This window comes from Mustela lutreola, chromosome 15, assembly GCF_030435805.1.
Source record: "Mustela lutreola isolate mMusLut2 chromosome 15, mMusLut2.pri, whole genome shotgun sequence".
In the NCBI taxonomy this organism is placed as follows: Eukaryota; Metazoa; Chordata; class Mammalia; order Carnivora; family Mustelidae; genus Mustela; species Mustela lutreola.
The window spans coordinates 53,400,864-53,471,768 of record NC_081304.1 but is presented as its reverse complement, the minus strand read 5'-3'; the positions used below and the strand labels follow the sequence as shown (position 1 = coordinate 53,471,768).

The 70,905-nt window shown below is 49.3% G+C and overlaps 1 protein-coding gene across 1 annotated transcript; it reads left to right on the top strand.

The window, feature by feature from the left end:
• Positions 1 to 17,564: 17,564 nt before the first annotated feature.
• Positions 17,565 to 56,783, top strand: HS3ST3B1 (heparan sulfate-glucosamine 3-sulfotransferase 3B1). The gene is made up of 2 exons (XM_059149080.1): positions 17,565 to 18,565; positions 52,736 to 56,783. Exons 1-2 carry the CDS (start codon positions 18,012 to 18,014, stop codon positions 53,352 to 53,354), a joined length of 1,173 nt encoding a protein of 390 aa, XP_059005063.1. The 5' UTR covers positions 17,565 to 18,011; the 3' UTR covers positions 53,355 to 56,783.
• The last annotated feature ends 14,122 nt before the right edge of the window (positions 56,784 to 70,905 follow it).

Here is a 70,905-nt window from a genome sequence, read left to right as displayed (position 1 = left end):
TTGCCTGCTTTCTGGATGCCCTTGCTTGTTGCACAGACTCTGGCTGAGGCGCTGAGGGGTCTATGGGCTGCCCCAAGTCCTGCGATGGGGACTTGTCATCTAGATGGCCCGAGATGCCAGCTCTGCCCTGCGGGGACAGTGCGCAACGGGAACATCTGGGATCCCGGTGTGGAGTGGTGTGATGGAGGGAGACGGGGTAGCTGCAAGGCAGGGAGAGGGGCGGGTGCAGACAGGTGGGACAGTGGTGTGACAACAGAGACGCCTGGAGGAGACAGAGCGCTGCAGGGGCTCTGCTGCCCGGTTGCAGGGACAAGATGACAGTGTTCCGGAGGCCCGATGGGGGAACTGGGCTTCCTTGTCGGGGGCAGTGGTGGCTGTGAGGGCTGCTTCCTCTCCTGCACCTCCCTGCCCTCAGGGTCCTTACACCGAACTCCTGTCCCCTGAGCCAGTGAGGGCACCCTGACCCCTTGCAGCAAAGGGACCTCAAGGAACACCACCTGCTTGGCCCTTAGCCTCCCTGCAGCCCCCACCAGATGTCTCCGCATCTCCGGGCAGTTTCCATCCCTGCTCCCTCGGGTCGTTCCCCAGGTGAGTCACTGTGGACCTGGTTTTGGGATATGCGTGGGGTGAGGTCCGGAGCCGAGGACCCAGAAGGAATTCCTGAGAGGTCTTTGGTGCAAAAAGGTGATTTTATTAAAAGACGGGGGACAGGACCTGGGGGCAGGACGTGCTGCACTGCAGTTGTGAGGGGAAACTGATTATCTACGACTGTGTTGGGGGAGGTAAGGGAATGGGGGGGGTTTCAAAGGATTTTCATGTGTTCAAGAAGACTCACAGGTCTTGCCATTGTCAAGTACAAGTTGTTTTTCCCTCTTAGGAAGGCATTAACATGAAGATAGTTGGGAAATACTTAGAGGAACATTTTGCTCCCTTCAAGTATCTGTCAATGGACGGCTGACGTGAAGGTCATTGAACGGTTATCTAACGTTCCCTTCTGGAAGCCCGGCCATCTGATAGAAATGTTTTGTTCTTGCAGATCGCTAAAGACTTTTGTAAAACTGAGGGAGACTCTTGTCCTGCAGGATTGTGATCTCCAAAAGTTAACTATTTGTTTCTCCCTTCTGCCAGGAGTGCCCGAGGAATGTCACATACATGGGGTGGGGCACAATATGGTTGTGGGGTGTCATCTTCTGCTTTGTCCTCAGCTTGCCTTCTGTTGGGTCGGTGGCTCCGGGAACGCAGGAGGAACAATAGAAATGACAGCCGGGGGTGCCATCTTCCAGCCCCCTCCCCCCTTCCTCAACCCTTGACTCTCCCGCCAAAGGGATGTATGCCCAGGTCCTGTCTCCATAGGTAACCCGATACCTATGCAGGAAACAAAAGTATCAGGACCCCCCACCCCATACCCTCTGATCACCAAATACCCTACCATATATGGATGCAAGCTCATGCCCTGCCTTGGCCCCTTAAAAGACCCCCTGCCAACTCCCTCCCAGTGCGACTTCCCCGACTCCACTTCCCAGAGTGGTGGAACCTCGCCCTTGGGTGCTCAGCTCCTCCCGGTGCGACTTTCCCAGCTCCCCTTCTCCTGAGCCCTGAAACTTCGCTGGAGAGTGCCTTTAATATATCTTGCCTTGTGCCTACCTCGCCTGGTGTCGTGTTTATCTTGCCCATAAAACCTTACACTGGGGCGCCTGGGTGGTTCAGTGGGTTAAAGCCTCTGCCTTCGGCTCAGGTCATGATCTCAGGGTCTTGGGATAGAGTCCCGCATTGGGCTCTCTGCTCAGCAGGGAGCCTGCTTCCCCCTCTCTCTGCCTGCCTCTCTGCCTACTTGTGATCTCTGTCTGTCAGGTAAATAAATAAAATCTTTTTTTTTTTTAAAGATTTTATTTATTTATTTATCAGAGAGAGAGAGCGAGCGAGAGCGAGCATAGGCAGACAGAGTGGCAGGCAGAGTCAGAGGGAGAAGCAGGCTCCCCGCAGAGCAAGGAGCCCGATGTGGGACTCAATCCCAGGACGCTGGGATCATGACCTGAGCTGAAGGCAGCTGCTTAACCAACTGAGCCACCCAGGCGTCCCAATAAATAAAATCTTTAAAAAAAAAAAAAAACCTTACACTGTTCCCTCATCACTGTCATTTAACCCACTACGCCACTTTGTGCCACCAACACTGCCATCCCAGGCTTTCCTGTCCTCTCAGCTTTTCTCTGTGTCATTCCTGTCATAGATCCATAGACATCGTCTTCATTCTGATGAGGGAAAAAGAAGAGAGCACAGGCAGTAATTTCTCTGACATCGGCCTCAGCAACATCTTTTTAGATATGTCTCCTGAGGCGAGGGAAACAAAAAGCAAAAATAAACTATTGGGACTACATCAAAATAAAAAGCTTCTGCACAGCAAAGAAAACAATCAACAAAAGGTAAAGACAACCTACAGAAAGGGGAAAGGTATTTATAAGTGACATTATCCACTAAAGGGTTAGTTTCCAAAATAGATAAAAAACTTATACAACTCGACTCCCCAAAACCCCAAATAATCCAGTTAAAAAAATGGGCAGAAGACGTGAACAGACACTTATCCAAAGAAGAGATACAGGTAGTCAACAGACACATGAAAAGATGCTCAACATCACTCATCATCAGGGAATGCAAGTCGAAAGCACAATGAGATACCACCTGGCACCTGTCATCATAGGTAAAAAAAAACAAAAAACAAAAAAAAGCTCAAGAAACAAGTATTGGTGAAGATGTGGAGAAAAGGAACCCTCGTGCTCTGTTAGTGGGGCTGCAAACTGGGGCAGCCACTGTGGAAAACAGTTTGGAGGTTCCTCAAGAAATTAAAAATAGACCTGCCCTCCAATCCAGGAATCAAACTACTGGGTGTTTGTTCAAAGAATATGAAAACACTAATTTGAAGGGATACATGCATCCATATGGCTATAGCAGCATCATTTACAATAGCCAAGATACGGAATTAGCACGAGTGTCCATAGATAGATGAATGGATAAAGAAGATGTGATACATATATATATGTATATACACACCCATATATATGTATATATATAACGGGATATTATCTGGCCATGAACAGAGTAAAATCTCGCCATTTGCAACAACATGAATGACTCTAGAAAGTATAATGCTAAAGGAAGTAAACCATTCAAACAACCATATGATTTCACTCTTATGGAAAATTTACGAACAAAACGGTGAACAAGGGGAAAAATAAGGGAGACAAACCAAAAGCCAGATTCTTAACCTTCGAGAACCTACTGATGGTCACCAGAGGGGAGGTGGGTGGGGGGACGAATGAAATAGGTGAATGGGATTAAGAGTACACGTATCCTGTTGAGCACTGAGTCCTATATGGAAATGTGGAATCACTATATCGTACACCTGAAACTAACACAACAGTGTATGTTAACTGTACTGGAATTAAAATAAAATTAAGAGAAAAAAGAAGACTGAGCTACAGATATAATCTTGGAAGTCATCAAAACATTGGATTCCTTCCAATCCACAGACTTTAATGAGGTTACCTAGGGAGACCATGTAGAGAAAAAAGATGTGAGGACCCCAAACCCTCAAATCGAACATTTAAAGGCCAAGCAGATGAGGTGAACGAGCAACGGAATTGTGGAACACCAGCTGGGCTCTACAAGCCGTCCAGATCAGATCCCCTGAGCCTGGATTCAGAAAGACAAACGTTCTCTGGAATCACAATTCCAGATCTGACTGGATCTAATGGGATCTGACTGCTTGAATCATTACTCAGTATCCGTGTTTATGCTCTGGAATCATTAAAGCCAAAGGCAGATGGAAGGTCATAATATGCTGTTTTTAAAAAGCCCGCAAATCCTTCTTGAATGGGGCAGAGAGATCCTTGAGACTCCTTCTGGATCTCTGTCTTTTCGTACCGTATCACCATGCAAGGATTACTCAGGCTTCCTCAAATGCTTTAGGAAATAACTATTTATCTCTGAGCCACCAAAAGGGGATCAGAGGGCCGGGGGAGAGGAAGAGAAAGTCCTGTATACAGCTGTCTCTATTTCTATCTGAATTCATTTTTCAAATTCATGTTTAAATTAGTATGTGAGGTGCCTGAGTGGCTCCGTTATTAAGCGTCTGCCTTCAGCTCAGGTCGTGATCCCAGGGTGCTGGGATTGAACCCCGCATCAGGTTCCCTGCTCGGTGGAGAGTCTGTTTCTCCCTCCCCCGCCCCCTCCTGCTTGTGTTCCCTCTCTTGCTCTGTCTCTCTCTGTCAAATAAATAAAATTTAAAAAATTTTTAAATTTGTGGGGTTTTTTTCTCTTTTGCAACAAATACATACCTTTATAGTATCTACACTTAACACTGTCAAGATTCTTGTATAGTCCGTGAGCCATATGAAGGCGTGGACTGTTTCTGCTGCGAACACAGTACCTAGCCCAAGACTTCAAGAAAGACTTCAAGAAAGTCCAAATGAATGAATGAAGGAAGGTGTTGAGCTAGTGAAGGATCCAGAAACTCATTTACTTCAGAATCCGGGGGATCTAAAGCAGAGCACAAACTGACATCATCCATGCATATTAAGTAGGTTGTTAATTTAATGCAATAAGCCCACGTGCTTAACTACCTCAATTACTTTGAGCAACAACAATTTGTTGGTCACTCATTCGCCGTCTAAGACTGTGGCAGGCACCAGGGTCAAGGGCAGGGAAGATTTACAAAGAAGTGGAGGAGTGGTCCCCGGGGGGTTCTCTAGGATATGTACAGATGGAAGAAAACAACACGGGAGTGATCTATGCACCCCCTTTTCCCCTGGCCCCCTGCCAAGCCCCCCACCTGGCCAAGGGCAGACCTAGATTGAGAGGTTCTTGGGTGGTGGAACAAAAGCAGTCAGGGTCATGTCTGTTTGGCCTCTTTGCTGAAGTCTAGATGGGCAAGTCAGTTCAGTGTTGGAAAGCGGCGTTCACCTCCTTCCATAAAAGAAAATGCTTTGACTCAGGGCACACAGAAGTCCCTTCAACGCCAACCTTTCATTTTGTCTTTGTCTTTGGGAACTATGTGGAAGGAACAGAGATTAGAAGCTGGAGTTACAGAGGCCCTAATATACTCATTTCCAGCTCTCAATAATGGCTCTCAGGGCTCTTTCTGGATTCTATTTCAAAAAATGTGACATTTAAAATCACATCAATTGACAATGAAGGCAATTTCACATAAAAATCCACTTTTCCAGCTTTTCTGGAAAAAAATGGGAACATCTGACAATACCAGGAAGCACTAGCGCAGAGGTGGTGAGTGCTACCTTCCCATTCTCTTCAGACCCTCTCAATTGTCCCTTACCTGTCCTACTGGTCTAGCTGTTAACTGACTTTCAGAGCCGCTATCCAGAGCAGGAGTTCAAGTTTACCTACAGTCAAGTGATTTTCATGGAGGTATGTCCATGGACAGTGGGCGGGAGCTTCCTGGGTAGGTCTGTCAGAAGGTCTGAGTGTGTTTTGAACCCCAGAGATTGTAAAGATTCTCTTCCCACTTCCTTACCTAAGAATCACCAGATGTTGGGGCACCCGGGTGGCTCAGTGGGTTAAGCCTCTGCCTTCAGCTCAGATCATGATCTCTCTCAGGGTCCTGGGATCGAGCCCCACATCGGGCTCTCTGATTAGCAGGGAGCCTGCTTCCCCCCTTCTCTCTCTGCCTGCCTCTGCCTACTTGTGATCTCTATCAAATAAATAAATAAAATCTTAAAAAAAAAAAAAAAAAAAAGAATCACTGGATGGTCGGAGCCACGGTGATGAGAGCATTGTGGCAGAAGCTGGTACAGAGATCGTTGATGTAACGGCGAGAGCAGCTAGCATCCTTTGAGGCATAGGTCTGGCACTGCTCTTAACCCCTTGGCATGACCAGCCCCATTTTACAGATGCAAACGGAGGCATAGAGAGATTAATTCATTGCTTTCTCTGAGCCCTGGGCTGGCGGGTGACTGAGCCACATACTCTTGCTGCCCATGAAACAAGGCTGAGAGCTGGGGGTGTGTTCAGTGAAAACCCAGAGTCTCTGAGTGGCGAGGGAGAGGCTGAACCGGGTGTCAGTGAGCAGTAGTTATCTGGAGGGGCAGAGCAGGGCCTGCGGGCTGAATGTTAGTTGACGTGACGGTAATGGCTAGAAAAGCAATCCCAGCAGAACACAGTGTGTTACTTTTAACACACTGTTAACGTCCTCCAGATAAATGCTTAAAGCCAACCAGGCAAGAGGCAGCTCCAGGTTTTATAAACCAACCTCATTTTTCAGTAGAACCACATTTGTGCATTTGTGCCTAGCAGATGGAGATGGGGTCGAAAGTCTGCCTGTGGCCTGTGGAAGTTTAAAAGGCGGGCGGAATGCTCTGGAGACAAAGCTCACCATTCAGCGCCATAACTAATTTTCGTGGATGGCTTATGAAAGTCAGCATCCCTACTTCGCACTCAACAGTCTTCACAAAAAGCACCAGGCGTTCCGATTTCAGGCAGGTTTCCCAAAAGCTCAAAGTTAAGGAATTCATAAAGTGCTAATGGACGTCCAAAGGAAAAATGCCATTCCCCGTATGGCTGATCCCCGCCCCCCCCCCGCCAATGCACTTAGCAAAGCAGGGGAGCCGGGTGTAGCGCGCGTGACGACAGGAAACTCTCTGGTCTGTTACTTCAGCCTGTTTGGTGACCACTGGGAATTGAAAATGACGGAAAACGAAGACTAGGTTACAAAGGTGATTTCCGGAGGGAAAGAAGAGCGGAAGAAGGAAAAGAACGGTGAGAAATGGAAGAGGGGGGCGCATCAATAGCGAAGCGATGCTGTGTGACATTGCTAGGGACAAGCAAGGGGCAGAGAGGCATAGCACGGAAACCTCTGGAATCAGCGGCCTTTTGGATGAGAAACAGGGTTAGGGAGAGTGTGCCTTTGCATTTTTTTCTTTTTCTTAAGATTTTTATTTATTTATTTGACGGAGAGAGAGATCACAAGCAGGCAGAGAGGCAGGAGGAGACAGAGGGGGATGCAGGCTCCCTGCTAAGCTGGCTCGATCCCAGGACCCTGAGATCATGACCTGAGCCAAAGGCAGAGGCTTAACCTACTGAGCCACCCAGGTGCCCCTTTGGTTCAGTTTTTAAAATTAAATGTTGAAGTGGGGTGCCCTGGGTGGTATAGTCAGTTGAGCATCTGACTCTTGGTTTCAGCTCAGGTCATGATCTTGGAGTCATGGGGTCGAGCCCCGTGTCGGGCTCCACACTCAGTGTAGAGTCTGCTTGGGATTCTCTCTCCCTTTCCCTCGGCCCCTCCTGCTCATATTCTCTCTCTCTTTTAAATCTTTTTTTCCCCCAAGATTTTATTTATTTATTTGACAGAGATCACAAGTAGGCAGAGAGGCATTGGGTGGGGGATATCCTGAGATTAGGACCTGAGCCAAAGGCAGAGCTTAACCCACTGAGCCACCACCCAGGCACCCCTTTTTCAAATCTTTTTTAAAAAATTAAATATTGTGGCTCAGTTGGTTGGGCAGCTGCCTTGGGCTCTGGTCATGGTCCTGGGGTCCTGGGATTGAGCCCTGTGTCGGGCTCCTTGCTCGGCGGGAAGCCTCCTTCTCCCTCTCCCTCTCCCTCTCCCTCTGCCTGCTTGTGTGTGCTCTCCCTCTCTCTCTAAAATAAATAAATAAAATTAAAAAAAAATAAATGTTGAGATGACTGCAATTCCTCGTCTGTGTTCTGTAGACAAGTCTGCTATCCTACAAACTGGGCCCAAGTGTAAGTAAAAATACACAAAGGCACACTGATTATTAGTGAAAGGCAAACAAAAAGAACCTCATTGAGACACCAGCTCACATCTGTTAGGATGGCCACTATAAAAAATATAAGTCTTGATGAGGTTGTAGAGAAAGTGGAATCTCGTGGACTTTGGTGGGATGAAAAATGAAGGAACTGCTCCAGGAAACGGTATGGCAGCTTCTTGAATAATTAAACATAGGATTTCCATATGATCCAGTAATTCCACTTCTGGATACATCGCCAGAGGAATCAAAAGGAAGGTTTCAAAGAGATACTTCTATACCCTCGCGCATAACAGCTCTATTCATAACAGCCGAAAGGCAGAAAGCATTCACATGGATGAATGGATAGACAGAATTTGGTAGGTGCAATGGAATATTATTCACCCTTAACAAAGAAGGAAATCTGGACACCTGCTAAAACATGGATGAACTTTGAGGACATAATGCTGTATGAAATAAATCAGACACGAAAAGACAAATGAGGTACCTTGAGTCATCAAATTCAAAGGGATAGAAAGTCAGTTGCCAGTGGCTGGGGAGGGAGAACTCTTGGGGAGGGAGGATTAAATGTATTGTTTAATAAGTATAGAGTTTCAGTTTTGGAAGACGAAGAAAGTTCTAGAGATTGGCTCTGCAACAACGTGAGAGATTGTGAAAGATACCAGATGCCATGTTTCCCTGAAGGCCAAGAGTGTAACGATCTACCACAATCACCAAGAGAATAAGGGGAGAAAATGTAGAAAACACAATCCAACAGAAGGTCAAAAATGAGGGGGAAAAAAAGCAAAGACAGATGATGGAAAATAGAATATTAAAATACAATTTGAAACTAAGCCTAACTGTGTCATTAATTAAGATAAAAAGGGGTAAACTCAACTTTCTCTGTAATATTTTATTAAAAAGATAAATTATGCTAAAAATACCTGGATAGTGGAGTTACAGATGTGCCTGATATGCTTTTCTTTTCTTTTCAATGTTTGAGGTATTTCCTAATTTAAAATATATATAAATATATTTTCAAAGGGGTAAAAGGGAAAAGCATACCTCCCAGGAGGAATTACTTTAGAAATCTTAGTAAGAAGTGAGGAGTAGGGGATGCCTGGGTGGCTCAGTCGGTTGGCTCAGGTCATGATCCTAGAGTCCTGGGATCAAGTCCCACAGTGGGCTCTTTGCTCAGCGGGGAACCTGCTTCTCCCTCTGCCTTCTCTGCCTGCTGTTCCCTCTGCTTGTGCTCCCTCTCTCTCTGACAAATAAATGAAATCTTAAAAAAGAAACAAAAAAAAAAAGGTGAGGAGTAGGTCGCACCAAATGATGGCAAGGATATGGAGCAATAGGAACTATCATGCATTGTGGGTGGAAATACAAAATGAAACAACCTCTCTGGGAGACATTACAGTAGTTTCTTAAAAAAATAAAAATTCTCACCACATGACCCAGCAATTGCCCTGCTTAGTATTTGCCCAAATGAGCTGGAAAATCATGCCCACACAAAATCTGCACATGAATATTTATAACAGCTTTATTTATAGTTGACAACACTTGGAAGCTTTCAAGATGTCCACATAGGCGACGGGATACACAAAAGTGATATCCAGACAACAGAATATTGTCCAGCAGTGAAAAGGAATGACCTATCAAGCCATGAAAATCAGGGAGAATTCTTGAATGCACATTGCTAAGTAAGTGAAAGGATCCAACCTAAAACAGCAACGTTGTGTGATTCTTTTTTTTTTTTTTTAAAGATTTTATTTATTTATTTGACAGACAGAGATCACAAGTAGGCAGAGAGGCAGGCAGAGACAGAGGAGGAAGCAGGCTCCCTGCTGAGCAGAGAGCCCAATGTGGGGCTCGATCCCAGGACTCTGAGACCACTACCCAAGCTGAAGGCAGAGGCTTTAACCCACTGAGCCACCCAGGCACCCCATGTTGTGAGATTCTAACTACACAATGTTCTGGAAAAAAACAAAACTATGGAGAAAGCAAAAAGATCAGCAGTTACCAGGGGCTCGAGAAGAGGGAGGGACGAGTAGATAGATGTGTTTCAGGCAGTATGGCACTAAAATGGTGGGTATGTGTCACCACACATTTGTCAAAACCCACTGAATGAGTAACACAAAGCGTGTTATACCCTGATTTACACAATAATAATGCGTCGATATTGGTTCATCAGAGAAAACCAATGTACCAGCTATTAATCTAATCAAATGAACACTAGCAATTACTCTTAGGGGAACGTGTGGGTAAGAGTGGTGTTGAGGAGATGGATGGGAGCTCCGTACTCTCCACTCCTTTTTTCCGTCAACCCAAAACTGCTCTAAAAAATAAAGCCTATTAATTAAATAAAAGTGAGCAGTAAGAATACTAATTCTGAAACTCTCAAAAATTTACAGAGGCGACTGGGTGGCTCAGTGGCAGTGCCTCTACCTTTGGCTCAGGTCATGATCCCAGGACCCTGGGATCAAGCCCCGCATCGGGCTCTCTGCTCAGCAGGGAGCCTGCTTCCCCCTCTCTCTCTGCCTGCCTCTCTGCCTACTTGTGATCTCTGTCTGTCAAATAAATAAATAAAATCTTGAAAAAAATAAAATAAGGGGGAAAAACTGTCAATAAAAAAAATTTACAGTGACAAAATATTACAAGTGCAATGTTTCTGAAAAACAAACGAGGTCAAAGAAAAGATTTGATGTTTCAAATAAACTAGCTTTCCTCCCAAAGGGGTAAGAGCCTGGTCATTGAAGGCAACCCAGACATCTCTGGAGGGCAGTCTGAGCTCCAGAGCTTTCTGTGTGGTCAGCAAAAGACATTGCACCTGCAGCAGAGCTGGACATCTCCCTCTACCCAAGCCTGTCTTCCTCCCCCGACAGGTTTTGTTCCCAAGGAACTCTCTCCTAAACATCCAGTATACTCGTCCTTCCCTAGCTACATATTCTCAGCTGATACCCTTGAAGGGCATGAGCTCAGGGAGAAAAATTAGGCAATGAAGGTATGCCAATAAGTAGTGGAAAAAAATTGGAGCTGCCGAGTAAAACTTAGACAGTGACTGAGATAAAGTATGCGGGAGGTATGTTGAATTCCAAAATGGATACCACCAAAGAATGAACTAGCAAAATTCTATGCCAGTAGAAAACAGAACATGTATAAAATTTGAAGTGGAAAAAAAAATATGCATCTCAAGAATTTTATACCCAGACACATTTTTTCTTCAAGTCTAAAAAGGCAATGGGCAGACATTCTCAAGGTGTCAAAAAAGTACTGCAGTCATGAACACTTTCAAAACATCAGCAATAGCCAATTCCTCCATCAGTTACAATCAGCTGTAATATGCACCGAAAATGAAACTCTCAGGGCACCTGGGTAGCTCAGTGGGTTAAAGCCTCTGCCTTCAGCTCAGGTCATGATCCCAGGGTCCTGGGATGGAGCCCCACATCGGGCTCTCTGCTCAGCAGGGAGCCTGCTTCCTCCTCTGTCTCTGCCTGCCTCTTTGCCTACTTGTGATCTCTGTCAGATAAATAAATAAATAAAATCTTTAAAAAATAATAAATCTTTAAAAAAACAAGGAAACTCTCACTGGGGTACCTGAGTGGCTCAATGAGTTAAGTGTCCAGTTGTTTCCACTTGAGCAGTAATCTTATGGGTCATGGGACTGAGACTCACATTAAGGTTCCATGCTCAGCATGGGGTCTGCTTGACCCTCTGCCCATCCTCCCACCTTCCCTCTCCCTCTCTCCAATAAATAAATAAAACTTTTTAAAAAAGAAGCTTTTAGACTTATTGGCTCCATTGAGTCACATAAAAATAAAACGAAAACAGACAATTTATATAATTGTTATTACGTGTCAGATTATGAACCTTGGCAAAGTAAAATAAAGTATACATTAGTTAACTTCTTTTTAAGTCACAGGGGTCAAAAGAAGGATGTGTGCTAACTCACTCATGTTTCAAAGAAAGGAGTGAATAAATAAATATCATCTCTAAAATACATAGTTTAAAAAATGATTCCAAATGCATGCATTTTCTTTTCAGGGGTGCCTTTTAGGAAACCAAAGTCCCAGAAATAAAGAAACATTTATTACTTCAATAATTCCTTACTTTCAAATTGAAGTTATCTGTAGTCAGCATTTTTATTTATTTGTTTATTTTAAAGATTTTATTTATTTGACAGACAGAGATCACAAGTAGGCAGAGAGAGAGGGAGAAGCAGGCTCCCCACCGAGCAAGGAGTCTGATATGAAATTCGATTTCAGGACGCTGGGATCATGACCTGAGCAGAAGGCAGCTGCTCAACCAACTGAGCCATCCAGGCATCCCAGGATGCTTTAAAAAAAAAAAAAAAAATGTTATTTATTTATTTATTTATTTGAGAGAGAGAGAGAGAGAGCGAGCGCAGAGGGAGAGGGAAAAGCAGACTCCCTGCTGAGCAGGGAGCCCAAGGCAGAGCTTGATCCCGGGACCCTGAGATCATGACCTGAGTCAAAGGCAACCGCCTAACCAACTGAGCCATGCAGGCGCTTTCTGACGCTGATGTGAACCATAGCATAGAAAGAGAGGGACACAGGTTGTGTTGCATGGGTTGTGTATAGGATGTTTTTGAAGGAGTGCTCTTGGGATCGATACCTGTGGAAGGAAGGTGCAATGTCCTTTGCCGACCCCATAGGATTGCCCTCTGGAGCTATCTGGATTGGCTGGGAAGACCAAGTCTCTACCCCTGGATGGGGGCTCCCCTGGGAAGAGGTGGGATGGGTCGTTCAGCTAGGGGCTTTCTACTGCAGTTGTCTGCAGGCCCAGAGGGGCCAGAGACACACCAGCAGGTGGGGCAGTGGATCCCTCACTCACAGGGGCTGTGGGGTCCCAATGGTGTCCACTACAAGAGAGGCTGATGCCTCCGGCAAGAGGATGGGAAAGAGACATCCTTGAGGCAGGAACAGCTGAGATCCAGAGCAACAGTGGGGTCACTCTGTGCTGGGTTTGCTTGCAGCTTCCTTCATTGTGACAAGAGGGAAGAAGAGGGTTGGGGTGGGTGTTAGTGCAGAGGTTTGGCAGAGAGAAGGTGTAGACAGTCCCCTACTAGCATCAGTGTTCTCAAAGAAGGTTAGAGAAATGCTGTCTCTTGGCAAAGTGGGCCTCCTGGAGACACTTAGGAGAGTTGCAGATGTCTTTGATGTGACGGCAGAGGGCAAATTCACCTCCATGGGAAGATTTCCTCCAGCAACTCGGGAGCTCAGGCCAGAAAGGTTGAAGGCAGGATTGGCCTTGGAGGATTTCCACTGCTAGGAGAGTACAGTGGAGGAAGAGAGGGACCAAAGGTGTTTGCAGGAGAAGAGCACAAAGGCAGACAGTGGAACTGGGGCTCAGAAGGATTGTGTAACTTTTTCAAAGTCACACAGCCAGTAAATGGTTGGGAAGCAGATTAGGCAAAGTAATGCACCTCTGATGTATGGTATTCAGGGACCTGGCAGGAAAGATGACACACCCCAGCTGGGTAATTTGAGGGGAGTGTAATAATTTGAGGAAGAGAGAACACGCAGGAAGAGCACTGTGCCTGGGCCCCCAAGTAGGTGACGGGAACAGCCATGCCAGGACCCGGCGACAGCATGGCTGCGTGGAGAGGGCCTCCCTGTCACGTCCAGGGAGGGAAGCAGACAGCCTCTGATGGCCCAGCCAAGAGGGAGCACGGGCATGAGGACCCCTGCCTCAGTTTCCCCACCATTCCCTGCCCCAGTGTTCCCTCGAGGACAAGGAAACCTCCAGGCTCGGAGCAAGGTGCGTTGAGGAATCAGCGCACAACCTCGACTTCTCCGAACACAGGTCACCGAACCAGTCAGGGCATCCAACTTCTTTTCGCTGTAGGATAAGAGCAATCACCGTCTGTGATTTGCACAGAGCTCTTCCTGCGCTTTACGTCATTGACCCGCCACATATCAATCACCCCAGCGTCCTCGGGTGGGTCCCACCGAGTCTGGGCCAATACGCGCTCCAGTAGGCGCAGTGGGAGCGCAGCGCTGGGAAGGGCTTCCTACCTCTGGAGAAGCCCTCCAGCCACTCTTACTGGAAATTTCGAACCCCTCCTCCGCCTGGCCAAGCGGCTGCCACGGGGCTGGGCAAGTGCCCGCCTCTGGCAAATAGCTCCCCGCGCGCAGATCGGCGCCCTCCACCCGGGGAGGAGATGGGGGTGCCGCGGCCGCCTAGACACCTGGAGACCGGGGAAGCCACGGAAGCTCCGGGGGGCACCAGGGGGCGCCGCAGCAGCCCAAGCGGAGGGGAAAATCTCCTTCCCCGAGGGCAGGGGTGACAGGCCGGCCGCAGCAGCCGGCGATCTTCTCCTCCCGCCACTCGGCGACTGTCAGAGCGCCCCCTGGCGGGCGGGCATCGGAGGCGCTGCCGCGACCCGGCGGAGGAGGAGGAAGCAGGGGGCTTGCAGCTGCAAACCCGCGGAAGGCCACCTCGCTGCGGTGCGGGGGTGAGATGGCGGGGGCGCCGAGGAGGGGGAGGAAGGTCCGAGTTCCGGTGCCGGCCCCGCAGGGAGCAGAGGTGGGGCACGGATCCGGGAGGCTGTGGGTCACGAGGAGGAGTTGGCAGGGGGGCTCGAGCAGCTGCGGAGGCCTCCCTTCCCGAGGCCAGGAGCAGAGAAACTTCAGGCGGAAGGTACCGCGGCGATATGTTGGCTCAAGTCCCCTCTTTTACAGACGGGGAATTTTAGGGCCCGGGAATGACCCTCCTGGGTCACCTGGCGGGCCGTTGGCAGCAGGACCTTGGGAAAGAGGACAAGGGACTGCCCCCCAATCCCCCGTCCTTCTGCGGCGGGGTTAGAACCCTCAGAGGCCCCAGGTGAGCCCCCCCACCCCAATTAGGTAATCCCAAAGAAACCAACCAAAATAAAACATGAATCTTACTAGGGTGCTCAAATTGAAGTTGTTCCTTTCCAGGTTTTCCGAAGGCAAATATTTGCATAATTTGACCAAGGGTAAACCTTTTTCCAGTTGTGAGCGGCGGCCTTTGCTGCTGGCCTGGATCGGGCGTGGAGGACCCCCAGCACTGCTGAACAGTATTTAAGGACAGGAGCTCAAACTGGGATCACGGTCAGCTTTGCCACCAACTCTGAGCAAGGGTGAGACTCGGGTTCCGCATCTGCAGAATGGGAGCATGGAAAAGCTAGCGTCGACCCAGGGCAGAGCCTCTGGCGGCAGCCAGGCGTGGGGGGTTTGGGGCGCATTCCGAGCCCAGTGGACCAACCAGCCAAGTGGACGAAAGGGTCAAAGTGGCGGGTCACAGCCCAAGCGCTGCTCAAGCCGCGGATGACCCGCCGACCTCAGGCTGCTGTGGGCACTGAGAATTCCCGCTTTGTTCTGGTGGGGATTGAATGCGCGCCGGGTGGACGCGGGCGGCCACTTGGCTCTGGGGTGCTCAGCTCTGCGGAACACTCCGGGCAATTTCCGATGCCCACATTTTTGCTTCCACTCCCTCCTTTCACCGCCGGAAAAGAGCCCTAAATATATCCGGCGGCTTGGATTTGTAATCCTTTACTTTTCTTTTACACTGGGCTTCTCTAGCCCACAGGACAGAGACCATTTTTATTAGGAGTATCAAAATCCTTAAAAAACAACAACAACAAAAAAACAAACAAACCAAAAACTCACACAAAACTATGATTCCCACCCAATCAGGCCTGAAGTTTGCCACACCGGGGAGCTACAACCCGGCCAAACACAAATCATAAACCCCTCTTACCCCCTCCCCTAAATCTTCAAAAATCTTCATAGCCCCCTCAACAATAGGAACTCATTAAAGACACACCCTTTGGAGACACTATTTCCTTCTTTCATTTCCAAAATAAAAGGTCGGGCTAGTGCTCAGAAACGCATTCTCGTGTTTTCGAAGTTTAAATAAGTTAATAATTAACTAATGAAATGTAAAATTGCGGGCGAATAAGTCACTTCTGCATAACAAATACAACATCCCAGCGGCGGGGGTGAAGAAAAGCTGTAAAGAAATCCCCCCTGTGAACAGAGAAGACGCAGGAGAACCCTCTACCTAGATTATTGCCCCCTCAGCAGTTTTGTAGGAAAATGTCCTGGGCGCAAAGTAGTTGCAAAGGGGTGGCGCGGGGCATAGCCGGGGCGCGTTGGCCCCAGGGTGGCCTCTGGGTTGTCTGAACCCTCTCGGGTCATCGCCGTCTCCCACTGGCACTTTTTCGAAGCAGAGGTGCGCACTATAAGGGCAGGCTGGCTTTTTCAGTGTGCTCCAGACAGAGGGGAATTGGCCTTGGGGTAGGGCTGCGGGGACTCGGGACACTTGGGGACATTTACTGAGAAGCGAAGGCTAATCTCGGACAGCGGGCAGGAGGGCAAGGGCTCAGGTCGGTTCGTGCACGGTTGCGCCGACAGGGAAATGCAGCGTGGGCGGCGGCTCTCGGTGAGTCACCCCAGGGGGCGACACTCAGCCGCGGGGGCTCCGCTGGGGTCGGAATCGGAAGGAACATTCTATCCCGGAAAGGCGCGAAGCCGAGCGTTGGAGGCCCCCCTGGCCCCGCCGGAGCGGGGTTGCGGGCGCTGAAAACTTTCTGAGCGCTCCCGGAATGAACTTGAGCATCCCGAGCTTCTGAACCGCGAAGGCCGGGGCAACATTGCGGCGGCAAGAGGTACCACTCGCCGGCGCTTCCGCCGGGAGGGTTTACAGTTCGGCGGAAGCTTGGCTCCCCCGCCACGAAGGTCCCTTTGCAGAAACCTGGGGAGAGCAACTAACACTGGATTTTGACTTAAATAAGTGCAAGTCAGCGATCAGTCGGCTGCAAGTTGACTTTGACTTTAAAAGAAAAATCGGTGGGAAACACCTGATCATTAGTGTAACAGGTCAGCAAACCTAACTGGCTCCTGGATGAAGGCGAATGCAGTGTTGGCTTTAATATGTATTCAGGGAAAGGGGAGGCGAGAACATGGTCTTAAGCCTGACGTCCCCAACAAACATATCCCGACAGAACTTGCTACACGTGACTTTCACACTCCCTTTCCACCACGAAGCTTCCTACCAGACTGTCTCTCACTTAATTTCTTCCTTCGCTCCTCCGACCTTTCCCGGCGGTTTGGGAAGGCAGGGAAAATTTTTCCCCAGGACAGTTTACACCGGTCTCGGTTAATCCGCAGCCCGAAAGAGATCAACCCCTGACAAAGAAGAAAGAAAAACTTAAAAAAAAAAAAAATGTTGAAAGCCATTTATAGACTTTCCACTTAAACTTCCAAAACCCGTGCCTGTCCCGGAAGCCCCCGCCCCTCCGAGTCCCTGGTGTGGGATGGTCGAGTCTGGGGGCTGCAGGCGTCTCTGGCCTTGACTCTCGCTCTTCCAACCCCCTTCCTTCCCAGTGCACAAGACACACACACACACACACACACACACACACATCACAAGCCCTCCAGCGAAACATCTGGATCTGGGCTCGAGTCCCCGACACAAGGGCAACTACACGCCAAGACTGGCTCCTGGGGAGCGAGCGCACCACAGTACCACCCCGCGGGATCAGAGCTCTCCCAGCGCTCTGTCAATCCAGCATCCTTCCGACCATCTGCTCCTGTCACCAGCCCCTGGCTCCGCCCCCACCGAGTCCGCCCCGTAGCCCGCAGCCAATAGCAACCTCCGACCTCTCTCCACCGCTCCAAACCCTTTCCACACCCCCACGTTCCGGGAGCCGGTTGGCTGCTGCACGCTCAGCGGAGCGCCCGTAGTCGCAGGGCGTTCCGGGTTTCTGATAGGCGGAGCGGCCCGTCACTCTGGAAGGCCGGGCCCGCCCACCCCACCTCGGTCGCTGGCTCTCTTCCTGCGCAGTTCTTCGCAGCCTCCGCGGAGAAGTGCCGGGGCTGCTCCCTGGGCTCAGTGGGCAGGCCGGCGAGAAGGCAGCCCCGGCCAGCGGCCGCGCCGCGTACGCGGTCCGGAGTGAGCAGGGAGCGGGGGTTCGGTGTTCTCTTGCTAGAGCAGGAGCAGCCCCTCCGCCAGCAGTTGCCGCCACCCCGACTTTCGTCCAGTTGAGGCTCCTCCCGGGCAACATGTCAAAAGCCGCCACCGCTACAGCTGCCGCCGCCACCTGGGGAAGAGTAGCAGCAGCGGCGGCGGCGGCGGCAGCGGGCGCGCGGGGGCAATAAACCGAACCCCGCGGGCGTCCTGCGGGCCAGGGAACCCTCTCCGCGCTCACAGCTCCGGCGGGCCCCGCGCCATGTGCTGAGCCATGTCCCTCGCCGCGCCCCCGGGCTGCGCATGGGGCAGCGCCTGAGCGGCGGCCGATCCTGCCTCGATGTCCCCGGCCGGCTCCTGCCGCAGCCGCCGCCGTCCCCGCCACCGGTGAGGAGGAAGCTCGCGCTGCTCTTCGCCATGCTCTGCATCTGGCTCTACATGTTTCTGTACTCGTGCGCCGGCTCCTGCGCCGCCGCGCCGGGGCTGCTGCTGCTGGGCTCGGGGTCCCGCGCCGCCCACGCCCCGCCAGCCCTGACCCCAGGTCCCGATGGGATTGCCCCCAGGCTGCCGTTCCAGGCGGCGCCGGCCACCCCGCCGGCCGCGGGTAAGGAGCCGGCCGAGGGCGCCGCGAGCCAGGAGGAGCAGAGTCCCGAGACGCCAGACTCCCCCAGCTCCATCTCCAGCTTCTTTAGTGGATCCGGGAGCAAGCAGCTGCCGCAGGCCATCATCATCGGCGTGAAGAAGGGCGGCACGCGGGCTCTGCTCGAGTTCCTGCGCGTGCACCCCGATGTGCGCGCCGTGGGCGCCGAGCCCCACTTCTTCGACCGCAGCTACGACAAGGGCCTCGCCTGGTACCGGTGAGTTTCCCTACCGCGGCCGGGGCTAAGGGACGGGGCGGCAGAAGAGGGAAACGTGGCATGTGCTTAGGGAAGTGACAGGGGTACAGCCGCCGACCACCGGGCGCGGGGAGGGGCAGACAGGAATAACGCACGGCGCCGGGAATCCCGCCCCATCGTGGTACGGGGTGCGCGCGGCTCGGTTCTCTCCACAACGCGTAGAAACTTCTCGAGGAGCTCCGGCGGCCCCGTGACCCACGGTGCCCTTAAAATTAGTCAAGGGGGCTAGCCACTGGGATGGCGCTCAGGGAAGCGCGCAGCCCTCTCACTGTAGCCGTTTCGCAAACGAATCGATCCAGTGTGGCTCGTATTTAGTGTTTGCTCTCGGAGCCCCGGGACGTTCTGCGCCCAGTCGGTCACGGTCTCCACCCTAGACCAACTTCTGCAGCAGCTTCTGCTCCCCAGATGGGGATGGGGGTGGGAGAGACAGCGTCTGTAAACTTTTTTCCTACAGTCCTCCTCCTTGCTGGAACCCGAAGAGGGTCAGACCCGCCTGGCTGGCGGGCAGCTTGGGCTCGGGAGGGTGAGCTGGGCGGGTGGCCCTGCGCCGCCGCCTCCTGGCCCACGGGCGGACGGACTGACGGGCCGGCGGTGCGGAGCGTGGAGCGGTGCTGGTCCCTGTCGGGCAAAGGCGCGCACTGCAGCCGGCGGGAGCGGCGCGCAGCTTTGAAGGCTCCAGGGCGCCTCGGGCTCTGCTCGCTGGTTTCCTCCTCCTGGGTGCCAGGAGAGCCAGGAGAGCGCGGTTAGGGACCCGTTGTCCGCGGGCCCTGTACACGTCGGGGCCCCAGGAATGTAAGGGGCTCATTGGTTGGGAAATGTGCGTTGCTCCGGGATCGGGGCTTCCGGGAGCTCGGTTTTCGGGTGGGGTTCTAAAAGGACCACGGCCCTCAGGGTCATTCATAATCACGACCTTTGCCCAACGCTTTCCAAAGCTACCGACCTTTGGGGTGGGCTTCTGGGTTGAACGAGCTTCCGGTGGGGCCCGCATGGGCAAGGGGGTCCACACTCCGGCCTTCGGAAACTTGGTCGCCTCCCAGGGTCCCCGGCCAACGGCCCTCACCCGTTTTCTCTGGCCATCAACCCCAACCCTCCCAAGTAGGACTCCCATCAAGTCCCCCGGCAGGCACCTTCCAGGCCTGAGCTGCTCGGGACTTCGGGAAACAAAAGAGGAAAGTCGAACCGAACCCCATTCCCTGCTCCCATCCCCCCTTCTAGGCCCCAGGAGAGATAAAAGGGGGCTGACCCAGTGGATTAAAATCGTTCTCTTCCCAGCCTCGCCCTCTCCTTGCTTTTTGTCCTTAATGTTTTTATTATTGTCAGGAGTTGCCTATGTCTCGAGGTTTAGCCAGCCGTGACAGTCACGCTACCCACCGTTCCCGGGCCGTGGACACTGGCTGTTTACGAATGGGGGCTCCGGAGTCCCGACGTCTGGATTTGCGTCCCGGCTCTGGCGGCTTGCTGGTGGCGCGGAGCCTCAGTGCTCCTGTCCGTGCAGTGGGGATCCTGTGGTTCCCCCTCCCCCCCGGCGGGGAGGAGTGCGCTCGGGTGCCTGGCTGGCACGTGGGGGCCTCTCCGATTGTTATCGGGGCCACGGAGGGCATTGTTACTATTTCTTCTCCCACCTCTTCCACGGGGATGTGGGTCCTGGGGTCCGGGGTTGCAGGCTATAAGGCGCGCCCTTCCAGGGGGAAATCCACCAGGGGCCAGAGGTAGCCTGGGCTGTTCGTAGATGAGAAAACTAGGGGCCGGGTTGGGAGGAACTGGCGGGGGAGAGCGCTGGATCCGTCAAGTCAGGCGGTCGTAGAAGCACCTGGGGCAGGCTATGGAAATCCCCACAGGAAGATTCACGACGGCTCTTAGGCGGCCGCGCTCCACCTGCTACGTTCCTGTTGATTGACTCAAAACTGCTAAAGAAAGAAAGAAGCCGCCCTGGAAAGCCTCGCCGCGCGCCTGCGGCGGGGAGCGCAGCCGGGGAGCTTCGGGCGGGACCCGGCGCCCGCGGGCCGCCCTAAGAGCGGCTGCGACCGGCGGCTGCACTTCGGGGAGGCGGGACCTAGACTAGGTCTGACCTAGTCATCCCCACCCCCCCACCCAGGCGGAGGGGCCGTACGGAAGGGGCGAGGAGGCCTAAGGCCGGCGGTGCTCACCCCGCGGACCGGGTGACGGGCGGGGCAAACCGGACACCCAGCAGCTTGCCCCACGCGCCGCGATCCCGGGCTACTCCAACGGCGCCCGGCGGGACCACAGGCTTAGCGGATGTTTTTCAGGGAGAGGGAAAAATGTCTTCCAAAATGCCATCTGCTTCCTTAATTTTTTAATTGATTTAGAATATTCTGGATGTCTGGGCCAACGTGTGGACTCAATTATTTTGAAGACAGCCGTTTTAACTTTAAGCAGACCCCACCGGGAAGGGATACGCCTGTCCCAGAACGCTTTTCCGAAAATCCTGTGCCCTGGAGAGCAGCGCTCGCCCTGGCTGGAGCTCTCTGGGCTCAGCCCAAGCCCTGCTGCTCGCGGGGAGGTGTGCGCTCCATTGTAGCTCCCGCTGCGTCCGCACAGTCAGGCCGCAGACTGGAGCAGAGTATAAATAATAATTAACCCGCGAGCGTTGCAGTTCGGAAACGTGGTTAAAACAAGTCCTCAGAACCAGAGCAGAGGAGAGAGGGGAGACATTTTGGAGGCATTTAGACATTCTGGGGGCATTAAGAAACTACGGGCACGGATGGCTGAATCCGATAGGTAGGCTGACAGTCTGCAGGAGAAAAGGGCTTGGCTGTGTCTGAGCAAGTCGTTAAGGGGTTTAATCCGTGGGTACACGGTCCTGCTAAGTGGTTTCACCCTTAAATCCAGGGCCTGGTTATATTTGCATCAAGTCTTAGAGCTTGTTCGTAGCTCTTTCCACTTGGCATCAGGAGACACAATCGGCCAGAACAGAGGGGGATACGGTGGGATCAGAGCCTGCCGGGGTGGAGACAGAGAGCTGACCTTGCCACCCGCCAGGAATCACACGCTTTTCCACTGCCTTACCTGCTACAAAAATATGACGTGCTAATAGATGTGGTTCATCTGCCCCGGACCCGACTTTGTTTTAGTCTGGGATTAAGACGCGTGTGGGTTTTGTTTTTTGTTGTTATTGTTTGTTTTTTTCCCAGTTTATTATCCGGCTCGCTTTTTCTTTCTCTGATCAGGCCTCCCAAACTTAACAGGTGTTTAAAGGCCCCCACGGAGTAGCCCTTCCCTTCTGTGTCATGGTTGTGAAGGTGTTGGAAAAACAGGGAGCACTGGTTCAGGAGACCCTCACTAGGCCAAGCCTGGAGAAAGCACCCACCCCCTACATTTAGGCTCTGAATATGGGTTTAACCCTTGAATTTAAAATGAAATATGTACGTACTTTAATTGGTTTCTCTTGATTTGGCTTAAGTGTGGTAGATTTTCATGAATTTTAATGACACCAGTTTGGGAATTAAGTTAGCTAAATATTGTGGTTTTTTTGTTTGTTTGTTTGTTTGTTTGTTTTTTAAATATAAAGAAATGTGCCTTAGGACAGTGGCAGAACTCCTTCCCCCACCTTGACTCTTCTTTCCATTTTTGGCTGTACAAAATAAGCTGACACTTCAGTGCTGTGGCCACATTAAAAAAAAAGTGTAGTGTGTGGGTGGTTTAATGATGTTGATAGCTAACACTTACTGAATGTTTTCCCTATGTGCCAGGCACTGTTTCAAGTTTTACAGGATTAGCAAATTTAATCCTCATTACAGTCCTGTGAAGTAGGTACTTTTACAGGCAAAGAAACACAGGCACAGAGAGGTTAAGCAACTGGCCCAAGGACTCTCAGCCTGAAAGTGACAAGGCTGATATATAGTTAGCCAGGTCCTCCTGGTCCAGGGGTCATGCTGCGCTGTGCTGTCTCGCTTAAAGTGACCCAAGCATGATGTTGGTCACATCTGAGGAGCTGAAAATGGGGTTTGGTTTGAAAGAGTTAGCATTTTCTGTTTGTACCTCCCTGTGACCTTGGTCTGGATTGATCATTTTGTCAATTTTAAGAGTACCCGGTCCAGAAGAGGCCAGCTACTCCATCCAAAAGTGACTGATAACTAGAGTAAGGGTAATGACATCACTACAGAAGTTTAATTTCTCTGCTGCATAGGACAGTTGGAGTCAATGGAGTCATTAAAATGACAAAAATATCACTCAAATAAAAAGGCAGAGAAAACATAGGGAGTGTCCCTACTGAGATCCGATTTATTCTTTTCCATTTGCCTTTTTTAAGACTGGGGAGGTATGTGGAGAGGACATAGAGTTAACTAAAATGTTACAGAACTTCTTGGATGAATTTATTCATCAAAAAAAAAAAAAAATACAGTGCCCCAAATCAACACTGAAAACGTGTACTCATTAACCAGAAGATAGTTGTAACTAACACTTGGAGCAGATTTCTTTAGAAGTAGAATCTAAAACCCAGTCATGGAAGAAATCTCTCTTGAAAGCCAATAGCTGGAAATAGTATCTTGCATTTTCAATTTAACAAATGCTGAGAAAACTAATGTCTCCCGTGTTTTCCCTCTGCTGGTTCTGAAAACCTGGTGGCAAGGACTGCTTCTGTCTTCACCGAGGGAAATTTAAGATCCGATCTGATTGGAGATAATCCTTTTTGAAGTAATTTGCACTTTCTCAGTGCTGGAGTTTAAACCAAATAGGCAACTCACTTCAGTCTGTTGGGTGAAGATAAAAAAATCTGCATTTATATGCAACAATTTGAAATACAAACCATCATGTTACAAAGCTGTCAAGATTTATTAGCAAGACAGTGTAGCATGTGTTGAACTCTGGTTTTAATTAGGCACCTAAATTAGACCATAAAATGGTTGATTAATCTTTTACAAGTTGAGGGGAAAATATAACATAAATTAACCTAATCATAAGCGTTTTCTCAGATGTTCTGAGTTAATAAAATAGTCAATATCTAATAGAAACCTATTTGTTTTAGATAAATAAAATGCTTAAATATATGAAATAAATTACCCTTAGCTTTCAAGTGATACAACATTAATGAACAGGTCTCTAAAAAAATTAGTCCATGTCTTAAAAAATATTTGTTGACGTAAGATACTAGAATTAGGAATTAAATGTTGACTAAACTAGATTTTCACCGTTTTAAAGGAGCTAAAAGCTTACAATTTAATATAGACTAATAATTATAAAGACATTATTCTAGCTAAAGTTGTACTGTTTGCGGCTTTTTAAAGTGCTCTGTCACAGCCATTTCTCTAGTTTTGTTTTCGTTTGAAGAAAAGCTTTTTGAGATCTAGAAAAATCAGTATGTCACAAAACTTCATTCCAAGTACGTATGCTGGTTTAACCTTTTTGTTAAAACATGTTGTATAGGCTCTAAGGTTTTCTGATTGCAGAAATCGACCCTTTTAATTACTTACATTATTTAGAATTAAAAGCGTACCAGGGATTTAAAACAACAACAACAACAACACAACCCCACCAGCCAGCTAGTGTTATAAATCAGGGTACTGGCATTTATTTCGAGCTCAGAACTGAAATACGTGACCAAGATTGCTTGCTGACTGCTCTCTCTGTCAGGAGTTTCTCAATACTTTATGTCCTCAGTCTATGAACATGGAAATTAAGTTGATTGACAGAAACACAAAATGTCTACTCCAAAGGCAGAACATAATGAGCATTTCTTTTGCTGTGAATAGAGTTAGTTTCCAAATAGGGCGCTACCTCTCTCATTTAACAGTGGGTGATTTCAGACACTAAGGGAAATTTCAGTCCTAGGCTGTTGGGATAGTCAGGAATCCCAGCAAAATGAATTTCCCAAGTATGTGGCATATTTTCAAGGGTAATGAATACAATATGCTGCCTACCTCAAATGAAAACATTTACCATGACCGAAAAGAAATGAGATACTGATATCTTTGAAAGCTACTTGTAAGTAGAGCATGAAGCTTTTTCAAATACTTAAAACATTACCTTGTTAGAAATCCCCTATTGCTCTCAAACTACCAAACTAAAACTAACACCAAATAAAACTTCCGATAGCGTAGATCGGTATTTTTTTCTCCCCTGAATTTAGACTTGGGAGCAAGGACCAGGCTGGTTACATGATAATAAATAATTTTCATTGCGGCCAAGAGGCATGTGTGAAGATACTGCTAATGCCAATAAAATCCCCCATTAATTTTCTTTTCGCATAGGTAGGTTATTAATTTCCTTCATATTTGTATCTTAAATTCCTTAAATAGGTATTTTTGTGACTTGAAACATACTAAAAATAGCGTAAGTTATTGAGTCATTCAAAAAATGTTACCTCATTGCATCATGGGTGAAACGTGTCAATAGCAACTCTGTGGTCCACAGACTTTGCTCGCCTCCCCAAAAGAGCTGCTTTTAAAAACTGGGACTGTGGATCTGGTTAGCGAGGGACTACCAGAGAGGAATTTGTTTCCCACTCCCATTGGTAAAAGTACGTATATAACAACAAAAAAGTGTGTATGTACATACATATGTTCACTGTGACTTTAAGTTGATACATTTGTTCTGGAACAGATAAGCTCTCGGGATAAAATACTTCTCTTCTAAATATAGCAAATATGTTAAAAGAAGACTCTGCTTTAACTTCCAGTCGGTTGTATTTCAGCCCACGCTAGGCTGTTTCTTGACAAAGGGATCAGTGCTTTTAAACACTTTTGACTAGAGTGTGAATGATTCTGTGTGCGTTCATCAAGCCACTGGGGGGCTTAGGATTCAGAATCCCCCCCCGCCCCGTCTCCCCCAAATCTCTGTCCCACGGTCCTCCGTATGGTTACACTTGCTCAGCAGCCTGTACAATGCTGAAAGATGGTTCTGGGCAGCGTGAAGCTTGGGGCAACAAATGGGAGAATGGGGGGAAAAAAGGGGGCAGACAAGTGAGAAGCAGCAGATTTCCAAAGCACGCCCTTGACTGAATAGCTGAGGGGCAGGAGGGAAGGGTCTGGTGGTGACAGAAGCGTCCAACATGTCCCCACACAGGCCCCCGGCGCGGCCACGTGTCCGTCCCCTTCGGGGAGCCGGAGGAGCGCTCGCCTGGACCTGGCGCCCCGGAAGGTGGCCGATCGCGCGGCCCGTGGCCGAGAAAATGGCTCCGCGGCTGGGATCAGTCAGCACGGTCCCTTGCGTCGCGTGGGATCACTACATCTGGTCCAGGAGCGCTGAGCCCCGGAGACAGATGGCGGGGCTTCCCGGGGCGGGGGCGGGGCCGGCGGCCGGGCGGGGGCTGCCCCTCTGCCCCCGGGTAGCCGCCTGAAGCCACGTGACCAGCCCGAGCGCCCGGCTCCGGCCTCACCTGTTGGCAAGTCCCGCCTGGCTAGGCGGCCTGCGCCCGCAGGGGGCGGTGCGGGGGGCCGGCCCCGCGATGATTGGTCAGAGCGGTTTCCAGGAGACCAATGGCGTTCCGCCCGCGCGACGGCCCCGCCCAGGAGGGGCTGGCGGAGCCGGGGCGGGCAGGCTCTCCCCTCAGCCGCGCAACCCTCGGGCGGAGTTAGGCTGCTGCTGCTGCCTGGAGCGGCGCTGGCTGATGGGTTTACTCTCCTCCTTCCTTTCTCTTCTCTGAAACCTGCACAATTGCCCCCTGCCTTCTGCGGGGGAGGTGTGTCTGCTCGAAATGCTTGCCTCCGCCGCTTCGAGTTTGGGGACAGGGTCGGCCTCGCTCTCCCTGAGTCCCTGGCTGTTGGGGTGCGGGCGGGAATGAATGAGTTCTTGGGAGTCCGACAAGGAAACCCTCTTAACGGGTGTGGAGGGAGAGGGACGTGGCTCGCGAGGAGAATCCGTAGAGTCCGTTTCCAGCAAGCACGTGTTTTCTCTTTCATTCTTCCCCGCGCCTCACCCTTTTCTCTCTGGGGGGAGGCCCGCAGCTCCTGGGTTCACCGCCTCTGGGACGCCTGCCTGGGATGCCAGTCAGCGGATTCAGTGGACACCCCAACTAGCTTTAGTTGCAGGAATGAGGCCCGTTAAGTGTCAGGATGGAAGACAAAAAGTGGAAACGGCCTCGGGTGGGGAGGAGAGGAAGGAAAAGGAAACGACAGAACAGATGACTCCCAGACCCCTTTCTGATTCCTGGACTGAGACCAAGTGGCTCGCCACCCCCACTCCCACCTCCCCCAACACTTTCGCCGCCGCTCCCCACGTGCCCCTTGAGGCCTCACACTCCCAGGCTGCCCTCCTTCCAGCAGCACCCCCCACCTCGTCCCCTCAGTCCAGCAGCTGCCCCCTACCCACAGGGGGTTGGAATGGCTCCTCTTGGGCAGCCCCAGAGAGCCCTTCTGCTCCCCTATCCTGCAGGTGGGCACTTACAAGCCTTCTTTAGTGCAGTGACAGATGAAATGACAGCCGTTTTACATTGTGCACTGGGATGTCTGTTATGGGTGTGGATGAGACACCTTTGGGGTGGGGGGTTTGCAAAGGTCCAGGTGATGACCTGTATTAAAAAGGCTAGAAAGTCACATAGGACAGTGCTCTTGGCTGCAGGAAAGCTGGAAGAAATGCAGGATTTGGGTCTTCTGTCCGTTCAACTAATCTCCCTGGGGAGAAGACACACTAAGACAATTAGAGAACAGTCTTGCAGCCCCAGACCACTCCTGGTGCCTTCCCCTAGCTGAAAGGCCTCTCCCTCCCCCTGCTTGCTTTCTAAGGTTGGAAGCTAGTCCTGGCTCAGCTCAGCCATTCCTCTGGCTGTGCTGTTCCTGGGGTCCCTGGTGCCCTCCAGGCTGATTGTTACAGAGTCTCCAGACACTTAGCATATGCTTGGGCTGCCAGTTAAGGCAGATTCACAAAGAAGTAAACATCCTGTTCCCAGCCTGAGCTTTTATCAAAGCCCCAAGTGGGTGCGTGGGTGTGTGGGGGAGGGGTGGGCACAGAGAGTACGTTTCAGGAGCTGATCACTACTTTGTTACTGACTTGAAACACTCAGAGGGAGCAAGTGAAGGGTGACCATTTTAAGTCTTTTTCTGCAGTCAGTGAATAATGAATATGCTCTTACAAATCATGCTGACCTGTTTTCTTCACTCACCTAACAAGGATTTACTGAGCACTTACTTTTAAGAAAAATACAGAGACTTTATATTTTAAAAAGTTTTAGGATCACAGCAAAATGGAGCAGAAAGAGAGTTCCAGTTCGCCATGTCCTCCCACATGCCCAGTTTCCCCCACCACGACCAGAACGGTCAATTTGTTACCCCTGATGAGCCCATGTGACCCAGCATCCTTCTCCAAAGTCCGTAGCTTACACAGGGACTTAAACAGTTTGCAACATTGCTTTTGATGTTGCACGTTTTGAGTTTTGACAAAGGTAGAATGACCTGCATCTGTCTTTGTAATGTCCTACGGAATAATGCCACTGCCCTAAAAAAATACCCTGCTTGAGCACTTTTTTTTTTTTTTTTAAATCAGGTGCTATGCTGGGCAGCAGCTGAAGTACTCAGGAAGTACAAGAGACACAAACTTGGCCTCCAGAGGCCTGTGTTAGTCCGTGAACTTAAAAAAAATAAATAAATCCACAGGCTCAAAGACTTTGCAGAGCAATTGAAGCACCAATTTGGAAAAAAAAAAAAAATCTCAAGTCCAATTCTAAAAACCCTTTGAAGGAAGGAAGATATCACAGGAAGCCTGTGATAAAATAGTGCAAATTAAGAAATGTGATTTTTGTATTTTATGTTCCAGGAGCTCTCTGAAGAGAGCTAAGGAGATAAGGAGAGGGAATGTCAGTTACTATGTGATGCAATAGGAAAAAAAAAAGAATCTCAGCCTTAGTGAGTGAGAGCCTGTTGTGTGCTGGGAGTGATGCTTCCTGTGTGATTTCCCCCACATTGTGGAGGAGGAAAGGGAAGCTTTCAGAGATTGCCTAAGGTCATACAGCTGGATCTGTAGGTGGCTCAGCCCCTTGAACCCATAGCCTCCCAGGGGCCCTGCAAAGGCCACATCTTGGAGCTCCCATGCAAGGCTGAAATCCGACCTGGTGTTCCTTCTGGACCAGGGCAAGCCGTCTCTTTCATTATTTCTTCCCCCTGCCCCAAGCCTCAGACTTCTTCACATAAAGCTGTGCCCAGGGTTATGTTTTCCTTCTCTCTCTGTCCCCATGCCTACTTTTCCTTCTGCCCACAGCCACTGCTCAGCCTCGGCTCAGCTGGAAGGACATCTGTGTTGATGGGTGACACTCTGTAGGTTTCTCACGGGTGTACCTAGCATTCCTTTTCACCCCCTTCCCAGCCCCCCAGACCACAGCTCGGACTCCAGAGGTGAGATCTGTGTGTTAGAAGCTGCTTTTTGGACCCCAGCCTCCTTCCGTTTCTTCATTTACCAACCTGTTCTCCTTCACCTGTTCCTCAAAGCTGCCCACAGCCCTCCCACCCCCCACCACGCTGCCCCCATTCTGTCCCCAAAACTCTCCCTCCCTCTGGACTTCTGCTTCCCCTCTGCATTCTCTGACATCCTAACCTTCATTGTCCCGGTCAGTGGAGACATCCTGCTTTGTCCTGTCTCCAGCAGCCATGCAGGAGAAGGTCTCCCCATAGAGCAGACTTGGCCCACGCTCAGTTTATGCCCTTGTCCAAGAACTTGGCTCCTAACCTGCAGCTCGTTAGCTGTTGGGGTCACCTCCGCTTACCTATGCCAAGACCCACTGTGCCCACGGGAACTCTGGACGGCGCATCTTCCTTCAAGCACCCATTCACAGAACTCCATCCACACAGGTGGAAACTCCAGAGAGATGGTGGGACCTGTAGGATTACCCTTTGCTTCAGTATTCCTTCTCAACCTGGCCTGATTTTGTACTTCAAGACTTCCGCACTTGTGAGAACTGGGTGCGTTCTTTCTTTCGTGCGTTCTTTGAAGAAGATCCCGGGCACCATATTATTTTTTTTTTTATAAATCTGGCTTTTTTCATCGCTGTTGTTCAGATTCTGATTTCACGTACCCATAAGAAAGTGTAGGAAGCAGAAGCGTGCGGCCTGAGGTACGCTCGTAAAGTCAACATCCCGGTGTAACTGCGGTTTAAGAATTCCAGGAAGCCACTGTCGTGCTCCCTTCTGGTCCCTGTCTCAAGGATAACGACCGTCCTCTTACGTTTCACCACCCCTCAGAGTAGTTTCGCCTGTTGTTGAACTTAGACTTGCAAAAAAAAAAAAAAAAAAACCTGCAAATTCATTGCCGATATTGATGGATTCAGCAGTTTCACAAACAAATCCAGATTTTCTGCTTTTAGGATCTGACGGTCCTCATGGTTAACAGGTGCCTTAGAGCTAGAAAGAAGCTGCACCTGCGAATGGGGGCATATTCTCTTCCATTTGACACAGTCCCCACTGCTCCTTATTGTATCCCACTTGGCCAGCTTCACTCATTTGTTACCTGCCTGGTTCTGGGCCACGTCAGTGCCAGACAGAGTGGGAGCTGCGGACTGTCCCCTTCCCTGGCTCCTCCCCCTCTTTTTCTGGTATGTATTATTTCAGGATTGAATTTCCTCCATCTAGTTCATCATGGCATTCTTTTTTTTTTTTTTTTTAAAGATTTTTACTTATTTATTGAGAGAGAGGTAGTGAGAGAGAGCATGAGCGAGGAGAAATCAGAGGGAGAAGAAGACTCCCCATGGAGCTGGGAGCCTGATGTGGGACTCGATCCCAGGACTCCGGGATCATGACCTGAGCCGAAGGCAGTCGTCCAACCAACTGAGCCACCCAGGCGTCCCCATCATGGGCATTCTTGTTAGATTTTGGCCTCAGCTTTTCCCTACTTGACTTGGTTTTCATTGTACCCTGCTATAAAAATTTTGGGAGAGGCTGCATCGTGCTCTACCCACTGGGACCCTTTGAAATCAGCATCATGATCCTGAAGTCCGTTTGAATGACCTGCTTCTACTTAAGAAAATGTTTCTGGTTCTTTAACTGTCTCTTCCATGTGCCCTGCCCTCCCCCACCCCCTGTAGTTGGGGTCTCATCCTTTTGCTACCAGACTTTGTGACCCACATGACATGTACAGTGGAGATGAGCCCAGCCGTGTTTGCTAACTGGTGTGGGACCACGTTTTCCCAGTCTGTTGTGGTCCGATGTGTTGTCCTACTTTGTGTGATGAGCACACAGCTCATACCTTGTGCAATAGCCACACTGGTCTATAGCCCATTGCAAGTTCACGGATCGGACTGTGGGTGTTACGGCAATGCAAATGGATTTACAGCAGCTTTAAATGCTTGCTCTTGGGTTGTACGTTTACCTTGAGGACAGTTTGTAGGCCGCTTGCCGACCACACTTGGAGAAGTATGGTCTCAAGTGTCTTTAGTGAACAGAAAATTCTAGAAAGATCAATAGGTGATGTGTTGGGAAAATAATTTTGTGTTAGCATATTAAAGGCCCCGAGAAGTCCTGCACGCAAAAAACCAACAACAAAACCCAGGACAGAACAAAAATCTGATTCAGGTTCTCACACCTGGTGTTTCCCCTTGAGTACAGAATCCTGTTTTCGTTCAATATTGACTGATCACCCGTGGCACGGTGTTCGTCCTGATGCCACTTTGGGGTACATTAGTAGAGCAGGGCTCCAGGGTTTCTCAAGTTTTGGAGTTGGCCACCTCCCTGACCCTGTGCTCTTTCTCTCCATCTTTAGCCTTTGCAGCACACAAGTTGCTCCTCATGGCAAGGTAGACTCCCTACTTCTCCCACTTGTGAAGTTATCTCACACCTAATGCATGGGCATCCCCCCTAACCCTGCTTTCCCCTGGGGTGATCGGGTGATTGTGCAGAAGAAGTAAAGAGAAAGGGGGCTTGCGGTAAATTGGGGACCATGGGCAGAAAGGCACTGAAGCTGAGGCCTGGGGAAGCCGACTTGATCCTGAGGATTTCAAGTCGGGTCTTGTTGCTGGCTTCCTTAGAAGGCTTCTCCTGGCTGGTGTTCCCCGAGCAGCCTAATTGCTGGTTCAGAGTTCTTCCAAGAAGCTCCTGTCTGCTTTCAAAGGTAAGCTCGCTGTCTTTCTCTGTCTCTGTGGCACTTGATGGTGCTGGAGAAAGGGTGAAGCCTTCCTCCAACCTGCCTGGCTCTGTGCAGTCCTTCTGTTCTATGTTTATCATCCAACTGAAAGGATCACTCCCCCCACACAGGTCTCCAGTGGATACAACATGCACTGCTTCAGATCAACATTGGCAGCCTTGAGCTGCAAAAGAAACCAATCGCTTTCCCCCCTTTTTTAAAATCTCCCCCTGCCTTTTTCTTTTCTTAAACGTGCATTTTCCCTTTTGTTGTCTGGGGCCAAGGGGGAACACTTAGAAGTGTTCTTTAGACACACAGCGCCGGAAACGAAGGAAACTTTCAGATTAGGTGTCTCTGGGAAAGGAGGCAAGTGGAACCTTTTTACAGCGAGATGGGGGGGATTAATTTACCTGTTTGTACAAAACTTAAGTTACAAGGGTATCTGGATTTCCCCTCCAAGCACTCTAAACTTGCCAGAATGATCTTATTATCTTCTGATACACTTAGCATCGACTCCTCGTGTTGGGTGAAATTCTAACACCTGTTTGAACGGCTCCCTCACCTCTGCCCTGAGCTCTTGCTTACATGGGAGATGCTTGGCAAGGAGCTTTTCACATGGTCTGGAAGCAGGCGGTTTCACACCAGAGTGGGGTCCCCTGTTGCATGTACCTGATCAGCTTTTCACGCTTATCTCACTTCCCTTCCTATAAAGTTACGTATCTTTTAACGAGATATTTAATACCCATCTTATTCTCGTTCAGTGGGGCCTTCTGAAAACCAAGCAGTAAAGGCAGAGCAGACTTACTGTACTGCTAAGTCACGACCAGGGCATATCGACGTGCCTGGTATGGCTTCTGGGATGTTGTGTCTGCCACTCATTTGTTCGTGATTTGATTTTATGCATCAGACAGATTTTGATCACGGGAAATGGGTTGAGCAGTCTAAAAGCATTTGGGGAAAAGAAGGTGTTAAGCTGTTGTCAGGATCCTTACAATCTTGGTGAGCTGAGAGAAGGGGACCCGAAGAGAGGCCACCACTGAGCTGGGCTTTGAAGCATGGATAGGAGTTTTCTGACCCATTGTCTCAGAAAGCAGATTAAAAGGGTTCAGGGCAGAATAGCACTGTGGGAAAGGCGAGAGAGGAGTGGTAAAGCATTGGTGGAGTAGATGTATTGGGGCCTGGGAGAGGAGGCTGGCTCAGAAGTTGAATGTTCATTGATTGTTCTCTAGCAGGTTGAGAGAGAACCGTGTCTGGTTCCTGGCTGCAGGCTTTCCCGAAGTGATGGGAGTCCCCTCCCATCACCCACTGGGGTCATGATCTCAGGGTCCTGCCCTACATTGGGCTCCCTGCTCAGCCAGGAGTCTGCTTCTCTGCACCTCCCCGCACTTTTGCTTTCTTGCACTCTAGTCTCAACTAGATAAATAAAATCTTAAAAAAAAAAAAAAAGGTGACTGTAGTTATCCATCAGGTGTGGCTTAAGGATTGCATTTCCCTTGGGGGGCAGGAGAGGAGGCTCAGGAGAGCCAGGTGGGGCGGGGGCAGGGGCGGGGAGTGCTCCTGGTTAGGGGGCTGCCCGCGTGAGGGCGAGGGGCCCCAGGACCCCAGGACTTTCCGCTCCTCCCCTTCCTCCCCGTTTCCCTCATGTGCGGTTATTCTTAGCGTTGTGTTTGCCTCCCCGCCCAGCTGGAAACAACCAGGACAGAAGGAACTGCGGCTTTTATGTGCTCGGTAAGAAGGGCATTCGCGCTGGGGAGCACGCGTGCCAGCTTCCCAAGGACTCGGGCTTTTGTTCATTTTGAGGTCTTTGATCAAAAGAGCCACCTCATCTTCCCCAGATGGTGTCTTTCGGGGATGTCAGTTGTGGGGGCGGGGAGGGGCCGGGCACGTCCCCTACAGGTGTCTGTCATCTGTGCTTGCTCAGTCTCCAGACCTGGCACGGGAGTGCGGGGTGTGCCCCCAGCAGCAGCCGACAGCAGCAGCAGAGAGCAGAGGCCCGGCTGCGGGGAAAGGTGTTCCCCAAGCAATTGCACTGTGGGTCAGTGGTGGGCGTAGGTCCTGAACGGGGGCCCCCCTCACGATCCACATGTGAGCGCCACAAAGAAGTGCCCTGCCGCTGGGCACTGGTCAGTTACATCCTGATGGGGATTCAGTGCTGGTTCACATCGATCCTAAAATCCTGTGGCTTCTCTGTGCTCAGTGGAGTGTATCCAGGGGAGCCCATGTTCGCGTACCACAAAGGATCGTGTCCACTGGATATCAGCAAAAGACGGGGAACTGGGGAGGATTTCACTTAGTTCTGGGTGTCCCGGTAATGGGAAGGCCCTGCTAGTGTTGCTTTGGTTCCTTATGGCTGCATGGGGCTTATTAATGTATGGACCATCTTTTTCGTGCCAGACTCCGGGGCTGCCAAGATCCATTCATTTCACAGATACGTTTTGCCTGGGTATCGTGTCCACACTCCCCGATCCTGTCCTCGTGTGGTTTTATATTCTACTAGGGAGATGGCGCAGTAAACGAAGAACAAGGAAACTAACAAGAGAAGGCCGCCACTGATAAGAGCCGTGAAGAAAAATCAGAACAGAACAGAGCATCATCGGATGGCTAGTGGGGAGGAAAGAGCTACGTTAGGCAGGAGGCCTTTTTTGAGAGGTGACGTGGAGTAGAGGCCTGAATGAAGAGAAGGGATATCCGAGGGCCCAGGGGACGGGAGCGTGCCCCCAGAGAAGGCATTGTGACCACAGTGAGGAGATCAAAGGAAGTGGGAGGGGAGGACAGAGGAGAAGCTCTTTATGTTCTTAATGTATTCTTAGCGTGAAAGAATGCCAGTGGGGGCTCTGTGAACGGAGGGATCTGACCTACTTTTTCAGAAAAACCCTGACCACTTAGTGGAGACTGGCCATAGAGTGTTGAGGGGGGAAGGCAGGGGTGGAGGTGGCCCAGTAGGCCTTGAACTACGCAAGAAGAGAGGGATGGTAAAGGCCGAAAAATATTGCAAGGGAAGACCTGTTCTGGGTTGCGGGAGGGTCTCCCCTGGGAAGGTAGGCTTCTGAAAGGAGGGGACACCCTAGTAAGGTTTTGATGGATGAGTAGGAGTTCATGTGCAGACCCTGTGGGGACGGGGACTTACTTCTTGGCAAGAGGAGTAAATGGGAAAAGGCAAGGAGGTCTACCTGAAAAGGTATGGTTGATGCAGGGAAGGAGGAGCAGAGGAGAAATGTAAACAAGGTAGGACAGCGGCGGGGGGAGGTCAAGGTCTTTGGTAAGCGAGCCTTCAGCTCTTGACTTTAAAGTGAAATTAGCACAGCGTAACTATTACACACCTATGTTTTCCGGCTGTCTGTCTCTCTCTCAAGTATTTCAGCTAGGAGGGGGGGATTTACAAGATGCCCCTGAGTGTCCTTAACGGGAATTGCTTTTGCCTAGTGATCAGGAAAGATGCCACGGGGGTGGGGGGAAGGGAAGCAAGTGCTGGAGATCCTCTCAGGATGTGTTCGAGACCCGTGTCCTCTAAGCTGCTTGCTTTTCGCTTGTCTGGATGGAGCCTTTCATTAGGGTAAAGCCTAAAGCCATGTAATTAGAAATTCCACTGCTCAGCTCTTAGGACCTACAACAGAATGGCTTCATGGACGCTCAGCCCCAGCTTTCTTAGAAGCTGAGCAGGGCCAGGCTGCTCGTGTTGCCAAGATGCCAAACCCCGTAATTAAGAGGTGGCTTTGCAGGCACACACCTGTTCTGAATGTGCAATTAGGGCCTGTCGCCCTTCCTACTAGAGCTTGTACCTACCTCTGCACCGACCACTCGCAGGGGCTGCGGGGGTGTCTGTATGGGTTTATGTCTCCTGTGCCCCCTAACTCTCTCCATACCCACAGCCACCTTTCCTTTCTTCCTTTCTCATCCTGTACTCTCTTTTCTGGTTTTTTGTTTGTTTGTTTTTTGTTTTTCCTGAATGCCAGATTTCTGATCATTTCCTCCCCGGCCACCTCTTCTGTAGTTTTACCCAGAGCCACCTGGGTTTATTGCGCCTTTATCTGCAAACCAAAGTAAGAAAGTCTTGCGGCTTTTGGTGTTGGTGGTTTTTCTTAGGGTTCAGGAAGGAAATGGCGAAGAAGAAGGGGATGAGCTCGGAGGCCCCGGGTAAGAGGAGGATGGTGCTTGTGGGGGAGAGCCTCTGGTGGTGGGGTTTTTCAACCCAGGATCGTTCAGCAGATACTTTGCAATCTGCATTCCTGGTGGGTAGCCAGGGTAATTTAATTTCCAGCTGAGAGGCTACTCCCCGTATGATGGTAATCTCAGATAGTTAATGAGCTAGAAGAAGCGGCAGCCTATGGAATTGATTCTTGGGGGCTCAGCTCAGTGGCTTTGTGGTACTAATTCATCAGCCTGTTTGTTTCTGGACTGGAGAGGCTCATTCACCTTGGCATAGTTTCAGGTATCCTCACTTCTGAAGGATGGCTTCGGCTATGACTTCTGGCTTTCTGGACATTTAGGGCCAGCTTGTTTTTTCCTTTTCACACCTGCTTTATTGAAAGGGGAGAAGGCGATTAGGGAGGAGAACCTCAGATCAGCCCCTCTGTCTCGGACACCTGTAAAGCCCGCCAAGAAAAATTCTCATTCTTCCTTCTCTCCAGCCCGGGGTGTCCAGCCTTGTGGGCTCAAAGCCTGGAGCAGTGGTGTCGTGGAGTATCGGTCCTAGCATTCGGGGCGAGTGCTTTCCTCCTGCAGAACACCGACCTGGCTGGAAAACAAAGGGCTCAAGGGTGCGGTGGGAACAGTGACAGAGGAATTAGGGCCATGCTTGGTGGGAGGCTAATCTGATTATTTTCGTGTGTGTGATCATTTGTTTCAGAAGAGTGAGTGAGAAGTGAACTCAAAGAAAAGCATAAGGCAGGAGTGCAGGGAACCAGCAAGAGGTTTAGCTCCCAGTTTTTAAATTAATCTGTCTACACACGCACACGCACGCACACAGGTGCGCACGCACGCCCACACACATTTGTTTAGTGTATGTTTATTTCATTATAATTTATAGCCCTTATCATCCCAGAAATTAATTTGAAGCCAGCCATTCTGGGACTCCTGGGTGATCTAGTTGGTTAAGTGTCCGACTCTTGGCTTCAGCTGAGGTCCTGATCTCAGGGTGGTAAGATCGAGCCCCGAGTCGGGCTCTGCGCTCAGCGGGGAATCTGCTTGGCTTTCTTTCCCCCACTCCCTCTGCCCCACCCCCACCCCTTGCTCACTCTAGCTCTCACTCTCTCAAATAAATAAACAAATATTTAAAAAAAAAAAAACACCCCAAAACAAGCAACCCTTTTTATTTCTTATTATCAGAAAGGGAGAGAAGGGACGGTGGGAACCTCTTTAGGAAGGGGGTGGTGGTGTGAGGTGCGTCAGGGGGGTCCTGTGCTGGACTGGGTCATTTGAGCCTTTTGCTCTTGGGAGGTTCTTAGAAATGTCGAGAGCTAGGATGGCCGGGAGATTCAGAGCCAAACATCCTGAAGCCGAAGTCCTTGGTTTGCCATTGTCTGGTGTTTGATTGGGGGCAGCCCTGTTTCGCCGCCCCCAGCCCTCGCCCTGCCCATTTCAAAAATGGAGCCCACGTCCCCTGAGAAGAATGGTGGGGAGCACCACCAAGATCATGGACGTCCCGTGCCTTCTCGTGAATAAGGTGCTGGGCGGGTCCCAGAATCGACCTCCTCATGGGCAATGACAAGAATGAACCATCATCTGATCAAAGGAAGCCCGTTTCTTCTTTACCAGGGGCAGAATTCTTGTTCTGTGCCATGAACTCGGGGTCTTCTAGCGATCAGGGTCTTTGTGGCTTTCCAAGGCCACGCGTAGACCCATTATGTCACGTCGATGCTTACTAAGGTAACGGTGTGGTGTCCCATTTGTAGTCAAAATCTGAGGGGGCGAAGGAAGCTCACGGGGGTTAAGTGTGATGCTGGCGCATTACGTGGATGGAGGATGCATGTCCCCTGGGCTCTGGGCACTGACCTCCTAACGCACCATCCCAGTCTGATTCTGGTGGTGAAGTCTGGCTAATGCCTGACACGTGGCTGTTGGGCTGTGTCAGGCTCTTCCGTGGGCCCCTGGGGTCTGTGAAGCCCTGAAGCTGAATCCCAAAGTCCATGTCCCCTTCATGGACAATGCTGCCCCAGAGGGCCCATCCCGTTTCTCGGGTTCTCTGTGGAGCCACGTTTGGCAGTGAGCAAAGGTCCTCACCATTTCAGTTCTGTTCGAAATAAGAGGTGCATGGTCTCCCTTCAGAGGAAGAGGGTCCCAGGAAAGGGAGTCCTTCCTTCATCAGATACCCTGTTTGTCACTAAAAGAAGTCGCTCAGTCAGTTAAGCGACTGTCTTCAGCTCAGCTCATGACCGCAGGGTGCTGGGATCAAGCCCCGCATTGGGCTCCCTGCTCAGCGGGGCGTCTGCTTCTCCCTCTCCCACTCCGCCTGCTTGTTTCCCTCTCTCAGTGTCTGTCAAATAAATAAAATCTTAAAAAAAAAAAAAAAAAAAAAAAGACCTCTCTTGGAATTCTGGGTCCTTGGAGAACTTTCTGGAAGACGGGTGGGGTACCGTCGTTAAGCAGATCTTCCTACAGTCAAATGACTGCATTTCTCAGTGTGGTACGTGGTGGAGGAGCCTGCCTCCAAGTGACGAGTTAATCAGCGTGCATTTAGCCAGCGCAGAAAGACCGTCTTTGGAGGGGTTTGAACTCCATTAATTTCCCAGCCTGGCTAATGGGGCAGCGGAGAGCATCTCTCTTGTTCTCTCCTTTAGGTGGTGTTTGCTCATGGGCTTAGTGCTGTGTGTTCCCAGCCCCCGGGAGTGGGAAGTGGATTCATTTGGAAAAGTAGCAGCTTAAAGGCCTTTATTTGGTTTTGTCCCCAAACGGAGAGGCCACTGAGCATTTCAGAGGAAGGCTGGCCACCCGCTCCAGGCCGCCCCATCTGCGCACAACTGGCCTTTCTGGAACAGAGTTCTAGCCAGAATCTGGGTTGATAATTGCCTTCTCCCCAATTTTTTAAAAAAAGTTCTAATTTTTTACCTACAGACCCGAAAACCTAACTCCTCATTTGTTTATGTTCTTGGAGGAGCACCTGCGTTTTGCTGCTCCCTCACACCTCCTATTCATTGTGGGAAGCTACAGCTCACCTGGGTGAATTCACAACACATGCGTGCCACGCCTAAAAAGGGGCGGTGACCCTTGCTGCCACCTCTCCCCTAGTCTCTGTCCTGTTCCCAGCCTTTCGTTTTTTCTTCCTTCCAAATGGCCTCACATTATCGGCCCCTGTGTTCGTCCTTCCTGCTCTCCCCTTTCCCATTCAGATGCACAGAATCTCCCTTATTCTGTATCTTCCTTTTTGGAAAACAGTGGTTTTTAATGATACCCCAAAGGGTTGCAGACACATATGTTGTGACAGGAGACAAGAGAAGCAGCAAAGGGAGCCATGACTGGGCCCAAGAAACGTCTCCTGTGGGACTATGGGTCCATAGCTCCCCGGTTGTCTTCGTGGACAGACAGACAGACCATGAAGACACGTGTCATTGAAAACAGGCTGTCGGTTAAAAGAAGGCGTGACTGTTTTTGGTACTGAGATGGGGGGGGGGGGTTGACACTAAGAGGACACCACTGGCAGGAAGAACACTTTTCCAAACATACGGTTAATCCAGCCTTCTTTTTTTTTTTTTAAGATTTTATTTATTTATTTGACAGACAGAGATCACAAGTAGGCAGAGAGGCAGGCAGAGAGAGAGAGGGAGGGAAGCAGGCTCCCTGCTGAGTAGAGAGCCCGATGCGGGACTCGATCTCAGGACCCTGGGGTCACGACCTGAGCCGAAGGCAGAGGCTTAACCCACTGAGCCACCCAGGCATCCCTCACTTATTATTTCTTTTAAATATATAATTTATTTGAGAGAGGGAGAGTGAGCTTGCTGAGGTGGGAATGGGTAGGGAAGGGCAGAGGGAGAGGAAGAGAGAATCTTGAGCTGACTTCCATGCTGAGCGTGGAGCCGGGCGTGGGGCTCAATCTCACAGCCCTGAGATCATGACCTGAGCTGGAACCAAGAGTCGGACTCTTAACCGGCTGAGCCACCCAGGCACCCCTGTTTTATTCCTCATTAATGAGAAAACCAGGCAGGTGTGAAGTTCACTTGGAATAAGGAAATGTTAATACAAATCTTCAAAGAGAGCGGGAAACGGACTTTTCTCCAGATGGTGGGAAGTGGAGAGGGAAACCCACAGAACCTTCAGCAAGCATTCCTCTGCATATGTAGGGTTAAGAACTCTGTATTGTTCGTGATTCACAGATCTGCAAAATATTTCAAAGGCTAGAGTCAGCTAACCGGAAGGATGCTCTTTGCACAACATGGTTTTGTCTTGGAGGCGCTGGTAGTCTTTTTTTTTGCTCATTCTAGATTTTTTGACATTTTCTTCTCAGTCTTCAGGAGGCTCACAGAGCCCAGATCTGTTTAATCAGCACTGCTGGGGAGCACGGTATGCCACGTTCCTAATGTGTCTTCGCGCCACTCGTATCCTACCCTTGATGTGGATTTTCTTTGCTTCAGATCACATCCAACATCTGTCTGGCATTTATTCATTCACCCACTTAACCCTTCATTCACCTAACAGCCACTTAGTTTTGCCACCGTGAAAATAAGGTGCAGCCCAGTTTGCAGCCCCCTTGAGAAGTGAAACGGCAGATGGGCAAAAGTCATGCTGACTGTGTGTGTGTGTACGTGTGTGTATTTGAAGGAGCGTGTTGGGAGGGTGGTGGTTATGAGAAGGGAGCAGGGATTGCTAATCCAGAATGGGGAAGGGATGACTGTCATAGAAACTTTTTTTAGAAGGAGAAGGACTGGGAAGAATATTCTAGAAGGAAGGAAGTCCCAGGGGGAAGGTGTTGGGGAGTGGCAAGAGACCTCATGACCCATTTGAGGAAATGCAGGTGCCTGCCCACAGCTAGGGTGCTGGAGAGTTGGGGGAGGGGTGAGAAAGGGAGGTGGGGAACATGGGGTACCCTCAGAGAGAGACCCATGGCCTACCAGGGATTTGGGACATCATGTTCCATATGCTGAGGGACTGTGAAGGTTGCTCGCATTAACGTTTGGGAAGCTGTCTGGGGAGGTACTGGATGGAAGGCTGGGTAGCCTGGAGAAGGGCAGCCAGCCCATTTTCCGATCTTTCTAACCTGATTTTTCGCTTTTCCTCCAAAAAAGATCTTCAGCCCAGGCTAAATGACCCAGCCACTGTCTTAGGTTCCTAAACTTAGCTATCTTTTCGTCTTGTCTTCTTCACTTCCACCGACCTTTGGGAGTAGCTTCAGTTGTCCCAAAGGACACACCTGGATGCTTCTTTTCTGCATTTCTCACTTGGAGCCAAGCATACAGTGTGTGCTGGTAAACTTCTCATGCATTGGTCAGTTTCTCTCCAAATGTACAGTATGCCCCCGGAAGGCAAGAATCCTCCCCACAAATGATAAACACTCTCCATCTCACTGATTCCTTAATCACTCATGATAAGTATCTCACCTATCTCTGGGCATTTAAGTTCAAGACCTTCCTTGTGTCTATAGCCTGCTAGTATAATTGTGTCACTTAATGTCATGGATGAGATGACCCATAAATGTCTCTAGAATTAACTTTGGGGCGTTGGGATGCTGAGAGCCTCACCGTCTTCGAACCTGACCCGGACGATGCTAATTTATTATTCCAGGAGACTCCCAGTTGTCTTGACATTGTTGTACTGTATTCTTCAGGGTCATCAAGCATCAAGGCTTGCTGGCTCATTTCCTTCCATTCATTCACATAGGTGTTCACGGAGCCCATTACTCTCAAGTGCTTCCTATGCCCGAGTTTTGCTCTTGGTCTTGTGTTTTCTTTTGAAGATAAAAATCTGGAACATCCACAGCCCAAACTGATACAAACAAAACATGGAGGGCAGTAAGATCCCACCAAACGTCTTGTTCTTAGAAATTGTCATTAGGCTTAAAAATAGTTATGGGGTTAGTTTTCTGCTCAGGCTGATGAAGGCTAAAAGGCTAATCTCCCTGGTAATTCCTAGCAGCTCTGTCACTAGCCATTCCGTTATTTGATCTGCTTGGTGCTTATGGTTTGGTTCCCTTGTGGGCCTGGCGGGGTCAAGGGAGAGAACACTTTGTCTAAAGCATAGACTTGGGGGAAATTTTAAGACTCACCAGTCAGGCAGGATCCTCCGCCAAAATGTTCTCATGGAAGGTAGAAAGTCACAACGGGACACGCTCAGGGGAACGTAGTTTCATCGTCTCTCTTGTCTTTGGATGTGAAATGCACAAACAAGGCAGACTCTCATCTCTTCCAGATTTATTGAGTTTTTATTTAAAAAAAAAAAAAGATGGTTGACCATGACAATGAATGGCTGAGAATTTGGAGGGGGGGTGGACTTTTTTCTCCTGCCGGAAATGGACTCTGGTGACCTTCCATTGCTTCCCGAGCTGAGATGCCCCGAAAGTGTGGGGCTTCAGGGGGCGGGGGCGTCCTTGGAGTTTGCCTTGGCTGTGCTGTGCCACCCAAGTCCTTGAGACACCTTTCCGTCAGCCTCAAGCCCTGGGCCAAACCAACCAGGAAGACGTTAAGTGCTGATGACCTAAGAAGTCCAAGATAAGAATCATCCCTTTTTTCCTTTGTCAGCAGTTTCTTTAAGTGCATAGACTGCCTAGGATGTTCTCTCTGGGTGGAAAGTACTCCTTCTCTAAAACGGGCTTGAGCTATTTAAAGCCTGTGATAAGGGAAGTTTATTTGTACTCCTTTCCCTAGTTTAACTTCACTTAAACTTAGGTCTCAGGATTTTTATGGACCTCATTTACTTTATACCGTTTTCAGTTGCTCACCATAAAGCCGGGTTCTGTCTGTTGAGCAGAAGGGAAATGGAGAACGGGATGGAGCCCTGGTCTTGGACTTAAGTCAAGAGTTGACTGGGACTTCTCTGGTCCCCAAACCTTACTGGCTGGCTTGCCAGGAGGCAGGAAGGGAATTGATGACATTGAGTCTTGGCCACGTAGATCTTGTTTCCAGATTGGCCAAGTGGGTTGTTTCTTTCCATCAGCCTCAGAGGGGGAACCCCTGCCCCTAAACTGGCTGTTTGGTTCTGCTTGTAAACATCATTCCGTCTCATGTTAAGAAAGAGAAATAATCCTCCCACATAGGTTGTGTTCCTACTAAACACTGCCTCGTTTTCCATTATTCTTTGGCTTGGGTCGTCATCACATTCATTCAGTTAAATCAACCCAAGAAGGGGCACTCTGTTTTCCTTTCTCTCCAGCGTCCTGCCAGGGACTAGGAAGGAAGGTCCGAATATGAGATCCTTCATAGCACAAGTGAGGATTAAAGGCTCCTTCAGATACGTGTTTGTTTGTCTTACAGATTCTTTTTTTTTTTTTTTTAAGATTGTATTTTTAAGTAATCTCTACACCCAACGTGGACTTGAGCTTACAACCCTGAGGTTAAGAGTCACATGCTCTTACAACTGAGCCAGCCAGGCGCCCCTCACATACTTGTATTTGACATAGCCATTTGAGTTTAAGAACCAGTTTGGTGTTTCTTTTTGTTTGGCAATATTTCCTTAGAGATATCTAGGGCTGTACGCCAGAGGAGATAATACAGAGGAGATGAGCGTGGGGTTCATTGCACCTTACTCTTGGGTAGGGTTTTGGTGCTTTTAAGGGGTTACTCACCTGCAAACTACATTTGAAATGTTTTGAAAAGATTTTCAAAAACTGGGCAGGACAAATATTTCCATTTTGCAGGTGAGGAAAGGCAGCTCAGAGACATTGGGCAACTTGCCGGAGGCCACACAGCCTGACCTTGAATCCTGCTTTTCGTTCTACTCTACCAGGTGTCAGGCTACTTAACCCAGGGTGCATAGATTTAGGGCATCTGTGACTGGCCTCTGAATTACACCCTAGGGTTTTGTCTATACCAGCGTCCCTGAGGTGCAGTGTATGCGGTGCAGTGTATGCGTATCATGACTCATCAAGCTAGCATAGACGGTCTACTTCACCCCTGCTGACTGGCGTGGTACCATAGCTAGTTTTGGCTGAAGGCGAGGGAGAGGTGGAGAGCTTAAGGGTCATCTTTTAGAATTTTAGAGCCGAAGAACATCCTGTTAAACCAGCGCATTCACTTGCATATACAGGGAAACCAAACCCAAAGCTTTGAGTGCCTGCCTGCCCTCCAAGGCCTTAGGTGCTTGTCAGGGGCAGGGCGGGGAGCAGACCCCAGAGCTTCAGGTGCCCGAGCCCTTTAGGCTTTCCTGGATTGCCAGAAAGCCCCCTCCCCTTGTCCTGTGGGTTATCTCCCAGCTCCCTGGCCGAAGGTAGTGATTTTCCTTCCATCTTGATTGACTGGCACTGACAATCAATCAAGATCAGAGGAAAATCACTTGACTGGCAGTGCCGAGGGCTTCAAAGGCTTTTGGGTGGAGTCCTGTTTACAAACTTTTGCTGCCAGTTACCAAGGGCAGTGGGAAGGCGGCTTTTCTCGTGTGAGGCAGAGAGCTAGAAGAGGATTTACAGCAACAAGTGAGTGCCTCTGCCCTGGGCTGGCGCTGGGTTGCTGGGTTCCTGCGTTCCTGCCCCAGGGAGAAGCAGCCTGTTCCAGCCCCGGAAGCTGGTGCTGATCGGAGACCAAACCCCAGGGTTCTTGGTTTTGGATTTTGGTGTCCCATTGTCCTCCTGTCTGGGTCCTCTGCTCCGCCCCACCACGGGGCTGAATTTACTTTCTAAAAAGTCTGCTTCCCAGAATATTCTCTCTCTTTCCAATGGTCAGAAAATTTTGTTTGTTTTTATTCTTCCGGGAGATGGGACCCAGATTACTCTCATTTCACAGGATCAGTCCCAGCACACAGTGAAGTCCAGTAAACTGGAGCAATGCCCCAGAGAGCTCTTCACAAAAGGCTATTAGCTTTTAATTGAAACTCTCCCTCCTCCCCCCCCACCACCACCTCTCCCCACCCCCAGCCCCTTCCAGGAACAGGAACTCCCAGCCTTTGTGAAACAGGGTCTATAACAGAGGATTCTGCCAAAATAAAAGGCATCTTGAGTTGACCCAGAGGAGCGAGATGCTCTTTTTCGCCCTGCCCCCTTATGGCATTCAGGGCCTTTTCATTTTCTGAGCAGTATTGAAATTCTAGGACAATGGAGGCCAAATCCTTGCAGTGGGGGTTGGGGGCTGGGGGTGGAGAAAGGAGGGGGGGGAGGGTTGGAAGAGGAGGGGGTCTGGGGGAGTCCAGCCTTTGTTGGTTTTTTCTTTTCTACCCCTTACCTTTAAAAAAATAATAATAATAAAAGGAAGGGGAGAAGGCCCAGTAAACTTTATAATGAATAATGACATCACTTCCGGCAGCCCCCACTGGTCCAGCCCCGGAGAGACACTGAGAACAACAGACTATTTACAATTTCATTTTAAATTATTTTTAAACCCTCCCCAAGGGGTTCTTTGATATGCAAACATCTCCCCCAAATGGAGATCATTATTTATGGAGATGCCGCTCTTTGAAGGGGAGCTCCCAGAACGGGTGGGCTTTGAGCCTCCCTAGGAAAGGAAGAAGGTTCCAGATAAGGAGGGGCCCCGAGCTGATACACATCTTGCTCCCACCCCCTCCTCCTGCCTCCCCTCCCGGGAAGCCAGCGGCTTTAAAGAAGAAACTTCCCAAAGTGACAGCCCACGGTTTGAGTTCCCGTTTCTCCAGCATTGTCCACGGTTAGGGTTTCCAGAAGCTCCTTCCTGGTCCCCCAGTACCTAGTCTGTCTGTAGGAGAGGAAGGAGGAGGGATAGGCTGCGGGTCTTGTGTGTCTGACCCTGGAGGCCCTCTGTGATTTATAGGGTCACCAGACACCAGGGAGGTTTTTTGGGGGTGCTGGATAAGACGCCTGTGCTTAGAGCCCTGATAACTCTGCGGCCTGCTTTTGTCTTGCCTTTGGGTTTTCTCTTGAAAATGCTTTAACACTTTGGCCTGGGGTACTGAGTGCCTCCTGTCCCCTGCCCCCACTCCGTGCTGCCCTTCCTGAACCTTCAAGTTGGCCTCCCTGTGATGGGGAGACTAAGGCACTCAACTCGCGCCGAGCCTCCAGCTTCCCTCTCGCTGGTTTGGCCCCCCTCCCTCTGACCCAGTGTTAGATTTCATGGCGAAATTGAGGGGAAGTTGCCCAGAATGCCCATGGACCCCCCCCCTCCCAGGTGCAGGTGTACCCCACCATCCTCATTGCCCACCAAAGAGGGACATTTGTTACAACTGATGAATCTGCCTGGACAGGTCATTGTCTCCTGGTTCCTTCTCCGTGTGTGTATCCCATGGGCTTGGACAAACAGAGGATACCCCATAGCCATCATTATGGTATCATGCAGACAGTTTTTCCTGCCCTGAAAACTCTTTGCTCCCCAACTGTCTGTCTCTTCCTCTCTCCTCTTCCCTGATCTCTGCGGATCCCAGTGTCTCTGCATTCAGCTGCAGATGCTTGTGGGTTTGTTGGGTGGCACTCTACCTGCTTTTTGCCATTGGAAGGCGATGTCTTTGTTTCCTAGACAGATTTGGGGCTGCCCGTACTACGAATGAGGTAGCTTATTTTTATTTCACTATTTTTGGTATTGGGGTCATAACGCTTTCTAGAAATCTTGATTCTTCCGTTTGGAAAGATGGTTCTGTTTGTTTCGAGTTTGGGTGTTGAATTCTCAGAAACTGGCCTCGGGGTTTCTTTGCGGGGAAGCTAAAGTTGGATTCCTGGCCTGTGCATCCCAGGATGGTCGGTTGTTGGAAAAGTTTCTCAGAATGAGCAGAGCACGGATACCTCCTTGGCTTTGCTAACTTTGGTTTGGTTTTGTTTTTTTTCTTTTTACTAAGATTTTATTTATTTATTTGACATGGATGCACAGTGAGAGGGAATACAAGCCGGGGGAGTGGGAGAGGGAGAAGCAGGCTTCCCGCAATGGGGGGCTCAGGCCCAGGACTCTGGGATCATGACCTGAGCTGAAGGCAGATGCTTAACGACTGAGCCACCCAGGGGTCCCTGTGCTAAGTTTCCAGCCCAGAACGTCAAGGGTATGGCTAGGGGGGCCCATGCCAGTTAGAATCGGAACCAGAACCAGGACTGAGACCTTTATGGAAATTTTTTTTTTTTTTTAACTGCAGTATATCTGTAATGTCCAAATAACTGAGTCCCTATTGATCATTTTCTGATTTCAATCCGTATTTTCCTCCAACCAGTATCTGAACAAGGATTTGGGCATCCTGTGGCCTTTTGTAAGAGAGCCTGTCCTGTGGATTTTGCTCGCCCCAAGGTCATTGCTGGCAAGGGGCTGCTCAAGGACAGATTGGGGAGTAGTGGCATTTCCCAGTGCTGGACGGAGCTGGACCCCGAGGGTCATTCTTTATTATTATATGCAAGTTAAAAAGAAATGTTTAAAAAGAAGAAGAGATCTCTGTGGGAGTTCAGAAAACGTGGGGGTATTTCTGCAACCAAGCAAGGACCTGCTTCCTGGTGGGGGAGGAGAAAGGGGCAGGCCGAATGTTCTGGCTGTCTCCAGTTCCTGGTTTTCTTGGATCTGAGCTGGAGCAGGACCCTCCCCAGCGCACTGTGGCTGGCCTGCAGCTTTATCTGCTGTCTCAAATGCATTCACTCGCATCTGCTGTGCATAAACGTCTCCGGCATCTGCTGGGCTGTACTGAGGTTACACCCATTTCAATAATCTGCCTTTTTATTGTTGTGTCATTTGCCAGTTTAAATAAGGGGTTTAGTGGCGGGACCACTGGAGCAGGAGGTGTCAGCTGAGGAGAGAAAGAAACAGGGCAGGCAAATGAGGGCCACATTGGCTGCTGGAGAACATCTGAAATCTAGGGCTTTTTAGGACTGTGGCTCAGGCGAATTTCCTGCTCAGTGAGGCCTGGAGGTTGGTTGTTAACTGTTGGCTTTTAGCAGGGACACAGGACAGCCAGGCCGGGACCTGGGGATGTTCGTCGGTTTATGAACTCTGTGCTTCTCGGAAGCCCTGTGACTGTGACCACCAGCGCCCAGGGGGAAGGGGACACTGCCGGTGGCGGGCTCGCCTCCTCCACTGTCTGGGGAAGGCACAGGCAGAGACAGGGCCGCGTCCTCCGAGAGCTGGAGATTCTAAATCCTGGAACTTCATTCTGGCAGTCGCCCTCCTGCCCCGCCCCGCTTCTGGTGAGAAAAGCTGGAAAGGGCTCAGGGGGTCATTTCTGACCATGAACTCATCTTCAGTTTTACGGGTTTTTTTTGTTTTTGTTTTTGTTTTTTTTTAGATTTTGTTGTTGTTGTTGTGTTTTTTGTTTGTTTGTGTTTTGAGCAGAGAATTTTGGTTCATTTGGAGCTACATACTTCGGCAAAAGCGTCATCAGACCATCCAGTTACTTGCGCTGTTCCTTTTTTTTTTTTTCTTTTAAATATTTTATTTATTTATTTGACAGACAGGGATCACAAGTAGGCAGAGAGAGAGAGGAATGGAAGCAGACTCCCCACTGAGCAGAGAGCCCGATGCGGGGCTCATCCCCGGACCCTGGGATACCTGCGCTGTTCTTGACCTGTTCGCCTTCCTGTCTCCTGTTTACGTCGATGCTGTCTAACTTTTGCTGCTGCTGATCAGGACTTGTCTTCCTTCTGGTTCCTTCAGTTTGCCTCCTTTTGTTCCCCTGACAGCCTGACTTGGGTTTGATAACTGACTGTGTGCATGTGTGCGTGTGTGTTTCTGTGGCACACACATGTTTCGGGGCAGCAAACATCCTTTCCTTCTCTCTGCATGAAAGCAGACTGTATTTTATGTGTTGCAATGGCTGTGTTCTCTGCAGCCCTCCTTGCCCTGGCACCTGGTCTGCAGCAGACAGAGTGGGACCTCAAGACTTCACTCTGAGCCTCTCACACAAGTGGGAAGCCTGGGGTTTGCTGGAAAACTTCCACTGTTATCAGCAGAGTAAGTGGTAGGTGTGTCTAAGTGATTGCTGCGCTGGGGCCTGATTCCGGGGGTCTGCGATAGAACCCAGGCTTGGAGTTGAGAGCATTCTAGATGAGCCTGCTATGCCTCCAGGAGGAAACCAGCGCCCCAGAATGTGGCACACAGCTCTCTTGTGAATAGCCTCCAACAAGATGAAAGTCTCTGCGACCCTTCTAGACTCACCCGGGTCTCAGGTTTTGACATGCCAGCCTTACCCACTTTGGTTTCGGTAAAGAGGGGTCCTTTCTGCTTTCTGTCGTGGGTGAGCCTGTCTGGTCAGGTTCTTGGAGGCTTGTGCTAGGGCAGTTCTCACGGTGTAAGCCTGTGTCTTCCTCAGACTTGCCTCTCCAGCCCCATGGGTATCACAAGCACCCGACGGTGACTTGTGCTTGAAGAGGTGCCCCTTCCTGCCCACCTGGTGAAGAGGGAAGGAGGGGACCCGGGTCCAGGGCCGCTGGAGGGGAAGAGCTCTTCCCACCATTTCATGCAACTAACTGCTGGAGAGTGTGAACCTAAATTACCATCGTAGTCCTCTGATTCTAGCACTGAAATACCTATTATTAAGATCCTAATCTACGAAAGAGAGGAAAAAATACAGGTGTCTATTTTTGTATGTTTAAAGAGAGGGCAGGGGTGTGGTTCTAAGTCCTATTAAGCAGAAACAGGAGGTTGAGGGGAGGCAGCGTGGATGAGAGAAAGGGAAGGCAGGGTAGGGGACGTTAACTTTCGGTCCCAACTGTCCCATCTGCAGGCCTGCGACCTGCTTCTGCATGAGCCACCCTGTCCCCTTCGGCTTGTTTCGTCATTAGTCAATGGGAGATTGCAAGACCTACCTCAGAGACTCATTGTGAGGATTAAATCAGATAATGCACGTGAACGTTTCTCGCCAGCTCCCAAGTGCTGTATAATTATTAGCTGTGACGATCAGTTTGAGAAACTGGCTTTCATAACGAGCCGCTCAATTAAGCTGCAACCTCCCTGCTGGCTGGGGAGTCCAGCCTGGGGCTGCTGGGAGAGGCACGCAGGGCCCACGCACGAGGGGTCTTGCCCTTGGCCATGTCCTGATCCTTTCTTCTCGGAAGCACTTGTGCCCAGGAGGTTTTGAGTGTTGGGGCAGGACGTGCCACTGGTGAAGAGACCCGGGAAGAGAATGGGGAAGGCTTTGGTCCAGGACCTGGGGGTCAGGGGAGCAGAGCGGCTGAAGGGGGAGAAAGAGGGCTTGGCCTGTAAGTTGCCAGAAGGTTTGGTGCCAGGACTCTTGACACAGTTCCCAAGCCGTGTTCCCCACCAAGTGGACCCACAGGGGTATGCTGGGAAGCAGTTGTCTCTGAGCCAGTTTCCATGAGCAGAAGGGGCTTGGGGGCATTGCAGGAAATGATGGAGAAACCCAGTGTGCATCTCACCCATCAGCCACTCATTGTAAGCAAGCAAAGCACACCTAGGGGAGAGCAGCCCAGAGCCTTCTGTGGGCACGGGCTGAGCAGTCTCTGTCATAGCACGAGGCCCCTTGAGTCTTTCTGACGCACAGGTGTGCAAATTCCAGACCATTCTGGGCAGAGGGCTCCCTTGGAGCTGGTACCCAGAATGGCTTGGGTGCCCCACAGGCCGTGGAGCTCAGGAAATCTGCCCAGAGTTCAGGGAACAGAACTAGAGAACAGCGAGGCTCTTCCATTTCCTTCTTTACTAGTTTTTTTTTTTTTTTTTAAAGATTTTATTTATTCATTTTACAGACAGAGATCACAAGTAGGCTCACCAAGCAGGGAGCCCGATGCAGGGCTCGATCCCAGGACCCTGGGACCACACCTGAGCCGAAGGCAGAGGCTTTAACCCACTGAGCCACCCAGGCGCTCCTTCTTTCCGTGCTTTCTACTCCCAGTGGATCTCGCTCCCTCATGTCCTTTCCCAGATGCAGTGAACAGAAGATAACTGATAACAGTTTCTTGACTCCAGCTAGCTACAGGCTCCGCACCAATGCTGGCTGGGTAGTCCTCTCAGAACCTTAGAGGGGGTGGACATCATCATTTTCCCCATGGTTCAGAGGCACCAACTGAGGCATGGGCAGGTAAGGTGACCTATCCAGGGTCACATACAAACAGGAGGGATGCCGAGAGTCTAACGGAGCAGCCTGACTTCAAAGCCAGTGCTGGGTCAGATGGACTCTTTGAGGACAGACCCCCGCCTATCCAGGGGCTGCGGAGAACTTGGGGTTTGGATTTCTTCTAGTCGTGCTGGTAGCCTTCTGATTCTGAATGTTCAGCTCCTGTAGACTGTGGTGGCAGATGGCTTAACGTGGGTGGAGGGCGGGGAGGTGGGATCTTGGGATTTTATCAGACTCGCCCAGCTCTTGGGTAAAATGCGAAATCGGTTGAGAGCCAGGAACTCTGTTTAATCCTCGCCCACATTAGCCCGATGAGACTTCACCTAAGTGGTTAATGGGCAAAGTGGGTCAATCCAGCTTTAGCATAAGCCTGGGATGGCTCTGCTGCTGCCAGGCAGGCTTCCTTCAGGGAAAAACCTCTTCCTCTAACTTGCTGTGAAGGGGGAGCTCACCCAGCGTGCAGCCCCCCGTTCTATCTGGCTCCCGCGATAGAACGTTGTATCATCGTTTCCATAAACGAGCTCAAGAGAGGAGTCGTGGTCTCCGTAGATGAGGGGTGGCCCGAAGCTGGAAGTTTTTGTATGTCCTACCGAGAGGTAGATATTTGGTCAGACATAATGTGGAAATGGTCTTTTTAAAATAATTTTTAAATTCACGGGCCCATATAGGAAGCAGTCAGAAGTTGCTATCCCAGAGCTAATGGAAGATGGTGCATCTGTGCCCGAAACTTCGTCTCCTGTGAGTTAACACATCCCCTTGCCTTTTCATGTACACGTGGGTGCCCAACTTTGTCCTACCAGGTGCTGTAAATGGGCTCGAACACTGTAATGCTGGTAACGATTGTCGTCGTAGGGTAGCCAGTGAATGTCAGTTACAGACCGCGTGTCAGGCATGTTGCAAGCGTACTACGATCGTTAATCGTTCTCCTCCTCATTAAACTTCCACAAGGGAAGTACCATCCCATTCATCTTTACAGAGGAGGAAGAGAAACGCACAGAGAGGTTAAGAAAGGTGTTCAAGGTAACACAGCTTTGCTGCAGCAACGCTGGGATTTGAACCCAGGCAGTCCAGTGTTGGAGCCTGCTTCCCTTAGCTTTTAGGGTTGAACGGCTCTGGCTTTATGAACCACATAGCCATGGAATGAAGTAGGTGGACGCTCTTCCCATTTCCCATGGTAGAAGGCTCAAGTTCAGAGAGCAGACGAGGCACAGTCGTCCACCTGCCGTTGGTGTTACTGTCCGCGCTCACTTATGCCACAAAACGGCTTCCTGGCGTGGGGCTCATAGGCCGCATCTCCATCGGTCCTAACGGTATTATCCACATCCTTTGGCTTAAGTGAATGCAGTGATAGAGATCATACAAGTCTCTCTCTTTTTTTTTTAATGGAATCCACAGTATTCCTGGAAGCTTCTGGAGTTGGGTCTTGGGGATTTCTTCTTGGCAGGTTTGTATTGGTTTAGCTTCTGTCTGATTCCTCCTGGTTTTGGTGGACTTCGGGCCTGCTTTTCGTGGTAAAGGCGTTTTGTCAGTGGTCTCTGTGTGTTGATGCTGGTCTGGCGTGGCTGGGTGGGAGAGGGAGGACATCTTCCTTCCTGTCCCCAGTGCATGTGGGCTCAGGCTTGGTGAGCTCAGGCTAGCGAGAACCCGTAGGCAGCAGAGTCTCTGGGAGTCCCAGGTGTTGTGTTGAGGAAGGCACATAGCCAGAGGCCAAGGACCTTGTGTTCTGACACTGGCTGTTTGGAGAAGTGTAAATGCTGGATAGCCCGGAAAAATAAGGGAGAGGTGGCCCCCACGGGAGGATTCAGAGCAACTCCTGTCCCGCTGCTTCTACCCTGGAGGAAGGTGCCTACCAACTTCACAGAGATAGTATCTGGCCTCCAAGCTTCGGATGGGATGTTCACACGCCTTTCAGTTCTGAAATTCCTTTTCCATGTTTTCACCTTCCTAGCACTGTTCCCTGTAACTAGAGGGAACCAGGATGAACAGTGTGGCCGTGGACACACGTGGCCAAAGAGGTGCCTGCTTCTGAGCTGACTTTGCTCTGCTTGCTTTCCCCAGGGACCTGATGCCGAGGACCCTGGAGGGCCAGATCACCATGGAGAAGACCCCCAGTTACTTTGTCACCCGCGAAGCGCCCGCGCGCATCTCGGCCATGTCCAAGGACACCAAGCTCATCGTGGTGGTGCGGGACCCGGTGACCCGCGCCATCTCGGACTACACGCAGACGCTGTCCAAGCGGCCTGACATCCCCACCTTCGAAAGCCTGACGTTCAAGAACCGCACAACGGGCCTCATCGACACGTCATGGAGTGCCATCCAGATCGGCATCTATGCCAAGCACCTGGAGCACTGGCTGCGCCACTTCCCCATCGGCCAGATGCTCTTCGTGAGTGGCGAGCGGCTCATCAGCGATCCGGCCGGCGAGCTGGGCCGCGTGCAGGACTTCCTGGGCCTCAAGAGGATCATCACGGACAAGCACTTCTACTTCAACAAGACCAAGGGCTTCCCCTGCCTCAAGAAGGCCGAGGGCAGCAGCAAGCCCCACTGCCTGGGCAAGACCAAGGGCAGGACCCACCCCGAGATCGACCGCGAGGTGGTACGCAGGCTGCGCGAGTTCTACCGGCCGTTCAACCTGAAGTTCTACCAGATGACCGGCCAGGACTTCGGCTGGGATTGAGCAGACCCTGGGGCTGTGTGACTTAACCACGTGGTTTATGTATTGAGAGAGATTATATGTATGTAAAATGTACAGAAATCTATTTTATAATAATTTATTTTTAATTCATAAGCAATTAACTCACTAAGCTGCCTAGCCACACTCTTTAGAGAGTTAGCTGCATAATCTGTTAACATTCCAAAGTATTGAATTTCTTCTTTTCCTCACGATGGATGGTGCTTCCAGTTTTTTTTTTTTCTCCCCCTCTCCCCACCCATTTTATTTAAAAAGAAGAAAAGCACAACTTGAGATTTTTGTTGTTACGGGTATGCAGCCTTCGATCGCTGTCTGAATTCACTTGCCATCTCTTTGTGTCTTGGGTCTTGTGGTCCGGCTTCTGTTCCTCCCTCCCTGCCTGTGCGTACCTCATAGGAGCCCCCACCTGTCCCAGCAGCGCGGCTCCCTTAAGGTCACGACTCATGTAGCAGCCTCTTGCCCATGTGTTGACATTTCCAAGGACGTAGAGGCCAGACCACAGCACTAGGCTTTTCCCCCCAAGTCTGCTCAGTTTGAAAGGGGGGGTAGGTTACTACCTTTGCAGGGACACATGCCTCCTCTCTGGGAGTCTGCGTCCCAGGGTCCTTTCACTTCAGTTTATGATTTTGAAATATGGCCCTGTATCCTCTTCTGTCCCAGTCCCTGGTTCATGAAGCAGCTTGAAGCATATGCAGATGTTATAGCTCCTCTTTCCCAGGTCACGTGTGTGAGATGCTTGTGTGCTGCTTTAGAACTAAAGACGGTCTCTCATTTGCACGAGTGCACCATGTTCTGCTCTGACACACCAAAGAATCCCCTAGGCTAGCAGAACCGTCAGCACAAACCCACGGGTGGCAGCTGTCAAGACCCTGGGGCGATCAGGCGCATCCTATGCCCCCAGAGCCCCACCCCCACCCCCAAGGTGCTGCTGGGTGCCGAGCCAGCCCATGTGGGGCACATCCAGTAGACAGACCACCTCAGTGGGGAGAAAAGACAAAGAGCACCAAAAGGAAGTGAAGAAGGCAGAAGAAGTGAATCCCTGGCCCCCTTCTTGGTGTCTGGAACTCACCTCCTTGGAATTCCTAGCTCATCACAGATTGACAACACAGTCTGTAGCCAACAGCCAGATGGCGAACACCAAGAGTGGCTCTTGCACAGACAGGCTGAGGAAAGAATGTTGTTGCCTGGCGGCTGCCGAGCTTAACAGTTATAAAAATGTCCCTGATTGAGCTAGGTCCCAGCAGGAAGGGTCACCAGGCAGCATTGCTGCTGCTGATGCAGAAGGCTCTCCCCATCGCTCTCTGTTGAGAGAGCAGTTGGAGATTATTTGTGACGGCTAGCTTATGGCCATCAGGTTCACCATATAGCAATATCACAGAATGAACACGTTGGCTTTACCCTGTTTCCTAAACCAGAATGCTTCTATCATAGAAGAATTTTCGTTTGGAAAATTTGCACCAAGGCTTATGTGGAAAGGGACACACAGTGTCTGAATGGTTGGGGTATGATGTTGACAAAGACCCTTTTGTATGTTGGATGGGCTAGAACTCGCCCTGTAGAGCAAGAGAACTTGTGTGAAAAGAGAAATAACTCCTCTTTAGAGATTGATCATGGCATCACTGGTCCTTGGGTGATGTCTTGTTTGGTGATTGGTTTGTGTTCACCCACAAGTTTGAGCCCAGATCTAGGTTAGCTCATACTGAGCTGCAGAACAGTCAGGATCATTGTGTTGGTTCTGGCCAGGAGGATGGGCACGGGGGCTCCAGTACGTTACTCCTCAGATGCTCTGTTCATTTCAGAGCTTAGTGACTGCCTCTACCAAGTAGTACAGAAGCTGCATTTAGGGGAATGCCATAATCCTCGCATGGTTCTCCCTTCTTGCTGCTTGGGCGTCGAGACATCTGCATAAGGGTGCTAATGGGTTGTGCGTTTTTCCAGTCAGAAAGCCTGCTTATTCGTAATAAAGTGGAGAATGCCTCTTTCCATTTACAACATAACATCACTTAAAGTAAAAGCCAGGATCCACGACCTCCACAGAACCCTGCCCTGACTATCTTCTGGCCACTTTCATGCCCTGATAACAGCTCATGATGTAGCATTGCAGAAAAAGCGCAGGGAAGGGTATGTGACAAGGCAGTAGGAAAACAAGCATGCATTTTTCCTTCCCCTTCGGGTCCCTGTCATCTTTCCAAGCTGGACAGTTTTGATTAAGTTGTTTATCTTCTGCCTTACAACTGAAACAGGAAATCTCCAGATACAAGGAGGGTCACTGAGTCATGAACATTGAAGTGAGTCAGGATTCTATTCTGGGTCAAATCCTCGAATCCAAACAGATGTTGATAATTAGCAAGGATGGACTAGAGCACGTTTTCCTATAGAAGATAAATAAATGATCACTTCCACACATCTCTTCACAGGGGTCTGATAGCTTACAGTTCCCAACCCAACCAGACGCGGCATCTGTCCCACAGTTACCCCCTGTTGTGTGACAGTTATCATAGAGCCTGGGCCCACATGTCTTTCTCCTACAATTAGCCTTGAGTTTCTTCCTGTTCTAGCAATCTCCAAGACCACCCACTCAAGTTCTTAGCTGCTAGAAGACAGACAGCAGTTCCTGTTGTAGTCCTTTTCCCTGGGCGTACTTTGGATTTTTTTCCAGTTTACAGGGAAAGCTCTGATAATTCATTGGCAGTACTTTATTCATCTCCGTTTCATTTGCTTGTTAAAAACAAAAAGGTTAACAACAGCAGCAAAAAGAAATTGGAGGTTTTTATGGTCCCTGTCTACCCCATGCTTGCTTTGAGGTGTTTGTGCTATATAGTCTGGTTAATGTGGGAGGTGGTACCTGGAAAGGTATTTAGGTATAGTGACTACATAATAAATACTTGGATGACGGAGAAAGAGACGTTGTCTTTTCACGGGATTCTCTTTGGAAGTCATTTTGAGTGACAGATAGTTTTAAGCTTTTGGAGAAACAGTTTCAGATCCTGCCAGGCTATTTACATAAGAAAGGAAAATGGAAGCTTCCAGTAGACTTGAAATACTTAGCGTTTTATCTCAAACGCTGACACGGACGTCCGTGTCATTTTTCTTTTTCAGTTTTTCAAGAAGGATGGTCAATTAAACTGAAAGGTGTGGTTAGATTTTTTTTTTTCACTTTGGTAACATTAATTTATGACTGAGTTCATTCAGCCCAGTAATCTGAAATACGGTGCAGATTCTAGCCGTATGTCTTCTATAACCTGGTTGTTAGAATAGCCAATATGTACAAAAAAAAAAAAAATTAAAACAAGTATTTTGTCCTATGTATAACACAAAGTAATTTTACACAGAGAAAGATGTTTCTAGGGAAAAAAAAAATTCTGTTAATTCATACTATTTCTTTGTATGAAAAAATAAAATCTATTTTACCAACTTGTGGGTGCTTTCATGTTTTATTGTGTGTTGCGGATGGACAAGGGAGTGGGGTTTGATTCCGTAACGAATTCCCTGAATGCATTCTGAGGGCAGGCCAGATCTTGCAGATTTCAAAATGTAACTAACCTGCAAATGTGTGTGGCAGTTGTTTGGAAACGATTCTGAAGGCTATGAGATCAGTGGGAAGGCCTCTGCCCCTTGCAGGAATATGCACAGGACTTCAAGGACAGACACCAAAGCCACCATGTCTCTTGGGCTACCCTGTGTGGGGGCAGCCTACAAGTACGATAAAACAGAACTTTAACAGCTGGGCGATTTGGAGGATGGTAGCATCCCTTCTCCCGTACACAGTTCTGTGGAGAGCCTTATCCTTGACACAACTGAAAAGTGTTAAGACAAAAAGATGTTGCCATATCCTTAACCCACAGTAAGAGAGCCCTTTTGTTTTTTTGTAGGATGATTATTTACGATCTTAAACATTTGATTCAGTCTTGTATTTTCCTTAAATTTTTTTTTCCATTTTCCATTGAGGTATTTTTGTTATTATTTATTTTTAATTTTTTAAAAATTTTTTTAAACCTCTAGTTGAGGTTTAGAGTAGCTGACACCAAATTGATAAATTAAGACTCAAACGAGAGTTCTGACTTTCTATGTGTGTGTATATATATAAAGATTTCATGTATTTAATTGAGAAAGGGAAAGGGAGAACCAGACTCCCTGCTGAGCAGAGAGCCAGACTCAGGTGCTCGATCCCAGGACCCTGAAATCATGACCTGAGCTGAAGGCAGAGGCTTAAACTGAGCCACCCAGGTGCCCCTTCTTTATATTTTTCAAGCCACTCTATTGAGGTAGGATTGGCTTACAAAAAGTACACATATTTAAGGTATAGAACCTGATGCATTTCATGGTGTTTACTCATAGAATCATCACCACTATCAATGCCACAAATATATCCACCCGTTCCAAGTTTGCGCCTGCCACTTTATTTTTTAGGTGATAAGAACATTTCACCTAAGATCCACCCTCTCAGCAAATTTTTTTTAAAGATTTTATTTATCTGAGAGAGAGAGTGAGAAGAGAGCATGAGAGGGGAGAAGGTCAGAGGGAGAAGCAGTGGAGCTGGGAGCCTGATGCGGGACTTGATCCCAGGACTTCAGGGTCGTGACCTGAGCCGAAGGCAGTTGCTTAATCAACTGAGCTACGCAGGCACCCTCTCAGCAAACTTTTAAGGATTAAGTATAGTGTTAACTATAGCTACTCTGGTAACACAATTGTCCCTGGGACTTAATTCATTCTGTATAACTAAAACTGATTTTATTTTTATTTTTACATCAGTATTCATAGCAAACTTTATTATTATCACATAATGTATTATTTGTTTCAGGGGTACAGGTCTGTGATTCATCAGCCTTACACAATCACAGCACTCACCGTAGCACATACCGTCCCCAATGTCCATCTCCCAGCCACCCTCTCCCGACCCCCCACTCCCCTCCACACCAGCACCCCTCAGTTGGTTTCCTGAGATGAAGAGTCTCTTAACGTGATTTTACTTAATTTAAAAAGGGAATATATTACAATCTTCGGTGAAAAGTCATTATTGCTTGCCATAAGGAGGAGTTCAAGTCAAAAAAAGTAAACACAAAGAAAATAAATGCATGCTAGTAATTTCTAGCTAGCTCTAACTCAAGCCACGTTTGCCATAGGCTCTCACATGCTGCTTCTGACAAGGGTCACCCCTGGTGAAGACTAGCATTTAGCAAATTAGCATCTTGCTTTGGAGGGTGGAGGAAAATTGAAGAGGGTATGAGTTACCCAATGTTACTTGGTGTTGAGTCCATGAATGCCTAAAATGGGAGCTACTTCCCCTCCCCGCCCCCCCACCACCAAAATCCTCTCCGGCAGCGCTCTGGATTTCTCACATTTTGGAAAACACTGATTCACACCAAGAAAACGTCTTGCACAGAAGCCCAGAGTTGGAAGTCAGCCTAGCATTCCAGAAAGACTGTAAAAAAAAGACCCACCCCACCCAAGCAAAGGACACTAGCAGGTCAGGGGGAATCAAATCATTAATATTTGGCTTTCAACAGCCAGCATCCTTATAGAGACCCGTTCCTTCAAACCTAGGAATGTGCTGCCAGGTGACAGAGGAGTGGGCCTTGAATGCCAACCTGACTTCACATTCGTTCCTTCATGAGTTCAAATCCATTCCCATCAATTTTCTGCTTTTTCTACAGAAAGGTAATAAAATGGACCTAAAATCTCTCATTAGCCTGAGAGCCGTTTCTAGGGCGGAATAGTTCTCACATTTGGGGAAATTACGGCATCATCTCACCTATCTGTGGAGACAAATCTGAAGGAGACAAAGTGAAAGAAACAAGCGTAGAGTGGTGGTTACCGGAGGTTTGGGGGGTGGGAGAAAGGGAGACATACTGGGCAAAGGAAATAAACTTTCAGTTACATGATTAACAAGTTTAGGGGCGCCTGGGTGGCTCAGCTGGTTAAAGCCTCTGCCTTCGGCGCAGGTCATGGTCCCAGGGTCTGGGATCGAGCCCCACATAGGGCTCTCTGCTCAGCAGGGAGCCTGCTTCCTCCTCTCTCTCTGCCTGCCTCTGCCTACTCGTGATCTCTGTCAAATAAATAAATAAAATCTTAAAAAAAAAAAAAAACAAGTTTTAGGGACATAATGTTCAGCATGGTGATTATAACGGATAGTACTGTATCCTATACTTCAATGGGGCACTGAGGATAGGTCTTAAATGTCCTCACCACGAAGAAGAAATTACAGTTATGTGGCCTGTGCTGGGAATCAGTTTGACATTTATAGATGGATCAAATCAAAGTCTTGCCCACCTTAAACTTACACGATGTCCTTTGTCGATTATATCTCAACAAAGCTGGAACACATTTCAAAATAAAATAATGTATAACACACACACCCCCAAAAGCTCTCCCAGTGATTCTAACATATACTCAACCTTGAGGGCCATGGTTTTCAAAGTGTGGTTTCTGGACCACATCAGCATCCCTAGGGAACCTGACAGGCATACCAATGTGTGGGCCCTGCCTCGGACCTCCTGAATCGGAAATGCAGGATTTAGTAAGTTCTCCAGCTGATTCTGATTCATGCAAAAATCTGAGAGTCACCGCATTACAGCATAGACTTCATATCATTTCCTCTCCTTTTGAAACCAGAGACCCTTGGGTCTCTAATCAAGCACATTGTCTTCTTTCCCAGACTTTTCACCAACCAAAGCAATTACCAAGCAGAGTCACCCCTTACAACTCTGGGTCTCCTTTCACAAAGCAGCTCTCAGCATTTCAGATGGTGACCAGGGCTGCGGCTGCCTGGCTTCCCTCACTCTGCCGGGTCCTGTTTTTCTCAGGCTGCCCCCTGTGCTGTCATCTCGTAACATGTTCCTGAGAGTGGAATGATAGGCTGGCACAGGACAGCTAAAAATCCTTGGAACCCCCCCCCCCATGTCATCTTACCTTCTAGATTCCATCTTCAACAATATACTCCCAGCATAGGCTCCGATTGTCACGATTCCTTCTTACCCTTCACAACGGACTCCCAAAGCCCAATGTTTGAATCTAGAGCTTCCATTGGGCCATTGTGTTCCCAGTTATAATGAATGGATCTAAACCTCTAGTTCCTAGTAGTAGCCTCCACTTTCATTTTTCTGTCCTCACCCATTTTTATGATGACAAGGTGTGAAAGATGATAGAAGATCCTCGTTGCGAAAAGTCGGCTGGGGTAACTTATCTGCGGGCTCAGAGCCCGCATTCCCCTTTTGAAAGCTTAGCTCCATGCGATGGTCTCTTTTCGTGTATGATCTAACAGGGACTTGAGCACCCCAGTGCAGAGTTTCCTAAAAACCATGGAAGACCGTCTCCAGTGCCCCTCTAGCTGTGATAGGGGATTAGAGGTTCCTTTAGAGCTCCCTTTTCGGCCTCCAGTACCTCCCGATCTTATGTCCCCCTGCTGCATAGAAGCTGTCCCAATTCCTCTGCAGAATTCCTGACCTCACAACACCGAGGCTTAGCGTGCCTTCTTTTTCGCTGTATCTAGCAAGTGAAGACAGATAATAGAGGACACCTTTGGAAGCCATCAACAACAGAAGGTTTCTTCAGCTTCTTGAGAAGGGGAGACATCTGATGGGAGGGACACTCAGAGACCCTTATTTTGGATATGATATTCTATAAGAATGGGAGCAAGAGGGGGGAGGGGGTTTGGGAGAAGGGGGTGGTATTATGGACATTGGGGAGGGTATGTGCTTTGGTGAGTGCTGTGAAGTGTGTAAACCTGGTGATTCACAGACCTGTACCCCTGGGGATAAAAATATATGTTTATAAAAAATAAAAAATTATATTTAAAAAAAAGAACACCTAAATCACAGAGTAAAATGTAAAAAAAAAAAAAAAAAAAGACATAACTAAAAAAAAAGATGAAGAGATTGGAGAATGTATTAATGGCACCTAAAGTACAAATAAAATTAAAAAAAAAAAAAAAAAAAAAAAAAAAAAATGGGAGCAAGAAGAGGCCAGAGTCAGAGATCGGCTCGTTCATTCAATAAATATTTACGGAGGGCTTACCGCTGCCAGGGGCGCAACTTGAAACACGCCATGCTTCCTGCTTCAAGGAATCCACATTCCGGGGAGGAGTTGAAGGATGTGTGCAGATACAGTCGGAATGGAGTAGGACAAGGGCCATGGGAAGTGCTGGGGGACATCAGGACGGGAGTTCCTAACCTCATTTGGGGTTGGGCAGAGGGACGGTCTTACCTATAGACCTGGTAGGATGGAGGGTGGTAGGGAGGCAGAGGGCAGAGAGAGCCGTGAATAAATACAGCCAGCTGACAAGGGCAGGCCGTTCATTAGGGGTCAGCATGAAGTGTGTGGAGGGAGGGGAGTGGATGGTTCTGGAAGGAGTAAGTACAAGATTGTGTTGCAAGTAAATGAACAGCAGCTCAGCTGCTTTTGTGCTCCTGTCGCCTACCGGATACCTCTCTCTGAATATCTCCATCAGCATCTCAAATAAAAGCATGCCCAATTGAACTCTTGGTTCTTTTTTTTTTTTTTTTTTAAGATTTTATTTATTTATTTGACAGAAATTACAGGCAGGCGGAAAGGCAGGCAGAGAGAGAGAGAGAGCAGGAAGCAGGTTCCCTGCTGAGCAGAGAGCCTGATGCGGGGCTCGATCCCAGAACTCTGGGATCATGACCTGAGCCGAAGGCAGAGGCTTTAACCCGCTGAGCCACCCAGGCGCCCCTGAACTCTTGGTTCTCTTGTATTACATCCCTTCCCCTGATTTTGCTCGGGAAAATTTGCTCGGGAGCTCTCATGCTAGAACACTTGTGGAGTCATCCTTGGCGTCTCTTTCTTTCACATTCTTCACGTCGGATCCTCACTAAGTCCTGCCAAGGCAAGTATTAGAAAGTCTCCCGAGTCCCTTCACTTCTTCCTGGCTCCTGTGACACCACCCCTGGCTTAAGCCCGTCTTGCTGGGCTGCTGTGGTTGCCTCGCACCTGGCCCCCCACCCACTTCCCGCTGCTCCCTTCAGTCTGTTCTGCTCACACACTCAGGGGGATCTCTGTCTCTCTGTCTCTCTCTCTCTGTCTCTCACTCTCTTTTTAAGATTTTATTTATTTATTTGACAGACAGAGGTCACAAGTAGGCAGAGAGGCAGGCAGAGGGGGGGGGGTGCAGGCTTCCCACTGAGCAGAGAGCCAGAAGCGGGACTCGATCCCAGGACCCTAGGACTATGACCTGAGCCAAAGGCAGATGCTTAACCCACTGAGGCACATTTAGACCCACTGAGGTCTTCATTTTAGACTCTCTCCGCCTGTTCTCCATGTTCCAACCACAGGAGTCTTCTTTTTGCTCCCGGCGGCGAGAGGCAGTGGGGAGCCATGTTCTCTGTGTGGATGCCTTCCTCCCAATTCCTTGCTCATTAGACTCATCTATCAGATCTTAGCACCTTTATCTGCATGAACTCGTCCCTTAGTAAGGGAGGTCTTCTCTAGCTGTGGTTACCCCAGTGAGCCACTCATTCTGGTGTTCTCGTCCTTGGGTAGCCTTTTCCCACAATGATGTGGCGCTCGAATTCCCTTAACCATTGAAGACCACAGAGACGGGGCTGTGCCCACTGCCCTTCATTGGCCGGACCACTCCTGCTCCCCTCTCTTAGAACACTCACTCTTGGGATGCTCCCTCTTGAAACCAGCTGCCATGCTCCAAGTAGCCCAAAACGCATGGAGAGACCACGTGTGGTCAACTCAACCAACTGTGGTCAACTGTGTTCGCCGAGCTCCCTGAAGACAGCCAGACTCCACTGCCAGCCATATTTACCCATCACCTTGGGGGTTTCGGCAACTTGAGCCCCTGCTGACTGCAGCTTTGGTTGACATCATGTGGGTCAGAAGAACCACTCAGCTGAGCCCCATCCACCAGTAAAATAGAGACCGATCATAACTGCTTCTGGTCTTAAGCCACAAAATTTGGGGGGTGCTTGGAATAATGCAGAATTGGGACAATCCCTCATTGAAATGAACACCTGCTCTTATTTCCGCTCAGAGAATCCAATCCCAGTCCTTCCCACCGGTTCCTATGTTTAGCTTTGCACTTATTTGTGTTTGGTTATTGTCCTTGGCACTAGTCTGGCATCTCCACAACGGCGGGGACTATGGGTTCTTATTCATCGGTAAAGGGTCTCCCAGGTACGGAAGAGCTGCTTAATTGTCTGTTGAATGAGGGAAGAAAGAGTTGGGATTATGTCCCAAGGGTAAGAGGATAAGAGGTTTAAACGGGTGACAACATAGTTTCACGTGGAGGAAAAGTGGTATTTTAAAAGCTAGCTTTTAATGAGGATGGAATACTTCTTAGAGAGCTTGTCTTGTGATTTAAGAAACAATAGACTTCGGGTTTTAAAGAGGGAAGGCTTTGGGCCTCAGTCTGGGTAAGAGATGATGAGATGATGAGACAGGAGAGGCTAAGAATTATTGAATAGGAACGTGAAAGGCGGCTTCTTTGGGCAGCAAAAAAAAATGAATGAAGGGATGTTAATTTTTGAGATGAGCTCTAGAGAGACATCCAGAGAGACATAAACCAGAGGAAGAAAGGCATAGAGAGAAGGTGGGCTCTGAGAGGGTCCCCCAGAGACACAAGGGAGGCCCGGTCCCCAGGGAGAGACGAGCAGATTTTCTATGGCAGAGTCAGAATGGTTAGACCTGTGTCATAGGGAGTATCCTGTGGCCGCTCTAACCAGGTGGCCTTAAAGCAGCAGAAGGGAATGATCTCACAGTTCTGGAGGCCAGACATCTGAAATCAAGGTGTGTGCAGAGCCGTGTTTCCCTCCCAAACCTTCAGAGGAGGGTTGTTTCTTAAATTCCTGAAGCTTCTGGTAGCCCCAGCATTCCTTGTCTCAGGGCAGTAAAACTCCAATCTGCCTCTGTTTCCTGTGTCTGTGTCTTCACATGGCATTCTCCTCTGGGTGTGTGTGTGTGTGTGTGTGTGTGTGTGTGTCTGCATGAAATCCCTTTCTTTCCAGATCTCCCCCTTCTTGGGAGGACATCCGCCATCTTGGATGCGAGCCCATCCTAATGACCTCATCATCGCTCGATTACATCGGCAAAGACTATTTCCAGCTAAGACCACATTCAGAGGTGCTGGGGGTTAGGATTTCTGCCTATGTTTGGCGGGGGCGGTACAGTTCAGCGCAAAACAGCTCAATAGCCCATTTAAGTTGTTAGCAAGAGGTGCTCTAATTCCTCTCCAATGTGCAATCTCAAAGCCATTCTGAACCTTTACAGGCTTTGCAGATCTTTGCAATGAGATATGGGAGACCTTTGGAATATTCGCTCTGCCTCTGACAACGGAGGGCTTGAGGAGAGAAAAGCGATGGCTGCAAGGGACATGTGAGCCTCGGAAGTGAAAGACAAGAGCGTGGACTCCCTGAAGTTAAAATGTTAGTTATTTGATTTGTCTGTGAGTGTTAAGGTGTATGCTTGGAAGGCTGCGGAACTGGCGTAAGGGGTTGGAGGTGGAGGCAAGTCAATGGGAACCATGGAGAGCCTACTGGAGGAATTTAAGGAGGCACCAAGAATGAAAACATTTCTGGATGAAATGCATGGGGGGCTCTCAATGCTGAAGCTTAGCTGGGAAACTGAGGACGAGGAGCTCCTTGCTGCAGTAATGTAGGTACTACAATGAGGTCCCAGATGGAGAGGTGGCTGGGGTAGGGTTCCATCTTATTGACCAACCCCTGCTTTTCCAGTTGCCCCGTTTTTCCCAAATGTCACAACACAGGCATAGCTAGATTGAATGAGCTCCCTAAGTGTCTGCAAGCTTGGACCGGCAGGATGAGCTGTCGGAAGTCAGAGAACATCTTAGCCAAGTGAGGGGGGAGGGTGGCACTCTGGGGAAAATCGTGTCATTTCGCTGAGTTTTTAGTAGTCATTTTTTATGACATACAGGATTTTATTTGGAGAGCATGTCAATTTCATTTATTTTCCTTAGCGATCCGTGCACAGAAACACCTGTCCACTGATAGCTTGCTCAGTAGCTGAACATTTTCATCTCAAGCGTCCTTCAAGGCTTCTTGAGCTCCCAGGGGTCCAGGTACCCGCAGAGCATCAAAGCAATGTACTACACAGGGGTGTCTGGGGTGAACGATTTGAATTCGCAATAGAGGACTTGGTTTAATGCAGTAACATCAATAAGTTAATTCTCATTAGGACATGGTGACTCTGAAGTCTCTATTGGTAACCATTAAAATCTGGAGAGTTCTTTTCAATGGAATGGGTGATCTTTTCTTTGTCTTCTGCCCAAATAACCATTTACCTATGTCTTATTGGGGATCTGACTATTGGTTTCTTGGGGAGACAGAAGAGAAGCTTGAAGGCTCATGAGGCTGGGGAGATGCATAGGCTCATGAGGCTGGGGAGATGCATAGCCTCAGAACACCAAGTCCGTCTTGCCTCCGTTCCCCCACTTTGAGGTTCTTACACTTTCTACCTATACACTTAGTCCATGTCACTCTCTATCTGGAGCTCAGAACTACCATTTACTGGCTGTGTTGCCTTGGGGAAAGGACTAGCCCTCTCTGAACTGAGGATTCCTTAACAGCAGGCTGTAGCCGATGACATTGACCTAATAGATTTATAAGGATTAAAGGAGAATTCATCCGTGAAGCCCTTATCATACCATCTGGCACATATAATATTTGAGAAACGTTCCTTTCCTGCCCTCACCCCTCCTGACTTGTGAACAGGATGGGAGGAATATCTAAAGCCCCAGGCTCAGGTTTGGGGGTACCTAAAACATTCCCATTTCTATAAAACCACAGTTTGGTGTCCCAGGACGAGTCCTTCAAACCCCAGTGGGTTCAGAGCTGGGGAAGACCCTCTTTTCCTCCTCCCTACCTGTTGGTCTCGTAGAGCGGAGGCTTTAGGATTTCATTATTTCCTCCGCAATTAGAGACTTCGCTGGACTCCGCTCTGTTTTGGGTCCCACCGCGTGTGCCCCAGGGGATCTCCCACTCCGTTCTTGCCTCCCACTCCTGACAGCCTGAGGAGACATCGTGGACAGGAAGTTTGTACCGACTCCCAGGCGGGAAGAGACAGTGGCCAGGGTTGACTCAGTCTGTACCTGTGGAAGGAGGAATGTGGATGTTAAAACAGAGGTCCTGGACCCAAAGCTGCTGCCCCCTTCCCCTGCAAGGAGACACTTGGCTCAGCTTCTCCCTAATACGCGATTTCCCTTCCTCACCAGACTGCCCCATCCCTTGCTCTTTCGCATCCCAGCCCAAATTCCATCTTTTTTTTTTTTTTAAGATTTTATTTATTTATATATTTATTTGAGAGAGAGAGAGAGAGCGCGAGCACGCACGCACCTAAGAAGGGGAGGGGGCAGGAGATGGAGAAGCAGACTCCCCGCTGAGCAGGGACCACCCCCCACCTCCCTGCCACGCCCACGACCATGGATGGTGACAGGAGCCCAAGGCAAACGCTTCACCGATTGAGCCACCCAGGCGCCCAACTCCATCTTTCTTGAATCCCTTTTTGAAGACTCGAGTGCACACACCATCATCTACCTTCTTGGGCCGTCTGCCCGTCTGCCCCCCTCCTACTAGCTGCAGCCATCTGTAACAGAGCCTGCCGCCTGGTCTCCAAACTTCTCCATCCGTTCCTTGTCTCAGACAATTCCATCTTCCATGGGTTCTTGGTGCCCCCTTGCCCCGACTGCTCTGTCCCCCAAGAGTCAATACCTCAGGGGCACCTGGGTGGCTCAGTGGGTTAAGCCGCTGCCTTCGGCTCAGGTCATGATCTTGCGTCCCGGGATCGAGTCCCGCATCGGGCTCTCTGCTCGGCAGGGAGCCTGCTTCCTCCTCTCTCTCTCTCTCTCCCTGCCTCTCTGCCTACTTGTGATCTCTCTCTGTCAAATAAATAAATAAAATCTTAAAAAAAAAAATACCTCATTGTCACCTTGATTACAGGAAGACCCACCTTCCACGACCCTGCCCACCACCCACCAGCCCTCCACCGAGCACCAGACTTGCTATCAGCAATATTCTGTGCTGGTTCCCGCCCTCCGCAGGAGCTGAGCTCCGTGCATCACGTGACGGCACCCGCTTGTCACCATCTTCCCCTCCCCCCTCCTGCCTTTCCTCCCTCCACCTCTGCGCGTGATTTGCGCTCCGGCTACCCTGAGTTCCTTTGCTTCTCAGAATACAGCAGGCGTCTTTGCAGCTCCTCCCCTTGTGTGAGCGTCAGTTTTCTCCCCAACGTCTCCTCTGGGGGTTTTCCACTCTCTGCTCACTTCTTGCTTTTGTTCTTTTTTCTACATTTAGAAAAATTTGTGAAATAGACTTGCAGACAAATACGTAAAACTTCTATGAGAGTCGAACAACTGCCCTGTGGATATGGACTCAGATGAGGAAATAGACCATTATCAGCTCCCCCAGGCCCCCGCGTGTCCGCCTCTGAAGGGGTCCCCTACCCTCTGCGCAAGAGGGCACCCACATATCCTCACATCTGCGATAATCATTTCATGACTTTCTAGAGTTCTGCCCCAATGAACACTAAGGATTGGTTTTGTCTGATTTTCAACTCGGTGCAGCTGAAATCCTATTCTTTTGTACCTGCTTCCTTCCACCAGCACGGTGCTGCTGTCATGTGTGTTGTGTGCTTTGTTGTGGTTCTTTATTTTTTTTAAAGATTTATTTATTTTAGGGCACCTGGGTGGCTCAGTGGGTTAAGACTCTGCCTTCGGCTCAGGTCATGATCTCAGGGTCCTGGGATCGATTTCTGCTTTAGGCTCTCTGCTCAGCGGGGAGCCTGCTTCCTCCTCTCTCTCTCTCTGCCTGCCTCTGCCTACTTGTGATCTCTGTCTGTCAAATAAATAAATAAAATATTTTTTAAAAAGAGTAAAAAAAAAAGATTTATTTATTTTATATGAGAGAGAGAGACAGAGAGCGAGCCCAAGTGGGGGGAGCGGCGGACTCCCTGATGAGCGAGGAGCCAGATGTGGGGCTCGATCCCAAGACCCATGAGCCTGTGGCCTGAGCTGAAATCAAGGGTCTGTTGCTCAACCGATGGAGCCCCTCAGGCGTCCCCTCCCCATTGTGGTTCTTTCTGAATCTGACCTTAGAACATTCCATTCCACAAATGTATCGCACTTGCTGTTAACGGACATTAGGGTTTGCTCCTTTGATTTCGTCTTCTTCAGTGTCTGTCTACCGCGAAGCATTTGATTTCAACTTCCTTCTCCACTAACTGATCCTAAGCTTCGGGAGAGTGGAGACCGTTTGGGTTGTGGATCCCAGAACCTACAGAATGTCTGATACCGGTCGGGGCTCGCAGTGTGCGTTGGCTGCAGGAATGCTCACTCAGACTCCGGGTTACTTAAAGGTGCTGCTCAAACAGTCCCTCCTCCTCCAGGCAGGCTTTCAACAACAACGACAACAGTAATAGTAACCCCCATTGTTGAGTTTACTCCGCGGGAGGTGCTCTGCCAAACACACATCATCTCACTTAATCCAAACAGCCGTGACGTTGACTTAAGATCCCCATTCTAAAGACGCAGACGCTGCAGTTTTGTAAGACTCAGTCACCCCCAAAGGTCACACGGGCCCAAGGTCAAAACAGTGGTTGAGTTCCGGGCCCGGTTCCTTTGCCAACAGCAAATGCTAAGGTCCCAAGATTAGTCTTGCCAGTAGATCTGTTTGATTTGGCCCACGGGGGTTTTGACATTAAAAACAAAAATTGATTTCCTATATTAAAAAAATGAGGGATTTTGGGGGCGCCTGGGTGGCTCAGTGGGTTAAGCCTCTGCCTTTGGCTCAGGTCATGATCTCAGGGTCTTGGGATCGAGCCCCACATTGGGCTCTTTGCTCAGCAGGGAGTCTGCTTCCTCCTTTCTGTCTCTGCCTGCCTCTCTGCATACTTGTGATCTCTATCTGTCAAATAAATAAATAAAATCTTAAAAAAAAAATGAGGGATTTTTTACAGGGCTGTTGGGAGAGCTGTTTTCAGCAAATTACAGATAGCTTTCAGGTGGCTGAGCCAGGCCTTAGATTCCAGTCTGACTCTCAAGTCTGTGTTCTATCCAATAGAATATTCTGCCTTAGCTTTTTAAAGCAGATGTGGACCGGAAGAACAGTGTTTCCCTGGGGCCCAAGCTGTTTCCTCTTCCGTGGGCAGGTCCTTGGATCCCGTCCCTGTGCCCCCATGCTCTTCTTTCTCCCATGACCTGGAGAGAGGGTCTGGGCTGCTACTGGAACCTATCCCACCATTTAGACAATCTATCCACATCTTCACCTTTTGCATGATGTCCTGTGAATGGACTGGGCTGTTGTAGCGGGGGAAAAAAAAAAAAAAAAAAAACACAACATAAATATGTCCCTGAAAAAATAAATTTTGACCTAAAGAGTTGGTAAAATTCAAGTCATTATCATCTGGATTACCTCCAGTCCCTGAGTTGGTAAAATAACATTTTGAAATGCCATTTAAAAAAAAAAAAAAAAATTGGCCTGTCTACACAGTGATGGGTCTGAGAGGCCTGACAGCTCAGGTACTTAGCCTGGAATTTATGAATCAAAAGCTTTAAAACTTAACCCAAGAAAGTTTTTTTAAGTACTACTATTTCCACCTAATTAAGGACTGTCATACAAATATGATTTATTTACAGCTATCATTCATGTGCAGCGTAGAACTATCCAAGGCTTTTTTTAAAAAAAATTTCTAATGACTTTTATGCATTAACTCAATCAAGGGGCTTTCTAAAAATATTATCTTTCCCCTTCTGGATAAAGAAATTAATGCCTACTTATCATATAAAATTTAGAAACTATAGGAAAATACAGTGAGAACATAAAAATTACTGGAATCCTACCACCTGGAGATAATCATGGTGGACACTTTGATAATAGTTTCAATTTTTTCTGTATGCCCTTGTATAAAAATTGATATATGTGTAGTATAAAAATAGATAAAGATATATATTGTTTTATTTCACGTTTCATTTGTACTCATTAAACAGACTCACAACTGTAAACATTGTTAGAAAACATCATTTTTAATGACTTCAAGTTGTCTCTCTCATGGACTTACCATAATTTGCTCAGTCTTTTCCCTATTATTGGAAACTCTGCCTGTTTCCAATTTCCTGCTATTACAAACAATGCTCTCATGAAAATCTTTTACATACTTTTCCCTTTTTGATTATTTTCTTGGTCTAGATATAAACAGAATTAGTGGGATGAATAGAGAATCAAAGGTCATGATCTTTATAAAGATCTCAAGGAGTCGCTCCCCTTCTCAGCAAGTTATGGGGAAAATGGTTCTTTTGTAATATCGGGTGGAAAAATTAGGATGGGGAATTAGATCTTCATTTTCTCAGTTATTTGAAACACACTAAAATATGTCTTATAGAAGGATATAGTCAACTGATTGCCTCTGGGCAGTGAATTGTTTTGTTGTTGTTTGGTGGTTTTTTTGTCTATTTTCATTTTTTTACTCCTTTAGACTTTGCAACTTTTATACAAAGTGTTCCTGTGGTGTGTTTCTTCTGCCCCCTAGACACAATATTATGAGCCACCACAATGTGCAGGGCTCATCT

Excerpts from the sequence above, each read along its gene's own strand:
- HS3ST3B1 (XM_059149080.1), top strand. The coding sequence starts at position 18,012 with ATGGGGCAGCGCCTGAGCGGCGGCCGATCCTGCCTCGATGTCCCCGGC. Across the intron at positions 18,566-52,735 it reads AAGGGCCTCGCCTGGTACCG|GGACCTGATGCCGAGGACCC; the intron begins GTGAGTTTCCCT and ends TGCTTTCCCCAG.